This window comes from Nyctereutes procyonoides, unplaced genomic scaffold (genome assembly GCF_905146905.1).
Source record: "Nyctereutes procyonoides isolate TBG_1078 unplaced genomic scaffold, NYPRO_anot_genome, whole genome shotgun sequence".
Taxonomy (NCBI): domain Eukaryota; kingdom Metazoa; phylum Chordata; class Mammalia; order Carnivora; family Canidae; genus Nyctereutes; species Nyctereutes procyonoides.
In genome coordinates this window covers 72,767,621-72,839,709 of record NW_026575135.1, presented here as the reverse complement: position 1 = coordinate 72,839,709, position 72,089 = coordinate 72,767,621, and the positions used below count along the sequence as shown (strand labels likewise).

The 72,089-nt window shown below is 42.0% G+C and overlaps 1 protein-coding gene and 1 pseudogene across 1 annotated transcript; both read right to left on the bottom strand.

Moving 5' to 3' along the window:
* Nucleotides 1-34,055: 34,055 nt before the first annotated feature.
* On the bottom strand, nucleotides 34,056-50,160 carry LOC129495019 (immunity-related GTPase family M protein 1-like). The gene is made up of 2 exons (XM_055302312.1): nucleotides 49,888-50,160; nucleotides 34,056-38,619 (listed from the first exon to the last, which is right to left on the bottom strand). Exon 2 carries the CDS (start codon nucleotides 38,596-38,598, stop codon nucleotides 37,405-37,407), a length of 1,194 nt encoding a protein of 397 aa, XP_055158287.1. The 5' UTR covers nucleotides 38,599-38,619; nucleotides 49,888-50,160; the 3' UTR covers nucleotides 34,056-37,404.
* On the bottom strand, nucleotides 38,637-47,562 carry LOC129494658 (60S ribosomal protein L23a-like; annotated as a pseudogene).
* Nucleotides 50,161-72,089: the final 21,929 nt, after the last annotated feature.

The following is a 72,089-nucleotide window of genomic DNA, read 5'->3' as shown; positions in this document are numbered from 1 at the left end:
AAAAAAAGGGGGGTGGGGGAAGCAATCAGAAATCAAAAAGAAAAGAAAAAAAAAAAAACAACAACAAAAAACCACGGGGGAGTATCTTCTGATTCTGTAGACTTTAAGTCCCTTGACTTCCCCTGGAACTGGTCCGTCCAGCTGGTCTTCTGGGGGAGGGGCCTGCTGTGCTGATTTTCAGGTGTTAGCACTTGGGGGAGCTGCTCTGCCCCTGCCTGCTGCAGGGCTCAGCGGGGGTTGTTTACCCCGTGAGGCCCCAGGAGGAACAGCCGCAGTTGCTATGGCAACTCTGGAAGCCTGGATTCAGCCTCCGCAGGAACTACGGGGCTCTCCGTCCGCAGGGCCTGGAGGCTCCGGGGCGGGGCCGCTGATCTGCTCAGCTCGGGGCAGGAGCGTCCTTGCTGTCCTGGGCCCTCCCGGCCTCTGCCTGTCCCGGGGGAGGCCGGATCCTGGGCTGTGTCCCGGCGCCCTGTGCTCCGGGGCCTGCGCTGTTGGATTCGCGCTCCCGCCCCGCAGCCCCCTCCGCGGAGCCGCCGCCCGAGCCCCTCCGAGCTGCTCCGGCCCCGCCGTGCGCGCTGCAGCCCTTAGGGAGCTCGGCGCACTCTCCCGGGGCGCAGGTGTCTGTTAGTGTCCCCGGGAGCCCGAGGGCATCCCCGCCCTCCTGGGTCCTGCTCCAACTCCCTGCGAGCCCCTTTCCGCCCGGGAAGGTTGGTGCAGCTCCTGCTCCTCCGGGACGGGGCTCTCCTGTCCTGGGGACACTCGCCCCGGCCTCAGCCCGGCTCCTCGCGGGGCCCCTCCCCCTCGGAGGCCTTTTGTTTCTTTATTTCTTTTTCCCCGTCTTCCTACCTGGATAGAAGCGCGAACTCTGCTCACTGTAGCGTTCCAGCTGGTCTCTCTTTAAATCTCAAGCCGAATTCGTAGATTTTCAGGATGATTTGAAGGTTATCTAGGTAATTTGGTGGGGACAGGTGTTTTGCGGACCCTACTCCTCCGCCATCTTCTATTTTTTTAATAAATTGATTTTTTATTGGTGTTCAATTTACCAAAATACAGAATAACACCCAGTGCTCATCCCGTCAAGTGCCCCCCTCAGTGCCCGTCACCCATTCATCCCCACCCCCCGCCCTCCTCCCCTTCCACACCCTAGTTCGTTTCCCAGAGTTAGGAGTCTTTATGCTCTGTCTCCCTTTCTGATATTTCCCACACATTTTTTCTCCTTTCCCTTTATTCCCTTTCACTAATTTTTATATTCCCCAAACGAATGAGACCATATAATATTTGTCCTTCTCCGATTGACTTACTTCACTCAGCATAATACCCTCCAGTTCCATCCACCTCGAAGCAAATGGTGGGTATTTGTCATTTCTAATGGCTGAGGAATATTCCATTGTATACATAAACCACATCTTCTTTATCCATTCATCTTTCGATGGACACCAAGGCTCCTTCCACAGTTTGGCTATTGTGGACATTGCTGCTAGAAACATCGGGGTGCAGGTGTCCCAGCGTTTCATTGCATCTGAATCTTTGGGGTAAATCCCTAACAGTGCAATTGCTGGGTCGTAGGGCAGGTCTATTTTTAACTTTGAGGAAACTCCACAGAGTTTTCCAGAGTGGCTGCACCAGTTCACATTCCCACCAACAGTGCAGGAGGGTTCCCTTTTCTCCGCGTCCTCTCCAACATTTGTTGTTTCCTGCCTTGTTAATTTTCCCCATTCTCACTGGTGTGAGGTGGTATCTCATTGTGGTTTTGATTTGTATTTCCCTGATGGCAAGTGATGCAGAGCATTTTCTCATGTGCTTGTTGGCCGTGTCTATGTCTTCGTCTGTGAGATTTCTCTTCATGTCTTTTGCCCATTTCATGATTGGATTGTTTGTTTCTTTGGTGTTGAGTTTAATAAGTTCTTTATAGATTTTAGAAACTAGCCCTTTATCTGATACGTCATTTGTAAATGCCTCAATATCCAATTTTTGCTGATAAAATAACTGTTTTATTTTTTAATATTTATTTATTTATTTATTTATTTATTTATTTATTTATTTATTTATTTAACAGCTCTTTAGTGAGTCAAGTCCTATTCCCACTCTCTGCATTCTACTCCTCTCTCACAGAATGACATTTGTCTGCTTTGGCATGTATTGTTAAATTCATGTGCATCTTTGATAAGCCTCGGTTGTAGTGTTTTTTTATTTTAAATTTACACAATTAATACAATTTTCTGGGACAGATTCTTTTTTACTTTTTTCTCACAGTTTTATGATCCATCTACGTCTATTTTTCTCTGAGGACAGTGGGAACAGAGAAATACAAAATAGAGTTATAACTGTTGGTGGAGGAGCTCCCAAAATGGTGCCAGATGCCATTAGAAAACAGAGCTTATGCACTTTCACTCCCAGGTGGAAACTGAATTCTTTTTTTTTTCCTTTTTTTTTCTCATTTTATTTTATTTTTTTAAATAAATTTATTTTTTATTGGTGTTCAATTTGCCAACATATAGAATAACACCCAGTGCTCATCCCATCAAGAGCCCCCCCTCTGTGCCCATCACCCAGTCACCCCACCCCCTGCCCAGCTCCCTTTCTACCACCCCTAGTTCGTTTCCCAGAGTTAGGAGTCTCTCATGTTCTGTCTCCCTTGGAAACTGAATTCTCACACCTGAACCTTAACCACATAATCACATCCTGCAACATTTCTATGTATTAGGTAGTAAGCTTAAACTTTCTTAGCATCAATCATAATTCTTTCAAAAACAATTTATACAATATTGCAGTTTTTGCCTTTAAAACCCCTAATCTGCCTCCCAAATTGGTACACTCATTCAATTCCTCTTGAATCTGTGTACCCTGAATTGCAACTCCTAAGACCCCAAATAAATGCGCTGTTGGTTTATACGTCTCAGTTTGAAATTTGTTAACAGTAGATACCTCCATGGTATTCCACTGTGGCTCTTTCTGAATCACCTCCCTTCACACATGGCCTTCTGACCTTTCTTATCTTTGATAGGTATGGAGGAATGTCCCATGTTTGTTTTAATTTCCATTTTTCTTCATGACACTTGATTTTGAGCAACCTTTCATATACCTATTAGCCCTTTAGGTTTCTCCTTGTGTGGATTGCCTCTTCATAGTCTTCATTTTTCAATAGTGCTTCCTGTTCATTTCTTCTCAAGTTGTATAATATACTCTGGCCATTGACATTTGTTTTAAATATCTTTTTCTCAGAAATGATAAAAGAAGGAAGGTTGGAACATGAAGAATGAAGAAAGAACAAAAGAAAAAGTAAACTATGAGGAGATATATAAGACTATCCTCCTCTTGAGTTTTCTAAATTGTGTTAGATGCTTAAAGCAAAATTATTGTCTGGTGTGGTTCTCAGTGTATGTAGAGGAAACATTTAAGACAATTATCGTCTAAAGTGGGGGAGGGTAAAGGAGTCTAAATGGAAGTAAATCTTCTACACTTTAAAAAAATATAACTTTTTCTCATCTGCTCTCTTCTGTTGTGTATATGGTGACTGTCATTGAAGAGAAACTTTCAGTTTTGATGTCATCAGAGTCAACAATTTTCTTTGGGTTTTTGGTTTATGGATTAAAAAATGTCTATCTTATTTTATAAAACATTACTTTGAGATAACTGTATATTCATATATAGTTTTTATTTATTTTATTTTCAAAAATTTTTATTTATATTCAATTAGCCAACATATAATACATCATTACATTATTACATTATAGTTTTCAATAATTCATCAGTGCATATAACACCCAGTGATCATGTCACAAGCCCTCCTGAATGACCAACACCCAGTTACTCGATTCCGCCTACCCACCTCCCCTTCAGCAACCCTCAGTTTGCTTCCCAGAGTTAAAACTCTCTCATGGTTTGTCTCCCTCTCTGATTTCTTCTCATTCAGTTTTCCCTCCTTTCCCTTATGGTCCCCTGCACTATTTCTTACATTCTGCATATGAGACAAGCCACATGATAATTATCTTTCTCAGAACAACTTATCTCACTTATCATAATACCCTCCAGTTCCATCCATGTCAATGTATAGGAATTCATCCTTTCTGATGGCTGAGTAACATTCCTTTGTATATACCTACCGGATCTTTATCCATTCTTCTGTTAAAAGACAATTGTGGTTCCTTCCACAGTTTGGCTATTGTGAACATTGCTGCTATGAGCATTGGGGTGCAAGTGTCCTGGCGATTCACTACATCAGTATCTCTGAGGTAAATCCCCAGTAGTGCAATTGCTGGGTCATAGGGTAGCTCTATATTTAACTACTTAAGGAACCTCCACACTGTTTTCCAGAGTGGCTGCACCAGTTTGCATTCCCATCAAAAGTGCAAGACGGTTCCCCTTTCTACACATCTTCTGTAGTTTTTAGTGTTCTGTAGTTTTTAGAGTATAGATCCTTTACCTCTTTGGTCAGGTTTATTCCTAAGTGTCTTATGCTTTTGGGTGCAATTGTAAATGGGATTGATTCCTTAATTTCTCTTTCTTCAGTCTCATTGTTAGTGTATAGAAATTCCACTGACTTCTGGGCATTGATTTTGTATCCTGCTGAATTGCTGTATGAGTTCTAGCAATCTTGGGGTGGAGTCTTTTGGGTTTTCTATGTACACTATCATGTCATCTGCAAAGACGGAGAGTTTGACTTCTTCTTTGCCAATTTGAATGCCTTTAATGTCTTTTTGTTGTCTGATTGCTGAGGCTAGGAATTCTAGTACTATGTTGAACAGCAGTGGTGAGAGTGGACATCCCTGTCTTGTTCCTGATCTTAGGGGAAAGGCTCCCAGTGCTTCCCCATTGAGAATGATATTTGCTGTGGGCTTTTCGTAGATGGCTTTTAAGATGCTGAGGAATGTTCCCTCTGTCCCTACACTCTGAAGAGTTTTGATCAGGAATGGATGCTGTATTTTGTCAAATGCTTTCTCTGCATCTAATGAGAGTATCATATGGTTCTTGTTTTTTTTTCTTGTTGATATGATTTGTCACTTGATTGCTTGAACCAGCCTTGCATCCTGGGGATAAATCCTACTTGGTCATGGTGAATAGTCTTGTAAAAATACTGTTGGATCCTATTGGCTAGTATCTTGTTGAGAATTCTTGCATCTGTGTTCATCAGGAATATTGGTCTATAATTCTCCTTTTTGTTGGGGTCTTTCTCTGGTTTGGAATTAAGGTGATGCTGGCCTCATAGAATGAATTTGGAAGTACTCCATCTCTTTCTATCTTTCCAAACAGCTTTAGTAGAATAGGTATGATTTCTTCTTTAAACGTTTGATAGAATTCCCCTGGGAAGCCATCTGGCCCTGGACTCTTGTGTCTTGGGAGGTTCTTGATGACTTCTTCAATTTCCTCCCTGGTTATTGGCCTGTTCAGGTTTTCTATTTCTTCCTGCTCCAGTTTTGGTAGTTTGTGGCTTTCCAGAAATGCGTCTATTTCTTCTCGATTGCCTAATTATTGGCGTATGCTGTTCATAATGTGTTTTAAAAATAGTTTGTATTTCCTGGTGTTGGTAGTGATCTCTCCTTTCTCATTCATGATTTTATTAATTTGAGTCTTCTCTCTCTTCTTTTTAATAAGGCTGGCTAATGGTTTATCTATCTTATTAATTCTTTCAAAGAACCAACTCCTGGTTTTGTTGATCTGTTCCACAGTTCTTATGGTCTCTAGTTCATTGAGTTCTGTTCAAATCTTTATTAACTCTCTTCTTCTCCTGGGTGTAAGATCTATTTGCTGTTTTTTTCTCCAGCTCTTTTAGGTGCAAGGTTAGCTTTTGTATTTGAGTTCTTTCCAGTTTTTGGATGGAGGCTTGTATTGCGATGTATTTCCCCCTCAGGACTGCTTTTGCTGTATTCCAAAGATTTTGAATGGTTGTATTTTCATTCTCATTAGTTTCCATGAATCTTTTAAATTCTTCTCTAATTTCCTGGTTGTCGCGGCCGGCGCGAGAAGGTCCGGATTCAGGAACCGAGGGCAAGGGGATGAGAAAGAAACAAGAGACTAAAAGTTCATGGGATAGGAGGTTCCATGCAGCTGATGGCTGCAATGGACAAGCTTTATTTTTGCATGTAGAGTTTATATAGCCTCTGTAAGCAGGCGGCTTATTTCTTTAAGGAGAAGTACATCTCGCGCACAAACATACATTGTTTTTGAAACTAACACCTGTTATTTGTTTAAGCAATAGAGCAGGAAGGCCACATATAGACTAAACAGTGAGGTTTGTTTATTAAGTAATGTCTGCCAAGGCGGTCATGTGTCAGGCCACCTCCTTGCTTACTTTATGGGAACTTGTCTCGATAACATTTTAAAGGAGAAGCAAATATGTACTTTTACTTCCATAAGGGGGAAGAGCTAGGTGCAGTCCCAGCAGGTTGGCCAGGTACGACAAGGAGCCTTTGCTCAACCCGGAACCCTGCCTCGCACCGCAGGACTGCGGGTTGGCCAGGGACAACAGGGAGCTTTGGCTCAACTTGGAACCCTGCCTCGCACTGCGGGACCGCTCCCAACATCTCCCCCTATATTTTTCAAATGCAAAAAGTGAAGTTGTGCCTTAGAGGAATTTAATTGATTATTGAATTTTTTGCAAGAGCAGGCAAACATTACATACATCAGAATTAATCCGATTATTAATACCAAAAATATCCAAAAGGAATATTTCAGTGAATTGAAGGGATTAAAACCATTTAACTGATTTAAGATCTCACCAGCTAAATCGCCGGGGTCTTCATAATGCAACATACTTTGACTAATGACGTTTATTTCTTGTTGTAATTTTAAGAGATCCAGACTAATATTAGCATGATTCCAAACCCCTTGTAAATGCATACGTACATTTTCCCATGATCCATTAAAAGGCAGAGGGGTAACACAAATATGCTTATAAGCGTCATGGCAAGTCAATTGGGTTATAGTTTTTAGTACAACAAATTGATCACCAAGATATAAAATGGCTTCTTTTAAAGCTTCAATCTGCGCTTCAATTTTTTCATCAATTCTCTTTTGAGCATCAAGAGCAACAGTTACATTTCTAGCAAATTCATTTACATGTTCAGCGGTCTGAGCATTTTCATGCAAAGATACAACAGATACAGTAGCAGAAGCAATAAGAGCAATAGTAGCCACTATCCCTGCAATTAAAAGTCCAAGAAATCTTCGAGTTCTTCTTAGCTTCTTCACCAATTCTTGAGCTAACTGCATACCAAAGTTCGCATACCAAGGTCCTCTCACATCAACAGGGATCATCCAATATGGAGGTTGTTGCACCAGGAATAACTTTGTGTTGAAATCAATCTTCTTATCAAACTTGTGGCTTGTGAGGTTAACTTCTTTATTTGTCCCCATGATGGCAGATTCGTCTTACAAGTCCTCTTCCTCCGAGGAGGGCATAAGTTCAGCCGACTCATCTTCCTTCTCAGTTTTGATATCTCTAACAAATTTGGCTGGAACCCAGCACGGCGCTTCTTCATCCTGTGGGAAGATACAAGCACATCCTCGACCCTGTCTAAGCAAGGGGTCAGGGCCTTTCCACTGTCCTGTCATAGGATCCTTCCACTTTGCCATAAGGGGTGGATCAGTATTTTTTCCCCAATGTTTTTCTGATGGTGTATATCCATCATCATGCACAATCAAAAAATTTAAAATGAATATTGCTAAGTCTAGGTGCATGTGGGGGGAATATTTCATTTTTCCTGCCATAATCTCCCCCTTTTTTAGTTTTTGTAAGGTATTTACATTGTAAGTGTAAAATGAGCTCTTTCAATAATAGCTTGACCTGTAGAGTTGTAAGGGATGCCTGTGGTATGCTGAATGTGAAATGTTTCACAAAAGGTTTTAAAAGCTTGGGATATATAAACACTCCCATTATCAGTTTTTAATCGTTTAGGCATTCCCATGTAAGCAAAAGCGTGAAAAAGATGATTTTGAACATCAGTAAAACTTTCACCAGAATGAGCAAAAGCTACGATAATGCCAGAATAGATATCAATAGAAACATGCACAAATTGTAATTTATTAAAAGATGAATAATGTGTTACATCTATTTGTCATTAGGTTTTAAGATTATTAAGTTAACATTTTTTGTCAAATCTCTTTGTTGAAGCTGTGTAGAGGAAATTTTATTTGCTACTAAAGCCAAGGCATCCTCTGCTTCTGGAGTAAGCTGTCTCAAAGATGAAGGGGAGGAGTCCCCTTTTAAAATAGAAAAAAGGGGCTGTAACTGAGAAGTGGTGAGAGACAGCGAAGGGCGGAGCCAATTTATATCACCTAATAATTTTTGGAAGTCATTTAAAGTTTTTAATTGCGAGGTTCTAACTGCGATTTTCTGTGGCCTAATACTCTGTTTACTAATAAGATATCCTAAATACTCAAAGGGAGCTTCTCTCTGTACTTTCTCAGGAGCTATTTGAAGTCCAGCAGAGCTAAGACATTGGGAAAGAACCCGAAAGGCGTTAGCCAGGTGTTCACTGGTCTCTGCTGCCAGTAATAGGTCATCCATATAATGAATACAATATACCTCAGGGAATCGTTTCCTGAAAGGGATTATAGCTCTTTTTACATATTCTTGACACAAGGTGGGACTGTTAACCATTCCCTGAGGTAAAACAGTCCATTCGTATCGATAGTAGGGTTCTTGCAAATTTGTAGAGGGCAAAGAAAATGCAAAATGCTCCCCATCACCAGGGGCTAAAGATATGGTAAAGAAGCAATCCTTTAGGTCTAGGACCAACATCTGAAAATTTAGCGGAATGGCAGAGGGAGAAGGGAGGCCAGGCTGTAGGGTCCCCATGGGAAATATTACCCGGTTGACTGCTCTTAGGTCTTGTAAAAGCCGCCATTTTCCTGTTTTCTTTTTAATGACAAAAATAGGGGTGTTCCATGGGCTAGTAGAGGGTTTTAAATGGCCGAGGTTTAATTGTTCTTGTATCAAGATCTCAGCAGCCTCTCTTTTTTCTTTCACTAAGGGCCATTGATCTACCCAAACAGGAGTGGAAGTTTTCCACTTGAGAGGCAATGCATGGGGAGGATTCAATGGCCCTGGGGAAAACCCAAACCTTGTCGGGCCGGATTAGGAATGGGGGCTATAAAGGTTGGGTCCCCTTGCAAATTTTTACCTAAACCTTTTCCAGGCTGATATCCATGCTGTATCAATTGATTAAAAGACCAATCATTGGAAAGGGAGAGATTCATTTGAGACAAAACATCTCTGCCCCATAAATTTAATTCTATATCTAATATAAAGGGCTGAAATACTCCTTGTAAATCATTCGTCAAATCTCTCCATGTAAGTAAATCAGAACTTTGTTCAGGGGAGGAGGCAAAGCCGACCCCTCGAATAGGTACATCAACTGTCTTTTTGGGCCAGGTTTTAGGCCAATTATGATTAGATATGACTGAAACATCTGCCCCAGTGTCCAAAAGGCCCGGAAAAACCTTTCCGTTTATTTCCAGGTTAAAAAGAGGTTTATCAGGAGAAATCATTTTGGTCCAATATATATTGGTGGATCCGAAACCTTTATCTCCTCGCTCCCTAGTAAGCGCTTGATTAGAGGTTTTTATTATAGGGAGCAATATTAATTGAGCAATAGGCATCCCAGGTTCCAGAGAGAGAGTACCAGTCTTCAGGGATGCCAAAATATTAATTTCACCCGTATAGTCAGGATCAATAACACCTGGATAAACAATTAAACCTTTCATGGTGGAACTAGAACGCCCAAGGAGTAATCCAAAAGTTTCCTTAGGCAGTGGCCCCCATATGCCTGTAGGAATTTTCCTAGGTAATTGGCCTCCCTCCAAATAGTGAGTATGAACAGGGCTAAATCTAATCCTGCACTGGCGGGGGTACCGCGGTATAATCTGTCAATTCGAGGGAGGTCACGGTGTTGGAGACGGGAGTGATGTTTGTTGGGGAAAGAGGGCCGCTATTGTTTGTTGGGGCCGAGGCAAGCCCCCCTTCCAGTTTCCCGAAAGGGGATTCCCCTTAGATCAGTCTTTGATCTACATTCATTAGCCCAATGATATCCCCTGTGGCATCTAGGGCAAAGGTTTTGAGGTTTTTTTGTAGTTTGAGAAGTTTTTTTCTGAGGGCATTGATTTTTAAAATGCCCCAATTGGCCACATAAGAAGCATTTTTGATTCATTTTCATGTTTGGGTTCTTATTTTGTTTTAGTATCTGAGCATGCAATTTTGCAGGAGAGATGCCTTTAAAAGCAGCAGCCAAGGTGACTCCCTGCAAATACGAGGGCCCTATATCTGCGCAAAGGCGCACAAAATCTTCAAGAGTTCCCTGGTTCTTCCAAGGTCTTATGGCTGCTTGACAGACGGCATTAGCATTCTCATAGGCCAGTTGTTTAACTATTAAAGTGCCAGCTTCCGCATCAGTGACTATTCTACTGACTGCGGTTAACAATCTGGCCACAAAATCAGAATAATTTTCCTCGGCACCTTGCATGATTTTTGACAGTTCCTGTGACCTTGTATTTGTGGCAGGTAGCTTTTTCCATGCCGACAGAGAACAACTATTAATTTGGGTATAAGCTACTTCAGGAAAATTCAATTGCAAGCCTACGTCATAATACGGACCAGAACCAGTTAACATGTTGTAATCAACAGGAATGTTAGTTCTCCTATAGTAGCTGGGCTATTTTTCGGCATTTTCAGAGATAAAGGTGGGAGAGGAGGTTCAGCATGATTTAAAACAAAAATCTCCTCCCTTCTATCTTCAAGGTAGGGACCATCAAACGGATACTCTTTTTCATCATCTATTCTAAGGGACAGTTTATGTAAAGGGGGAGTATGGATTTTTTGATTTTCTAAGCTCCCCTCCATCGAGGGTGGTGACTCTTCTTCACTTTTAGAATTCAAAGAGATGATCTCAATAGAGTCTGTAGGATCCAGAACCTCCTTTATACAATTCCATGTAGTCCATATATCAGGAGGCAGTTGTTCCCCTCTCTTTTTTTTTTCCTCTTATTTTTAATTCATTTTTTAGAGTCTGTCCAACTCTCTGCCAATCCGAAAGATCCACCGAGCCCTGATCAGGAAACCAAGGGCATATTATTCTAACTGTATCAAAGAACTTATCCAAAGAGTTATGAGAAACCTTAAACCCCTTTTCCCTTAAAAGAGCCTGTAGAACTTTTAAAAAACACCCATGTTCTACAGATTGCCTTTGTTCCATGATTATTTTACTCCTATCGTTCACGGAGCCGCAGTGATCCCCTTACCTGTAACGTAAATACTTCTTCTTTCACTTTGTCTCGTGTCCCTGTTCGGGCGCCACTTGTCGCGGCCGGCGCGAGAAGGTCCGGATTCAGGAACCGAGGGCAAGGGGATGAGAAAGAAACAAGAGACTAAAAGTTCATGGGATAGGAAGTTCCATGCAGCTGATGGCTGCAATGGACAAGCTTTATTTTTGCATGTAGAGTTTATATAGCCTCTGTAAGCAGGCAGCTTATTTCTTTAAGGAGAAGTACATCTCACGCACAAACATACATTGTTTTTGAAACTAGCACCTGTTATTTGTTTAAGCAATAGAGCATGAAGGCCACATATAGACTAAACAATGAGGTTTGTTTATTAAGTAATGTCTGCCAAGGCGGTCATGTGTCAGGCCACCTCCTTGCTTACTTTATGGGAACTTGTCTCGATAACATTTTAAAGGAGAAGCAAATATGTACATTTACTTCCATAAGGGGGAAGAGCTAGGTGCAGCCCCAGCAGGTTGGCCAGGTATGACAAGGAGCCTTTGCTCAACCCAAAACCCTGCCTCGCGCCGCAGGACTGCGGGTTGGCTAGGGACAACAGGGAGCTTTGGCTCAACTTGGAACCCTGCCTCGCACTGCGGGACCGCTCCCAACACCTGGTTGACCCTTTCATCTTTTAGCAGGATGGTCCTTAACCTCCATGTGTTTGAAATCCTTCCAAACTTCTTGTGTTTTGGTTCTAATTTCAAAGCATTATGGTCTGAAAATATGCAGGGGACAATCCCAATATTTTGGTATCAGTTAAGACCTGATTTGTGATCCAGTATGTGGTCTATTCTGGAGAAAGTTCCATGTGCACTTGAGAAGAATCTGTATTCAGTTGCATTAGGATGGAATGTTCTGTAAATATCTGTGAAATCCATCTGGTCCAGTGTATCATTTAAAGCTCTCGTTTCTTTGGAGATGTTGTGCTTAGAAGACCTATCGAGGGTAGAAAGAGCTAGATTGAAGTCACCAAGTATAAGTGTATTATTATCTAAGTATTTCTTCACTTTGGTTATTAATTGGTTTAAATATTTGGCACCTCCCACATTCGGGGCATATATATTGAGGACTGTTAAGTCCTCTTGTTGGATAGATCCTTTAAGTATGAGATAGTGTCCCTCTTCATCTCTCACTACAGTCTTCGGGGTAAATTTTAGTTTATTTGATATAAGGATGGCTACCCCTGCTTTCTTTTGTTTGTTTCATTTGAATGGTACATGGTTCTCCAACCTTTTATTTTCAGGTTGTAGGTGTCCTTCTGTCTAAAATGAATCTCTTGTAGACAGCAAATAGATGGGTCTTGCTTTTTTATCCAGTTTGAAACCCAGCGCCTTTTGATGGGGTCATTAAGCCCATTCACGTTCAGAGTTACTATTGACAGATATGAATTTAGTGTCATCATGATACCTATTCAGTCCCTGTTTTTGTGGATTGTTCCCTTGGACTTCCTCTATTACCGAATCCCCCTTAGTATTTCTTGGAGAGCTGGCTTGGTGGTCACATATTCTTTCACTTCCTGCCTGTCCTGGAAGCTCTTTATCTCTCCTTCCATTCTGAATGAGAGCCTTCCTGGATAAGTATTCTTGGCTGCAAGTTCTTCTCATTTAGGACACTGAATATATCCTGCCAGCCCTTTCTGGCCTGCCAGGTCTCTGTGGAGAAGTCTGCTATTTTTTTGTAAATAAATTAATTTTTATTGGTGTTCAATTTACCAACATATAGAATAACACCCAGTGCTCATCCCGTCAAGTGTCCCCCTCAGTGCCCGTCACCCATTCACCCCCACCCCCCGCCCTCCTCCCCTTCCACCACCCCTAGTTCATTTCCCAGAGTTAGAAGTCTTTATGTTCTGTGTCCCTTTCTGATATTTCCCACACATTTCTTCTCCCTTCCCTTATATTCCCTTTCACTATTATTCATATTCCCCAAATGAATGAGAACATACACTGTTTGTCCTTCTCCGATTGACTTACTTCACTCAGCATAATACCCTCCAGTTCCATCCACGTTGAAGCAAATGGTGGGTATTTGTCGTTTCTAATGGCTGAGTAATATTCCATTGTATACATAAACCACATCTTCTTTATCCATTCATCTTTCGATGGGCACCGAGGCTCCTTCCACAGTTTGGCTATTGTGGACATGGCTGCTAGAAACATCGGGGTGCAGGTGTCCCGGCGTTTCATTGCATCTGAATCTTTGGGGTAAATCCCTAACAGTGCAATTGCTGGGTCGTAGGGCAGGTCTATTTTTAACTCTTTGAGGAACCTCCACACAGTTTTCCAGAGTGGCTGCACCAGTTCACATTCCCACCAACAGTGTAAGAGGGTTCCCTTTTCTCCGCATCCTCTCCAACATTTGTTGTTTCCTGCCTTGTTAATTTTCCCCATTCTCACTGGTGTGAGGTGGTATCTCATTGTGGTTTTGATTTGTATTTCCCTGATGGCAAGTGATGCAGAGCATTTTCTCATGTGCATGTTGGCCATGTCTATGTCTTCCTCTGTGAGATTTCTCTTCATGTCTTTTGCCCATTTCATGATTGGATTGTTTGTTTCTTTGGTGTTGAGTTTAATAAGTTCTTTATAGATTTTGGAAACTAGCCCTTTATCTGATATGTTATTTGCAAATATCTTCTCCCATTCTGTAGGTTGTCTTTGAGTTTTGTTGACTGTATCCTTTGCTGTGCAAAAGCTTCTTATCTTGATGAAGTCCCAATAGTTCATTTTTGCTTTTGTTTCTTTTGCTTTCGTGGATGTATCTTGCAAGAAGTTACTGTGGCCAAGTTCAAAAAGGGTGTTGCCTGTGTTCTCCTCTAGGATTTTGATGGAATCTTGTCTCACATTTAGATCTTTCATCCATTTTGAGTTTATCTTTGTGTATGGTGCAAGAGAGTGGTCTAGTTTCATTCTTCTGCATGTGGATGTCCAATTTTCCCAGCACCATTTATTGAAGAGACTGTCTTTCTTCCAGTGGATCGTCTTTCCTCCTTTATCGAATATTAGTTGACCATAAAGTTCAGGGTCCACTTCTGGGTTCTCTATTCTGTTCCATTGATCTATGTGTCTGTTTTTGTGCCAGTACCACACTGTCTTGATGACCACAGCTTTGTAGTACAACCTGAAATCTGGCATTGTGATGCCCCCAGATATGGTTTTCTTTTTTAAAATTCCCCTGGCTATTCGGGGTCTTTTCTGATTCCACACAAATCTTAAAATAATTTGTTCTAACTCTCTGAAGAAAGTCCATGGTATTTTGATAGGGATTGCATTGAACGTGTAAATTGCCCTGGGTAACATTGACATTTTCACAATATTAATTCTGCCAATCCATGAGCATGGAATATTTTTCCATCTCTTTGTGTCTTCCTCAATTTCTTTCAGAAGTGTTCTATAGTTTTTAGGGTATAGATCCTTTACCTCTTTGGTTAGGTTTATTCCTAGGTATCTTATGCTTTTGGGTGCAATTGTAAATGGGATTGACTCCTTAATTTCTCTTTCTTCAGTCTCATTGTTAGTGTATAGAAATGCCATTGATTTCTGGGCATTGATTTTGTATCCTGCCACGCTACCAAATTGCTGTATGAGTTCTAGCAATCTTGGGGTGGAGGCTTTTGGGTTTTCTATGTAGAGTATCATGTCATCGGCGAAGAGGGAGAGTTTGACTTCTTCTTTGCCAATTTGAATGCCTTTAATGTCTTTTTGTTGTCTGATTGCTGAGGCTAGGACTTCCAATACTATGTTGAATAGCAGTGGTGAGAGTGGACATCCCTGTCTGGTTCCTGATCTTAGGGGAAAGGCTCCCAGTGCTTCCCCATTGAGAATGATATTTGCTGTGGGCTTTTCGTAGATGGCTTTTAAGATGTCGAGGAAAGTTCCCTCTATCCCTACACTCTGAAGAGTTTTGATCAGGAATGGATGCTGTATTTTGTCAAATGCTTTCTCTGCATCTAATGAGAGGATCATATGGTTCTTGGTTTTTCTCTTGCTGATATGATGAATCACATTGATTGTTTTACGAGTGTTGAACCAGCCTTGTGTCCCGGGGATAAATCCTACTTGGTCATGGTGAATAATTTTCTTAATGTGTTGTTGGATCCTATTGGCTAGTATCTTGTTGAGAATTTTTGCATCCATGTTCATCAGGGATATTGGTCTGTAATTCTCCTTTTTGGTGGGGTCTTTGTCTGGTTTTGGAATTAAGGTGATGCTGGCCTCATAGAATGAATTTGGAAGTACTCCATCTCTTTCTATCTTTCCAAACAGCTTTAGTAGAATAGGTATGATTTCTTCTTTAAACGTTTGATAGAATTCCCCTGGGAAGCCATCTGGCCCTGGACTCTTGTGTCTTGGGAGGTTTTTGATGACTGCTTCAATTTCCTCCCTGGTTATTGGCCTGTTCAGGTTTTCTATTTCTTCCTGTTCCAGTTTTGGTAGTTTGTGGCTTTCCAGGAATGCGTCCATTTCTTCTAGATTGCCTAATTTATTGGCGTAGAGCTGTTCATAATATGTTTTTAAAATCGTTTGTATTTCCTTGGTGTTGGTAGTGATCTCTCCTTTCTCATTCATGATTTTATTAATTTGAGTCTTCTCTCTCTTCTTTTTAATAAGGTTGGCTAATGGTTTATCTATCTTATTAATTCTTTCAAAGAACCAACTCCTGGTTCTATTGATCTGTTCCACAGTTCTTCTGGTCTCAATTTCGTTGAGTTCTGCTCGAATTTTAATTAACTCTCTTCTTCTGCTGGGCGTCGGGTCGATTTGCTGCTTCTTCTCTAGCTCCTTTATGTGTAAGGTTAGCTTTTGTATTTGAGTTCTTTCCAGTTTTTGAATGGATGCTTGTATTGCGATGTATTTCCCCCTCAGGACTGCTTTTGCTGCATCCCAAAGATTTTGAACGGTTGTATCTTCATTCTCATTAGTTTCCATGAATCTTTTTAATTCTTCCTTAATTTCCTGGTTGACCCTTTTATCTTTTAGCAGGATGGTCCTTAACCTCCACGTGTTTGATGTCCTTCCAAACTTCTTCTTGTGATTGAGTTCTAATTTCAAGGCGTTATGGTCTGAGAATATGCAGGGGACGATCCCAATCTTTTGGTATCGGTTCAGACCCGATTTGTGACCCAGTATGTGGTCTATTCTGGAGAAAGTTCCATGTGCACTTGAGAAGAATGTGTATTCAGTTGAGTTTGGATGTAAAGTTCTGTAGATATCTGTGAAATCTATCTGGTCCAGTGTATCATTTAAAGCTCTCGTTTCTTTGGAGATGTTGTGCTTAGAAGACCTATCGAGGGTAGAAAGAGCTAGATTGAAGTCACCAAGTATAAGTGTATTATTATCTAAGTATTTCTTCACTTTGGTTAATAATTCGTTTAAGTATTTGGCAGCTCCCACATTCGGGGCATATATATTGAGGATTGTTAAGTCCTCTTGTTGGATAGATCCTTTAAGTATGATATAGTGTCCCTCTTCGTCTCTCACTACAGTCTTCGGGGTAAATTTTAGTTTATCTGATATAAGGATGGCTACCCCTGCTTTCTTTTGAGAACCATTTGAATGGTAAATGGTTCTCCAACCTTTTATTTTCAGGTTGTAGGTGTCCTTCTGTCTAAAATGAGTCTCTTGTAGACAGCAAATAGATGGGTCCTGCTTTTTTATCCAGTCTGAAACCCTGCGCCTTTTGATGGGGTCATTAAGCCCGTTCACGTTCAGAGTTACTATTGACAGATATGAGTTTAGTGTCATCATGATATCTATTTAGTCCTTGTTTTTGTGGATTGTTCCACTGAACTTCTTCTTAAAGGGGAATTTTAAGAGTCCCCCTTAAAATTTCTTGCAGAGCTGGTTTGGAGGTCACATATTCTTTCAGTTCCTGCCTGTCTTGGAAGCTCTTTATCTCTCCTTCCATTTTGAATGAGAGCCTTGCTGGATAAAGTATTCTTGGTTGCATGTTCTTCTCATTTAGGACCCTGAATATATCCTGCCAGCCCTTTCTGGCCTGCCACGTCTCTGTGGAGAGGTCTGCTGTTACCCTCATATTCCTCCCCATGAAAGTCAGGGACTTCTTGTCTCTTGCTGCTTTAAGGATCTTCTCTTTATCTTTGGAATTTGCAAGCTTCACTATTAAATGTCGAGGTGTTGAACGGTTTTTATTGATTTTAGGGAGGGATCTCTCTATTTCCTGGATCTGAATGCCTGTTTCCCTTCCCAGATTGGGAAAGTTTTCAGCTAGGATTTGTTCAAATACATATTCTGGCCCTCTGGCCCTTTCGGCGCCCTCGGGAACCCCAATTAAACGTAGGTTTTTCTTCCTCAGGCTGTCATTTATTTCCTTTAATCTGTCTTCATGGTCTTTTAATTGTCTGTCTCTTTTTTCCTCAGTTTCCCTCTTTGCCATTAACTTGTCTTCTATGTCACTCACTCGTTCTTCTACCTCGTTAACCCTCGTCGTTAGGACTTCTAGTTTGGATTGCATCTCATTCAATTGATTTTTAATTTCTGCCTGATTGGATCTAAATTCTGCAGTCATGAAGTCTCGTGAGTCCTTAATGCTTTTTTCTAGAGCCACCAGTAGCTGTATAATAGTGCTTCTGAACTGGCTCTCTGACATTGAATTGTAATCCAGATTTTGTAACTCTGTGGGAGAGAGGACTGTTTCTGATTCTTTCTTTTGAGGTGAGGTTTTCCTTCTAGTCATTTTGCTCAGTGCAGAGTGGCCAAAAACAAGTTGTATTGGGAAAAGGAGAGAAAGAGAGAGAAGGAAAGAAAAGAGAAAAAGAAAAAAGAAAAAGAAGAAAAAAAGGAAAAAAAGAGAAGAAAAAGAGAAAGAAAAAGAAAGAAAGGTGAAAAAAAGGGGGGTGGGGAAGCAATCAGAAATCAAAAAGAAAAGAAAAAAGAAAAAAAACAAAAAACACGGGGGAGTATCTTCTGAATCTGTAGACTTTAAGTCCCTTGACTTCCCCTGGAACTGGTCCGTCCAGCTGGTCTTCTGGGGGAGGGGCCTGCTGTGCTGATTTTCAGGTGTTAGCACTTGGGGGAGCCGCTCTGTCCCCGCCAGGTGCAGGGCTCAGCGGGGGTTGTTTACCCTGTGAGGCCCCAGGAGGAACAGCCCCAGTGGCTATGGCAACTCTGGAAGCCTGGATTCAGCCCCCGCAGGAACTACGGGGCTCTCCGTCCGCAGGGCCTGGAGGCTCCGGGGCGGGGCCGCTGATCTGCTCAGCTCGGGGCAGGAGCGTCCTCGCTGTCCTGGGCCCTCCCGGCCTCTGCCTGTCCCGGGGGAGGCCGGATCCTGGGCTGTGTCCCGGCGCCCTGTGCTCCGGGGCCTGCGCTGTTGGATTCGCGCTCCCGCCCCGCAGCCCCCTCCGCGGAGCCGCCGCCCGAGCCCCTCCGAGCTGCTCCGGGTCCCGCCGTGCGCGCTGCAGCCCTTAGGGAGCTCGGCGCACTCTCCCGGGGCGCAGGTGTCTGTTAGTGTCCCAGGGAGCCCGAGGGCATCCCCGCCCTCCTGGGTCCTGCTCTAACTCCCTGCGAGCCCCTTTCTGCCAGGGAAGGTTGGTGCAGCTCCTGCTTCTCCGGGACGGGGCTCTCCTGTCCTGGGGACACTCGCCCCGGCCTCAGCCCGGCTCCTCGCGGGCCCCACCCCTTGGGGGCCTTTTGTTTCTTTATTTCTTTTTCCCCGTCTTCCTACCTTGATAGAAGCGCGAACTCTTCTCACTGTAGCGTTCCAGCTGTTCTCTCTTTAAATCTCAGGCCGAAATCGTAGATTTTCAGGATGATTTGAATGTTATCTAGGTAATTTGGTGGGGACAGGTGATTTGGGGACCCTACTCTTCTGCCATCTTGCCCCTCCTCCGAGAGGTCTGCTATTAATCTAATATTTCTCCTCATAAAAGTTAGAGATTTCTTATCTCTTGCTGCTTTAAGGATCTTCTCTTATTTTTGGAATTTGCAAGCTTCACTATTTAATGTCGAGGTGTTCAGCAGTTTTTATTGATTTTAAGGGGGGGGATCTCTCTATTTCCTGGATCTGAATGCCTGTTTCCCTTCCCAGATTAGGAAAGTTTTCAGCTAGGATTTGTTCAAATACATATTCTGGCCCTCTGGCCCTTTTGTGCTCTCGGGAACCCCAGTTAAATGTAGATTTTTCTTCCTCAGGCTGTCATTTATTTCCCGTAATCTATCCTCAGGATCTTTTGTTTTTCTCTGTTTTCCTCAGTTTCCCTCTTTGCCATCAACTTGTCTTCTATGTCACTCATTCTTCCACCTCGTTAACCCTTGTCGTTAGGACTTCTAGTTTGAATTGCATCTCATTTAATTGATTTTTAATTTCTGCCTGATTATATCTAAATTCTGCAGTGTTGAAGTGCCTTGAGTCCTTTATGCTTTTTTCTAGAGCCACCGTAGCTGTATAATAGTGCTTCTGAATTGGCTTTCTGACGTTGAATTTTTTTTAATTAATTAATTAATTAATTTATTTATTTATTTATTTATTTGAGAGAGAGAGAGAGAGAGAGAGAGGCAGAGACACAGGCAGAGGGAGAAGCAGGCTCCATGCACCGGGAGCCCGATGTGGGATTCGATCCCGGGTCTCCAGGATCGCGCCCTGGGCCAAAGGCAGGCGCCAAACCGCTGCGCCCCCCAGGGATCCCTCTGACATTGAATGTAATCCAAATTCTGTAACTCTGTGGGAGAGAGGACTGTTTCTGATTCTTTCTTTTGAGGTGAGTTTTTCCTTCTAGTCATTTTGCTCAGTGCAGAGTGGCCAAAAACAAGTTGTTTTGGGAAAAGGAGTAAAAGAGAGAAGAGAAAGAAGAAAAGAAAAGAAAAGAAAAAGAAAAAAACAGGAAGAAACAAAAAAAAAAAGAGAGAAGAAAAAAAAGGGGGGAGGGAAGGAAACAGAAAACAAAAAACAAGGGGGAAGTATCCTCTGATTCTATATACTGTAAATTCCTCGTCTTCCCCTGGAACTTTCCAATGTTGCTTGGTCAATAAGTTGCTTTCCCCCTGTCCTTCCAGGTGGTCTTCTGGGGGAGGGGCCTGCTGTGCTGATTCTCAGGTGTGAGCACTTGGAGGAGCTGCTCAGCCCCCTGCCTGGTGCCCTGCTCAGTGTATGTTGTTTATCCTGTTTATCCTGTGAGGCCACTGTGAAGCTCAGTGGGGGTTGTTTATCCTGTGAGGCCCTAGGAGGAACAACAGTGGCGGGGGCCAGCTCTCCAGTCCTGGAGTCAGCCCCCACAGTAACTACCGCAGCTCTCAGTCCGCAGGGGCCTGGATGATCGGGGGGCAGGGGCCGCTGATCTGCACAGCTTGGGGCCTCCCGGTGGCAGGAGCGTCCTTGTTGTCCTGTGCCCTCCCAGCCTCTGCCTGTCCTTGGGGGGAACGCTGGCTCTTGGGCTGTGTCTCTGGCGCCCTGGGCTCCCGGAACTGCACTGCTGGAATCGCGCTCCCGGGCCGCGCAGCTCCCGCCGCAAGGAGCCGCTGCTGAGCTGCTCCGGGTCCCGCCGTGCGCGCTGCAGCCCTTAGGGAGCTCGGCGCACTCTCCCGGGGCGCAGGTGTCTGTTAGTGTCCCAGGGAGCCCGAGGGCATCCCCGCCCTCCTGGGTCCTGCTCTAACTCCCTGCGAGCCCCTTTCCGCCCGGGAAGGTTGGTGCAGCTCCTGCTTCTCCGGGACGGGGCTCTCCTGTCCTGGGGACACTCGCCCCGGCCTCAGCCCGGCTCCTTGCGGGGCCCCTCCCCCTCGGAGGCCTTTTGTTTCTTTATTTCTTTTTCCCCGTCTACCTACCTTGATAGAAGCACGAACTCTTCTCACTGTAGCATTCCAGCTGGTCTCTCTTTAAATCTCAAGCCGACTTCGTAGATTTTCAGGATTATTTGAAGGTTATCTAGGTAATTTGGTGGGGACAGGTGACTTGGGGACCCTACTCTTCCGCCATCTTGCCCCTCCCCTCTGCTCTATGATTTTCATGGATTCCTGTCCCACACTTAGGTCTTTCATCCATTTTGCATTTATTTTAGTGTATGGTGTAAGAAAATGGTCCAGTTTCATTCTGTATGTGGCTGTCCAATGTTCCCAACACCGTTTGTTGAAGACTGTTTTCCATTGGATATTCTTTTCTGCTTTTTTAAAGATGAGTTGACCATAGAGTTGAGGTCATTTCTGGGTTCTCTATCTGTTCCGTGGATCTATGTGTCTGTTTTTGTGCCAGTACTATATTGTCTTGATGATTACAGCTTTGTAATATAGCTTGAAGTCAGGCATTGTGAGTTTTTTGGTTTTCTTTTTCAATTATTCTTTGGCTATTCGGGGTCTCTTCTGGTTCCACACAAATTTTAGGATTATTTTTTCAAACTCTGTGAAATAAGTTGATGGTATTTTGATAAAGATTGCATTGAGGGATGCCTGGGTGACTCAGTGGTTGAGCGTCTGCTTTTGGCTTGGGGCATGGTCCCAGAGTACCGGGATGGAGTCCCATATCAGGCTTCTTGCATGGAGCCTGCTTCTCTCCCTGCCTATGTCTCTGCCTCTCCCTCTCTTTCTGTGTCTCTCATGAATAAATAAATGAAATTTTTAGAAAAAAAAAAGATTGCATTGAATGTATAGATTGCTGTGGGTAGCATGGCATTTTAACAATATTTGTTCTTCTAATCCATGAGTATGGAACATTTTTCCATTTCTTTGTGGCTTCCTCAATTTCTTTCTTGAGTATTCTATAGTTTTCTGAGTACAAATCTTTGATCTGTTTGGTTAGGTTTATTCCTAGGTATCTTATAGTTTTTGGTGCAATTGTAAATAGGATTGATTCCTTAATTTCTTTTTCTTCTGTCTCATTACTAGTGTATAGAAATGCAGCTGATTACTGTGCATTGATTTTATATTTTGCTATGTTGCTTTATAAGTTCTAGCATTTCTGGGGTTGAGTCTTTGGGTTTTCCATATAGTGTATCATTTCATCTGCAAAGAGTGGTAGTTTGACTTCTTTGCCAATTTGGATGCCTTTTATTTATTTTTATTGTCTGATTATTGAGGCTAGGACTACTAGTACTATATTGAATAGCAGAGGTGATAGTGGACATCCCTCTCATGTTCCTAACCATAGAGATAGTTTTTAACTCTTGAAGAATCTCTGTACTGTTTTCCATAGTGGCTGTACCAGTTTGGCTTTTCACTAACAGTGTAAGAGGGTTCCCTTGTCTCCACATCCTTGCCAACACCTGTTGTTTATTGTGTTGTTGATTTTAGCAATTCTGACGAATGTGAGGTGATAACTCATTGTAGTTTTGATTTGTATTTCCCTGATGATAAGTGATAATGAGAATCTGTTTATTAGCCATGTGGTCGTCTACTTCGGAAAATTGTCTGTTCATATCTTGTGTCCAATTTTTTTATATAAATTAATTTTTATTGGTGTTCAATTTACCAACATACAGAATAACACCCAGTGCTCATCCCGTCAAGTGTCCCCCTCAGTGCCCGTCACCCATTCACCCACACCCCCCGCCCTCCTCCCCCTCCACCACCCCTAGTTCATTTCCCAGAGTTAGAAGTCTTTATGTTTTGTCTCCCTTTCTGATATTTCTCACACATTTCTTCTCCCTTCCCTTATATTCCCTTTCACTATTATTCATATTCCCCAAATGAATGAGAACATACACTGTTTGTCCTTCTCCGGTTACTGTGGCCAAGTTCAAAAAGGGTGTTGCCTGAGTTCTCCTCTGGGATTTTGATGGAATCTTGTCTCACATTTAGATCTTTCATCTATTTTGAGTTTATCTTTGTGTATGGTGCAAGAGAGTGGTCCAGTTTCATTCTTCTGCATGTGGATGTCCAATTTTCCCAGCACCATTTATTGAAGAGACTGTCTTTCTTCCAGTGGATTGTCTTTCCTCCTTTATCGTATATTAGTTGACCATAAAGTTCAGGGTCCACTTCTGGGTTCTCTATTCTGTTCCATTGATCTATATGTCTGTTTTTGTGCCAGTACCACACTGTCTTGATGAACACAGCTTTGTAGTACAACCTGAAATCTGGCATTGTGATGCCCCCAGATATGGTTTTCTTTTTTAAAATTCCCCTGGCTGTTCGGGGTCTTTTCTGATTCCACACAAATCTTAAAATAACTTGTTCTAAGTCTCTGAAGAAAGTCCATGGTATTTTGATAGGGATTGCATTATACGTGTAAATTGCCCTGGGTAAAATTGAGGACACTAAACTCATATCTGTCAATGGTAACTCTGAACGTGAATGGGCTTAATGACCCCATCAAAAGGCGCAGGGTTTCAGACTAGATAAAAAAACAGGACCCATCTATTTGCTGTCTACAAGAGACTCATTTTAGACAGAAAGACACCTACAACCTGAAAATAAAAGGTTGGAGAACCATTTACCATTCAAATGGTTCTCAAAATATATCCTAAAAACTATAGAACACTTCTGAAAGAAATTGAGGAAGACACAAAGAGATGGAAAAATATTCCACGCTCATGGATTGGCAGAATTAATATTGTGTCCAATTTTTAATCAGATTATTTGTTTTTTCGGATTGTTTGAATTTTATGTTCTTTACATATTTTGGATACTAACCCTTTATCAGCTATGTCATTTGTGAATATATTCTCTCATTCCATAGGCTGTTTTTTGAAGTAGTTAATTATATTTCTGTCACTGTGCAGAAACCTTTTATTTTCACAAAGTCTCAATAGTTTATTTCTGCTTTTGTTTTCCTTGCCTCAGGAGGGTATCTAGTAAGAAGTTGCTAAGGCCAATGTCAAAGAGGTTACTCCCTGTGTTCTCTTCTAGGTTTTTTCAGGTCTCACATTTAGGTCTCTAAACCATTTTGAATTTATTTTTGTGTATGGTGTAAGAAAGTGATCCTGTTTAATTTTTTTCATGTTGCTGTCCAATTTTCCCAATACCATTATTTATTTATTTATTTATTTATTTATTTATTTATTTATGTATTTATTTATTTATTTATTTAGAGGCAGAGACACAGGCAGAGAGAGAAGCAGGCTCCATGCAGGAAGCCCGATATGGGACTCAATCCTGGGTCTCCAGGATCATACCCCGGGCTGCCGGCGGCGCTAAACCGCTCTGCCACCGGGGTTGCCCCCCAACACCATTTATTGAAGGGACTATCATTTTCCTATTGGGTAGTTTTTCCTACTTTGTTGAAGATTAGTTGACCATATAATTGTGGGTTCGTTTCTGGGTTTTCTATTCTGTTTCAATGATCAGTGTATCTATTTTTGTGCCAGTACCATCCTATTTTGATCACTACAGCATTGATATGTAACTTTAAATCTGGAATTGTGTTTTCTTGAGTGTAAAGCAAATGAATCTATTATTACTTTTTATTGTTTCTCATCAATTTAATCATAAAATATCTGAGCCCTTATTAACTGTGTAAGTTACTTTCCCAAGTCAGATGACTCTAGCAGATATTGAAAGGACATGTAATCATGTTTCTGCAGTAATTCTAGTTTTGGATGATTGTTACTATTATATGTAATGTAATAATTGATGCATGACAAAAAAAAATCACATTTTCTCCCAAGCTTTGTGACAAGACCGCTGGGTGATCTGAGCTTAATGTAATCATGGCAACATCAAGTATGTAATCAGGAAATTCCTTAAATTTTAGCCTCAAAACTTCTAGCTGTAAAATTAAAAATCAGAGATATGTTTATAGCATATTAATTTAGAAACACAGAATGTAAATCCTTTTCTTCTATAATCAGATGTGTCTTGACATCTGCTTTGCATGATGGTGGAATATATCTTTCAATTCACCAAAATAGGATAGATCATTAGTTGCATTAGCTTTCATCTATCTCATTGGGATCTCCAAGTGAAGCAAATTTTGGTTCAACTAACATGCCAACAAGTTATTTGTTTCTCACCACCTTGAATCTGGTCTCACCTTAGTGATTTGTGATGTTTGTGATGTTCTGGGAATTCTGGGGTTGGAGCGTGAAATATTTCCACCTGGATCTCTTGCATAGTCTCTCTAGGAGCCTGCTCTGCCATGTGGGGTGTTTTGGAGAGGGCACATGTAGATGCCTCTATAACAGTGCTGGCTGAGTAAAGCTTTCTGGTCATGCCAGCCAAGGAGCCAGACACATGAGTGCAGATATCTTGGACTCTCTATACCAGATGTTTGCAGCTGAACACCTGGTGACTGCCATTGATGCTGCATGGAGCAGCTCATCCCTGTTTGAGTTACTGATCCCAAAATTATAAGATGTAATGACCTGTTCCTAGTTTTAAGCCACCAAGTTTTGGGGTAGTTTGTTCTGTAGAAATAGATCATTTAAGTAATTGTAGATACTGAATAGGCTATAGATGGTAAGTTCATGTGAGAATTAAAGAGAACCTGCTATCCATTGCCTCCCAATGTCTCAAGAGTCCTCTTGAGATAAAGTCCTGCCTCTTGCCAGTCCTGGTGAAAGAGAAGGAAAAGAGACCCTTAGTTCCATGAACCCAAGGCCTTTGATTAAAAGATCTTTCATTAGATAAAGAACCAATGACCGTTTCCCTCCAAACACCTTTGTTGGAAGGAGGAAGGAGTGGATGAGCACTCAGAAGAATGCATGGAAATCCCACTTCATGGGCCAGAGGTATGAGGCATAGTTGTCCCATCAATGCAACATTAGTTATCAAAAGAATGCTCTGAAGGCTCAACCTGGACTTGGCAGGCCTGGAAAATGCCATTGTTTTTGAACTTTATGTTTACCTTCAAGAGGATTCCCTGATTTTCCAAGCCTTGTACAATTTCTTTCCTTCTGATTCTCCTTTTTGTATTTTCAAGGGTTTTTTTCTTGTTCTCAGAATGTTCCTTATGTATGGCTTCTGATTTTTGTGGATATAATTTTTAACCAGCTAGTATTTACTGAATGGCTACTATGTGCCAGACAATGACTTCACTGTGGGGATAGTGTAGTAATTTCTTATCTCTCTGACATTAATGAGAGGTTTGTTTTCCTCTTGCTCCCTCATTTACCTCTGATACCTCTTGAGTTGCAACAGCCTTGCAGTCTGTGTTGCTGCCATCACTGTTAGGGGCTTTAATCAGAGGCTGTGATCCTTGACTTCCCTTTCCTATATATACAGACAAAGCCATTCCAAATAAATAGTGATACATGGACATGCACGTGCACGTGCACGTGCACACAACACACATACATACACAGACACACACTATCCAGGGGAGAAGACAGCAAAAAGACAATGAGGGAAGCTGGGAAACAGATGAGTGAGTGATAAGGGATTTAGTTAGTCTAAGAAAGCAAAACCCTAACATGACAATGAGGTAGCCCCATTTGTTCCTCTGTGCTTTAGTCCGTTGGAGTTACTTGAAGGCCATTCTTGGCTGAATTGTGTCCCTGCTCCCAACCCAACTCCTGTGATGAAATCCTAACCCCCAATACATTACAATGTAACTATATTTTGGGATGCCTGCATGGCTCAGTGGTCCAGTACCTGCCTTAAACCCAGGACGTGATCCTGGGGTTCCTGGGATTCCCCTGAAGGGAGCCTGCTTCTCCCTCTGCCTGTGTCTCTGCCTCTCTCTCTGTGTCTCTCATGACCAAATAAATAAAACATTTTAGGGCAGCTCAGGTGGCTCAGCGGTTTAGCGCCACCTTCAGCCCAGAGCCTGATCCTGGAGACCTGGGATCGAGTCCAACATCAGGCTCCCTGCATGGAGACTGCTTCTCCCTCTGCCTGTCTCTCTCTCTCTCTCTCTCCCTCTCTCTCTCTCTCTGTGTCTCTCATGAATACATAAATAAAATCTTTGAAAAAACAAAATATTTTATTTTATTTTATTTTTTTTTTATCATTTTATTTTTTTATTATTTTTTTTATAAATTAATTTTTATTGGTATTCAATTTACCAACATACAGAATAACACCCATGCTCATCCCGTCAAGTGTCCCCCTCCGTGCCCGTCACCCATTCACCCCCACCCCCCGCCCTCCTCCCCTTCCACCACCCCTAGTTCATTTCCCAGAGTTAGAAGTCTTTATGTTCTGTGTCCCTTTCTGATATCTCCCACACATTTCTTCTCCCTTCCCTTATATTCCCCTTCACTATTATTCATATTCCCCAAATGAGTGAGAACATACACTGTTTGTCCTTCTCCGATTGACTTACTTCACTCAGCATAATACCCTCCAGTTCCATCCACGTTGAAGCAAATGGTGGGTATTTGTTGTTTCTAATGGCTGAGTAATATTCCATTGTATACATAAACCACATCTTCTTTATCCATTCATCTTTCGATGGGCACCGAGGCTCCTTCCACAGTTTGGCTATTGTGGACATGGCTGCTAGAAACATCGGGGTGCAGGTGCCCCGGCGTTTCATTGCATCTGAATCTTCGGGGTAAATCCCTAACAGTGCAATTGCTGGGTCGTAGGGCAGGTCTATTTTTAATTCTTTGAGGAACCTCCACACAGTTTTCCAGAGTGGCTGCACCAGTTCACATTCCCACCAACAGTGTAAGAGGGTACCAAAACTGGAGCAGGAAGAAATAGAAAACCTGAACAGGCCAATAACCAGGGAGGAAATTGAAGCAGTCATCAAAAACCTCCCAAGACACAAGAGTCCAGGGCCGGATGGCTTCCCAGGGGAATTCTATCAAACGTTTAAAGAAGAAATCATACCTATTCTACTAAAGCTGTTTGGAAAGATAGAAAGAGATGGAGTACTTCCAAACTCATTCTATGAGGCCAGCATCACCTTAATTCCAAAACCAGACAAAGACCCCACCAAAAAGGAGAATTACAGACCAATATCCCTGATGAACATGGATGCAAAAATTCTCAACAAGATACTAGCCAATAGGATCCAACAACACATTAAGAAAATTATTCACCATGACCAAGTAGGATTTATCCCCGGGATGCAAGGCTGGTTCAACACTCGTAAAACAATCAATGTGATTCATCATATCAGCAAGAGAAAAACCAAGAACCATATGATCCTCTCATTAGATGCAGAGAAAGCATTTGACAAAATACAGCATCCATTCCTGATCAAAACTCTTCAGAGTGTAGGGATAGAGGGAACTTTCCTCGATATCTTAAAAGCCATCTACGAAAAGCCCACAGCAAATATCATTCTCAATGGGGAAGCACTGGGAGCCTTTCCCCTAAGATCAGGAACCAGACAGGGATGTCCACTCTCACCACTGCTATTCAACATAGTATTGGAAGTCCTAGCCTCAGCAATCAGACAACAAAAAGACATTAAAGGCATTCAAATTGGCAAAGAAGAAGTCAAACTCTCCCTCTTCGCCGATGACATGATACTCTACATAGAAAACCCAAAAGCCTCCACCCCAAGATTGCTAGAACTCATACAGCAATTTGGTAGCGTGGCAGGATACAAAATCAATGCCCAGAAATCAATGGCATTCCTATACACTAACAATGAGACTGAAGAAAGAGAAATGAAGGAGTCAATCCCATTTACAATTGCACCCAAAAGCATAAGATACCTAGGAATAAACCTAACCAAAGAGGTAAAGGATCTATACCCTAAAAACTATAGAACACTTCTGAAAGAAATTGAGGAAGACACAAAGAGATGGAAAAATATTCCATGCTCATGGATTGGCAGAATTAATATTGTGAAAATGTCAATGCTACCCAGGGCAATTTACACGTTCAATGCAATCCCTATCAAAATACCATGGACTTTCTTCAGAGAGTTAGAACAAATTATTTTAAGATTTGTGTGGAATCAGAAAAGACCCCGAATAGCCAGGGGAATTTTAAAAAAGAAAACAAAATATTTTAAAACAAAACAATGTAACAAAATTTGAGATAAGGTCTTCAAAGAGGCAATGAAGTTAAAATGAGATCTTTAGGATGGTCCCAAATCCAGTATGACTCCTTACAATCAGAGGAAAATTGGACACAGACAAGAAGGCACACAGGGGAAAGACCATGTGAACAGAGGGAGAAGGTTGCCCTCTGCAAATCAAAGAGAGAGGCCTCAAAGAATCCAACCCTGAAAACACCTTGATCTAGGACTTCTAGCCCCAGAACTGTGAGAAAATAAACTTCTGTTGTTTAAGCTACCCAAACTGTGAGATTTTGTTATGGCAGTCTGAGCAGACAAAGCTCTTGCAACAGGAATAATACTGATGAAAGGACTAGTGCTGATGTCTGGTAATCAGGCTGAGGTGAACCCACTTGTAAGAGTGAAACTAGCTAAACCATGTCTATACAAGGACACAGGATTTTTGGAGGCAAATGAGGAAGGAGGAAAAGAATTGGGGGTGGTCTTACTGCTGCTTGTACAGAAGGGAGCGGTTGTCATCACTCCCTGTGCCCTTATAGTTGACCTTAGGAGGGAGGCTGCTCTGTTTGAAGCAGGCCTCTGGATCCACAGACTTGAAAGAAAATCTCAAGTCCTTAGTCCTTAGGTATTTGTGTGTTCCAGCTGTAAAGTGTCAGGCCCTTAAGGGCAGCTGAAGCCCTTGACTGAGTCCAGCCTGCTGTCAACAGGTATGTGAATCTATATCCAGGTGTGCAGGGAAACTGTCTTCTTGTGGTCTTAGGAGTCACAGAACAAAAAATCTTTGATGTAGGAGGAATTCTCAAATAGCTTAATCCTCCAATTCCTTATTTTATGCATAAGTAATGAAATCTGGGGTGGTGTTATGACCAGCCTGGTCAGTGAGCCAGAATCTGGTGTTAGAGGAAAGAGAGTAAGAGGCAGCTCCTTTTGGGGGTAGCAGGGAGGCCTCTAGGTCCTATATTATTGGAGGATTGATCACTGAAGAGAGCAGGGAAGGAGACAGGCTTCATCTGGACTTCATATATCCCCAAAGCCAGGTCTTCCCTCATTTTGCTTTTTAATTAAATTGCTGCAATACACTTTTTCCATAATTGATATAGTTGATACATAATGTTACACTAGTTTCAGGTGTACAACATAATGAGTTGGCAACTGTATATATTCTGCTGTGCTTATTATTAGTGTAGCTACAAGATGACACCATACACCACTACTACAATCTCATTGACCATTTTCCCTACAGTGCAACTACTATTAGTCCTGAGACAATTTTAACCTGAGAGATATGTTCCTCCCCTGAACAGCAGAGTTTGCTTTGGGTAACCTCATTCTGAATGTTTTGCGTACATTTCTATTGTCTACTTCTTCCCACTGGCCTCTGAGAATACTGAGGGCAGGAAACATTTCCATTGTCACCATCTTCCCTTATACAGAGGTGCTGAGGATCACAGTCACATGCTGGTTTATGAAATGAAGGCAAATGTGGTGGTCTGAAATAAAGTTCTATTCAGACCTTAGGAAGGATAGGAAACATTTCCACTCCATACCTATCTTGCAATTAGACTACCAACATTTGCTTCTGTGGGCTTCTTGAGCCATTTAGATTCCTTCTCAGATCACACACTCATTTTCCTATCACTGACTTCATGGGACTTAACTATATTTAAATTAGAAAATGGTACTCAATATGAGGTGATGTCATGTCTTTTGGGTAGTCAACTTTTGGATTCTCTCAAATTGGCAGAAGGCAAAAGACATAAAATGTCTTTTATGGTACATGAATCACAAACTATTTGGTCAAATCAAATGATAGCTGCCATTGTCAGGGTATTTTGCATTCACCATGCTTCCAGAGATGGCCCAGAGCCATGAACTCAGCCCTGTGGCCTCAGCACTCAGAGCACACTCAGGGTCTCAGTGGGCCACTCTGGCTCTGTCACATATAGGAGCCCAACCAGTGTTGGATGGTGATGGTGAAGGAATGATGGTAGAGCCTCTGTGGGAAGTGGGGTAGAGGCAAGCCAGGTGCCTCTTGAACCCATACACCCAAGGGTGCAGCTCCCCAAGACTGGCCATGGTGCTAGCAGGCAGAGAAGGAGAGTTTTCAAGGCTTCGATGACAAAGGATAGGGAGTTAGCTCTTTGGATCCCTCCTCAAATTTGAGTAAAAACACACATCCAATGAAATGGGGAAGGGAGGTACTGAAATGGAATAAAAACCTACTGGGAGTCAGACTGTATTCTGGAAACTGTTCCTAATTTCAGGAGGTTCATTTGCCAGGGCTGCCATAACTAAATACCATGGACTGGGGGGGCTTACACAGCAGAAGTGGATTTTCTCACTCTTAGGGAGGCTGGAAGTTTAAGATAAAGGTTCCGCTAGCTTTTTTTTTTTTCTTACTCCTTTTTTTTTTTAATTGGAGTTCAATTTGCCAACATATATTGTAACACCCAGTGCTCATCCCGCCAAGTGCCCCCCTCAGTGCCCATCACCCAGTCACCCACCACTAACTTTTGCCTCTCCTGAAGCCTCTCTCCTTGGCTTGTAGATGGCTACCTTCTGCTGTGTCCTCACATGGCCTTTCTATGTGTGCATCTCTGGTGTCTCTCCCTTTTCTAAGGATGCCAGTCCTATTGAATAGGGTCCCACCCATCTGAGGTCAGTTAACTTTCATTATCTCCTTAAAGAACCTCCTATAAATACAGTCACAATGGGAGTTAGGGCTTCAACATAGGAATTTGAAGAATTTGTACTTCTGAGAATAGATGTAGAGAGACAGGATATGAGGTGAAGCTTGTGGGAATATTCAGTGATATAAGAAACCTCTACTTCCTAATTTGGGAGTTGAGTTCACAGGTATTTATATCTTGCTTTATTCTGTGTGTATGTATGGGAATAATATCATATATATCCTACTGTAGCTAGCTGCTGAATCCATATTGCACTTAGAAAATGTAATAAAAGACAATGCCAAGGGTGAAGAACATTGTCAGCAGACATTATCTTTTTCAACAGACTATATTTTAGAGCAGTTTTAGGTAAACAGCAAAATCAAGCAGAAGGTTATGTACCCCTCGCCCTCACAGAAGTACAATGTCCCCACTGTCAACAACTCACACCATTGTACCATTCATGAATCAAAACTGACCCATCTTTATTCCTCTATGCCCATAGTTTACATTGAGTTCCCTCTTGGTGTTGTATATTCTATGGGATTTGACAAAAGTATAATTTATCCACCACTGATCCACCACTATCATGTCACACGAAGTGGTTTCACTGCTCCAAATGGCCTCCGTGCTTCACCAATTTATCCCTCCCTCTCTTGAACCCTTGGGAACCATTGGTATTTTTATTGACTCTATCTAATAAAAGCTCTATTGGCTTTTTCAGAATGTTATACAGTTAGAATCATGCAGTATATAGCCTTTCCAGATTGGTTTTGCTCACTTGGTAATATGCATTTCAGTTTCCTCCATGTCTTTTCACATCAGCTGTCATTTAAGGAGCCTTCTGAATGCTTAATGGTAAGTGGAAGTCCTTCAGGTCACTAGTCCCTGGTGACACTTCTGAACCCTCAGGTGACCATCCAAGGAATGAATATGGAATTGGCATTGGGCATGCTGGAAAGAGATAGATCTTCAGAGTTCTAAGGGAAAATAATGTTGTATCCAGAATCCTATAGTCAGTTAAACTATTTATTGATAAAGTGATTACAAAATAAAGACATTAATTGGAAATATGAAGACTCAGAACGTTTACAACACAGAGAACTTTTTTCTCACTTTGAGAATGGATGCAATGTAAATGAACAGGGAATCCAAGAAGCACCAGCCCCACCAAAGTAATGAACAGATATGAGTGTGGCTTGTGTTTCAGGCTGGGAGAGCAACTAGTCCAAGTGAGAATGGGAATTGGATGTGTTACACAGAACAACTTCAACAAGAATCCTAGCCTGCTCTTCCTCAAGGAAGTGCTCAGATTCTACTGTCATTTACTCTCCCTCCCACTACAAAGCATCACTTTCCTTTTTTCCCTGCTTTTTCTTCTTAAATATAGAGCTTCAAACTAGATAACTATGTGTGGCCTGAAGCTTGATGAAATGGCCTGTGAATGGTGGCAGTGGCTACATATCCAGGGGTCAAGGAGGGAAGGGCTGTGATTGAAGTCCTCCTTCATGCTGAGTCCATGTAGGAGTATCACAGAAGGAAGATGTTACTCACAACTGCCAGTTCTTAAGGAGCTTCTTGTTGGTATTATCTGTTATCTGTTGTGGAACAAATACCCTCAAACTTAATGGCTTAAAACAAGTGTTTATTTGCTGACTGTTTCTAGGGGTCAGAAATCTAGGAGCGGTTTTAGTTGTGTGGCTCTGGATAAGGGCCTCTCCTGAGATGTTGGTAGTCAAACTATTAGCTAGGCTGCATCTTCCGAAGTCTTGCTGGGGCTGGATGATTTACTCTCAAGATGACTTACATGGGTAGCTGTTAATGCAGGCTGCCTCTGTTCTCCTCCACATAGTCTCTATTCTTTAGGGCCTCTCTAGGGGATTAGTTTAAACTTTCTTTTTTTTATAATAAATTTATTTTTTATTGGTGTTCAATTTGCCAACATACAGAATAACACCCAGTGCTCATCCCGTCAAGTGCCCCCCTCAGTGCCCGTCACCCATTCACCCCCACTCCCCGCCCTCCTCCCCTTCCACCACCCCTAGTTCGTTTCCCAGAGTTAGGAGTCTTTATGTTCTGTCTCCCTTTCTGATATTTCCCACACACTTCTTCTCCCTTCCCTTCTATTCCCTTTCACTATTATTTATATTCCCCAAATGAATGAGAACATATAATGTTTTTTCTTAATAATAAATTTATTTTTTATTGGTGTTCAATTTACCAACATACAGATCAACACCCAGTGCTCATCAGGGCAAGTGCCTCGCTCACTGCCTGTCACCCATTCACCCCCACCCCCCACCCTCCTCCCCTTCCACCACCCCTAGTTCGTTTCCCAGAGTTAGGAGTCTTTATGATCTGTGTCCCTTTCTGATATTTCCCACACATTTCTTCTCCCTTCCCTTATATTCCCTTTCACTATTATTCATATTCCCCAAATGAATGAGAACATACACTGTCCTTCTCCGATTGACTTACTTCACTCAGCATAATACCCTCCAGTTCCATCCATGTTGAAGCAAATGGTGGGTATTTGTCATTTCTAATGGTTGAGGAATATTCCATTGTATACATAAACCACATCTTCTTTATCCATTCATCTTTCGATGGACACCGAGGCTCCTTCCACAGTTTGGCTATTGTGGACATTGCTGCTAGAAACATCGGGGTGCAGGTGTCCCGGTGTTTCATCGCATCTGTACCTTTAGGGTAAATCCCCAACAGTGCAATTGCTGGGTCATAGGGCAGGTCTATTTTTAATTCTTTGAGGAACCTCCACACAGTTTTCCAGAGTGGCTGCACCATTTCACATTCCCACCAACAGTGTAAGAGGGTTCCCTTTTCTCCACATCCTCTCCAACATTTGTGGTTTCCTGCCTTGTTAATTTTTCCCATTCTCAGTGGTGTGAAGTGGTATCTCATTGTGGTTTTGATTTGTATTTCCCTGATGGCAAGTGATTAAATTTTCTATGGTTACTGAACAGAGAGAGGGAGAGGAAGAGGGAGAAAGAAAGGGTGAGATTGGGGGATAGAGAGTAGGAACAGGGGTAAAAGAAAGTGAGTGTGTGAACAAAGAGTATTTATAAGACAGGAGCTGCAGACTTTTCAAAACAAAATTTTGGAATTCTTGGACATTCCATTCTTGCTGCCATATTCCATTAGTCACTCCAGAGAAGGATTAAACAAAGCCATGAAAATAGGAGATAATGTTGGAGGCCGTCTAAAAGTGCCTATCACTGGGATCCCTGGGTGGCGCAGCGGTTTGGCGCCTGCCTTTGGCCCAGGGCGCGATCCTGGAGACCTGGGATCGAATCCCACATCGGGCTCCCGGTGCATGGAGCCTGCTTCTCCCTCTGCCTGTGTCTCTGCCTCTCTCTCTCTGACTATCATAAATTAAAAAAAAATAAATAAAAGTGCCTATCACTGACCTAGGGGCAGGACTAGATTGTGTTTTCCATTTCTATTTGATCCCACCCCTGCTGGGATTCCCTGTGACACTGAGGAGGAAGCTTTCATCAGAGGTTCTGATCACTTTCTCTTCTGGATTATCTCTCCTAATTTGTCTTTGACTGCTTTTCTATGTTAGCTTCTTATGTGGTAAAATACATGGTCTCAAATTCCCCAGTAGACCTCAGGCTTTCTGGTATTTGGTGTTGACCTGGTTTTCTTCTTGGCTCAGCTATGGGAGGCTCCAGTGGGTTTGAGTTCTTCTTTACCCCCTCTCATGATCATTCAGGAGAAGCAGGTTAGGGTTGGGTTTACTCTAAGAACTCTGCGCCTATAACCACTGTGACCTCTAAAATCCTTTGACCACTCATCTACATTTCTCTCCCTCTTCCCTCATTCTCTGGTGATCTCAGGATGCAGGATAATGCTGTGTATAGGACTGTCATCTGTTTCCTGAATTTTCTAAAGGAAAACTGAACAAGGTGAATTGAAAAAGAAAGATGCAACTATGCTTTCAAGGCTTTCATGTGATTGCAGGTTTCTCCCAGCAGACTCTTCCTTTTCCACTGGATGGACAATCTGAGGACACTCACTTTCTGGTGAAGCTGTCTTTCAGTGTTATCCCTTCTTAGCCATGAAAAGAAGGAATGATAATACCAAACATATATAGAATTACATGCTTAGCACCATTCTAAGTCCTTTATGCTTTAACTCATTAAATCTTCACATTGCCTGGATGTGGATGGATATATTATCACCATATTAACTATTGGGAAACTAAGACAGTGAAATGTCAGCTGACTTGCCCAAGGTCACACAGCAAGGGCATGCTGGAGCCAGGATTTGACCATAGGATTCTTAACCACTCCATTATGCCTCTTTCAGTTCACTTCCATTCAATGCTAATTTCACTCTCCATCCCAGTGACTATTTATGATAACTTCTGATAAACACTCCTTTTTGAGCAGAAGTCTGAAGATTGTCCAAAATTTTACACATTAGGCTAGTTCAGATGTCTACCAAATCCAGATTGGACTCCACACTAGGGGAAATATTCCCAGGTAAATAGAGTAAGGTGATGGTGGTGATGGGGAATGATGCAGGGAAGGACAGTTGCTCTTGTGAGGACTGAATAATTCCTACAGTGGTGAGAACCCAGTTATGATACTTCTCCACCAGGAGGTGGAGAATGAGGTTTCAAATTTTATCTGAAAAAATTGTTTTAAAATGCCATTTTTATTACATATATGCCCAGCAAGGAGAAAAATCTAGATCTAGGGTCTGGAATGGTTTCCAATTAGGAGAATTTTCATAGAGTCTATATAGTTTCGGTTAACTGTATAAATAGTGAGATCATAGACCATGGGTTAGTTCCCTCAAAACTGATGGTCAAATTTAGTTTCCTTTGACAACATTGGGGGTAACTTTGGCAAATAACACAACATAACAGATAACCTTAAGTGAAAAAGCATTTCTCCTTAGCAAACATAATTTAACAGGTACTACTTCCTATGACAAGCCTACTATCAGCATGTGTAAGTGAAGAGCATGAAACCTCTCAGAGGTGTGAGTGTCAGTGTTTGGTATTTACAATAGTCAGGTTTACTTTTCCACTCAACAATTTTCCCATGCCAGTAATAGCGACCCTTCAGTTTATCTCCTATATCCTTTTTTGGATAAAGTGATATGGACATCTACTGAGGGGAGGTATAAGGGCAGAGCTTTACAGAATGCCAGACTGGCCTTGGATCCTGGCACCATTACACAATACTTTTCAGAGAACAGCTAAACAGATACTCCCCATCATGTTTCCCTAAAGGGAATATCCCAAAGGATGTTCTCTCCTCTGCCTCTAGGTGTGCCTCTATAAGTCCATGGACCGAGAGGTGAGAAGTGAAGGAACAGGGGCAAACCAAGAGGCCTTGGAAAAATGATGCTAACATTAAGTGACATGGGGATGTCAGAATGAGACTGTATGTCACACTGTGCAATTTGTTTCCACCTTTGGATCCCAGCTCATTTAATAAATGATAAGAAGTAGGGCGTATTTGAAAGTTTGCTGAGATATGGGTTCAAAATGATCTAGTCAGCTCATTTACATTAAAGAACTAAGAACTGATAAAAGTGGAAGTAACTGAGCTTGACCGAGAATTCAGAAAGGGTACAGTGTGAGGAGAGGACCTCAGATGTCCTGACTTTCTCCAAGAAGGATCTTCTGAGACCTCACTGTTTAGATGATGGCATCTGCCAGAATTTTCTTCAGGATGGTCTTGGTGTCCTCGGCAACTATTTCAAGGAGGTGTCCCTGACTCCACCATTTAAGGTAGTGGATACCAGTGGTACCTAAGATTGGGATGTAGCTCAGAACTGAATATAAGTAAGAGGCTGCATTACAATTCATCCATGATAATGCCCAGTTCCAGGCTAGGGCAGTGTGCAGATCCTGAGACTTCATGATGGCCTTGTACTCCTCCATGGGTTTTCCCATACTTTGGGCCACCTCCTGGAGAGAGTCATCATCCACACCAAAAAGCCTGTGGTAGGCATTCAAAAACTCCCCAAGATCATTTGCATTCTGGATGCCAAGGATGTTCTGGAAAGACTCTGAGCCTATTTGCCCCTGCAAAGTGGTCACTTTGCCATTAATGACCTTTTCACAGGTGTGAGTTAGGTTCTCTAGGTGATCACGGTACCCAATGTTAGATATGTCTCTGTGCAAGCTTTTCCTGAGCTCTGGGAAGTCATGCAAGAAGGGGTTGAAGCTGGAGACCAGGAATATGATGGGTTCACACACTCCCTCCTTGTGGAGAGTTTCCCTGATATTCTCCCGAATATTCCGCAGGAGTTGTTCTTCTGAAAGGACACGTGTACTGAGGTCTCTGTCTAACTTGGTCCAGACGATGTAAAACCTCTTTCCTTGTCCCTGGATGCTTTTGACAAGCTTCACGAGATTCATGCTGAACTGTTCAGATGCAATGATGATGAAGAGGTCATACTTGCTAAACTGCATTTCCTCCAGATAGGTCTCTAGGCTTTGGGTGGCAGTGCCTGTGCCAGGCAGGTCCCACAGCTCCACATTGGGGATGTCAGAGAAAGAGTAGCAAGTGGGAATCTGGGTGGTTCTCACCACCCCTGTGGGAGCTGAGTCCTCTTCATTGTGCCCAATTTTCCGCAATGCATTGATGAATGTGGACATGCCGTTGCCAGAGTCCCCAGTCACTGCAATGCTCACTGGGACACTGGATGCTGTCTCCAGGGTCTCCCTGACCACAGAGACCATGTCCAGCAACTTCCCTTCTCCCAAGGCTTTTTCAATATTCATGGCACCCGATTCAGATAAGATGCTCCCACCCTTATGGTATGGCACAGTAGAAGTGAAGGATGTAGGTGATAGAGTGTGAAGGGACTGGGTGGGCTGTGCCATGTATCTGATGAGTGCAGTAACCTGCAGAAATAGGAAAAACAGGGAAGTTAGGAGGACTAGGCACACAGGGTGAGAGAGGAATCATCAGATTTTGTATCCCAAATGGACGGTAACAGTTCCATATTTAACTCATTGTAGAGACCTTCAGATGAGAAACAGCAAGGCTCTGCAAAAGTGTTTGATAGTGTCTCAAAAATCTAAAAATATTATTCAGCCATAGAAAACAAATCCTATCATTTGTGACAACATGGTCTTTGAAAGCATCATACTAAGTAAAATAAATCAGAGACATATGCTGAATTATCTAACTGATGTGTGGAATCTAAAAGTAAAATAAAATAAAATAAATTCATAGGAAAAGAGATCAGACTTGGGGAGAGGTGGAGGAAGTGAGTGAGAGAAGGGGAGATAGGAGGAAGTGTCCAAAAGGTACAAGATTTCAGTTTTAAGAAAAGTAAGTACCAGGGATGTAATTTACCACCTGATGACTACAGATAACACCACAGGATAATTTATAGGAAGGTTGTTAAGGGAATAAACCCTAAGAGTTCTCATTACAAGGAAAACTTTTTCTATTTTTTCTTTCTTTCTTTTTTTTGTATTTTTATGAGATGATAGATGTTAGGTGAACCTGCTGTAGTAATCATTTCACAATATATGTAAATCAAATCAACATGATGTATGCCTTAAACTTACAGAGAGATGTATGTCAATAATATTCCCATAGAACTGATAAAATAATTTAAATAGAGTCACCAAATGATGCAGCAATTCCACTGCTAGATATATACTCAAGAGCAGTGACAACATACATCTATGAAAAACCTGCATGCAAATGTTCATAGCAATATTATTCATAATAGCCCTCAGGTGGAAATAGCACAGCTGTCCACCCACTGTTCAATGGATCAACAAAAGTGGTCTATCCATACAAGAGAACAGCATTTGGAAAAAGAAAAACGAAAAAAAAAGATGAAGTACTGATACCTGCCACAACACGGATGAACCCAGAAACTTTATAAGCTCAGTGAAAACAGACAGCCCATTGCATCATGTATTATATGATTCTATTAATGTGAAATGTCTAGAAAAGGCAAATCCATAGACATAGAAAATATATTGGGGATTTCCTAGATATGTAGGGCATTGATTTGAGAGGCAGCAGTCAAGAAATGCAGGATATATTTTGGATAATGAAAACTTCTGAATTTGATTATGATGACATTACAAGTTTGTGAATATATTGAAAGCTATGGAAAACTTTAAAGGCCCAAATTGAAGAATGTGTAAATTATATCCCCATATTAGGAGATTAGTACATGTTAGTGACTCAGAGGAGGAATGCCATGCAGCTGTGGTGCCAGGAGGTAGCACCAAAGCAGGTTACAGATGTGAGTGGCCTTGCACAGAAGAGCATTATGAGGGTCTCTGTGTCAGGAGTCAGGCAGGTGCAAGTACTCCTCTGCTCCAACTGAAAGAGTAGGATGTCCCACTGGGGAGTCAGCAGGGCATTAAGTAAGCTTGTGACAATACTAAATATCATTCAATCCTGGGGACCCACACATCCTCATTGCATATGTCTTCAGAGTCAAGAAGAATTTAATTACTTTTGGTAACAGTGAAAAGTACATCTTCTTTCCTCTCAAGATGCCTGGGTGAACATCTGTCTTTGGCTCAGGACTTGACCCCCCCGGACTGGAGATCAAGTCCTGCACTGGGCTCCCTGTGGGGAGCCTGCTTCTCCCTCTGCCTCTCTCCTGTGTCTCTCATGAATGAATGAATGAATGAATGAATGAATAACTTTTTATGGTGAAAAAATTTATATTTAGATTTATAGCTGGCTGGACTCAGTTTAGATGATCCCAATTTTGTTGGCAACATCCAAAGCATCATAGTCAGGAGCCAGTAGAACGAACATATGCTTTCTTCTCTCCATCAGGCCTGATCAAGGTGTTGCCCTTGGCCACATCAATGTCATAGAGCCTCTTCACAGCCTGTTTGATCTGGTGCTTGTTGGCCTAGACATCCACGATGAACACACGTGTGTTGCTGTCTTCTATTTTCTTCATGGCTGACTCAGTAGTTAGGGGGAACTTGATGATGGCATAGTGATCAAGCTAGTTTCTCCTGGGGGCACTCTTTCGAGGATATTTGGTCTGCCTTCGGAGACGCAGGGTCTTGGGTCTTCGGAATGTAGGTGATGTGCGGATCTTTTTTTTGTGACTGTGCACACCTTTCAGCACCACTTTCTTAGCTTTCAAAGCCTTTGCTTTGGCTTCGGCTTTGGGAGGGGCAGGGGCTTCCTTCTTTGCCTTCGTTGCCACCTTCGTCAAAGGAATCTAAATAAATAACTTTTTAAAAAAAGAATACCAAACCCAGAAATTGACCCTCAACTCTATGGTCACCTAATCTTGGACAAAACAGGAAAGTATATCCATTGGAAAAAAGACAGTTTCTTCAATAAATGGTGTTGGGAAAATTGGACAGCCATGTGCAGAAGAATGAAACTAGACCATTCTCTTACACCATACACAAAGATCAACTCAAAATGGATGAAAGATCTAAATGTGAGACAAGAATGCATCAAAATCCTAGAGGAGAACACAGGCAGTAACCTCTTTCACCTCAGTCACAGCAACTTCTGGCTAACCACATCTCCAAAGGCAAGAGAAACCAGAGCAAAAATGAACTAATGAGACTTCATAAAGATAAAATGCTTCTACACAGCAAAGGGAACAGTCAACAAAACTAACAGGCAACAACCTACAAAATGGGAGAAAATATTTGCAAATGACATATCAGATAAAGAACTAGTAACCAAGATCTATAAAGAACTTGGCTATAACTCATCTATTTGCAGTCTACAAGAGACTCATTTTAGACAGAAGGACACCTACAACCTGAAAATAAAAGGTTTCCTCAAAAGAAAGCAGGGGTAGCCATCCTTATATCAGATAAACTAAAATTTACCCCGAAGACTGTAGTGAGAGACGAAGAGGGACACTATTTCATACTTAAAGGATCTATCCAGCAAGAGGACTTAACAATCCTCAATATATATGCCCCAAATGTGGGAGATGCCAAATATATCAATTAATAACTAAAACTAAGATATACTTAGATAATAATACACTTTTACTTGGTGACTTCAATCTAGCGCTTTCTACACTTGATAGGTCTTCTAAACACAACATCTCCAAAGAAACGAGAGCTTTAAAAGATACACTGGACCAGATGGATTTCACAGATATTTACAGAACTTTACATCCAAACTGAACTGAATACACATTCTTCTCAAGTGCACATGGAACTTTCTCCAGAATAGACCACATACTGGGTCACAAATTGGGTCTGAATCGATACCAAAAGATTGGGATCATCCCCTACATATTCTCAGACCATAATGCCTTGAAATTAGAACTAAATCACAACAAGAAGTTTGGAAGGACCTCAAACACGTGGAGGTTAAGGACCATCCTGCTAAAACATGAAAGGGTCAACCAGGAAATTAGAGAAGAATTTAAAAGATTCATGGAAACTAATGAGAATGAAGATACAACCGTTCAAAATCTTTGGGATGCAGCAAAAGCAGTCCTGAGGGGGAAATACATCTCAATACAAGCATCCCTTCAAAAACTGGAAAGAACTCAAATACAAAAGCTAACCTTACACATAAAGGAGCTAGAGAAAAAACAGCAGATAGATCCTACACACAGCAGAAGAAGAGAGTTAATAAAGATTCTAGCAGAACTCAATGAAATCGAGAGCAGAAGAACTGTGGAACAGATCAGCAAAACCAGGAGTTGGTTCTTTGAAAGACTTAATAAGATAGATAAACCATTAACCAGCCTTATTAAAAAGAAGAGAGAGAAGACTCAAATTAATAAAATCATGAATGAGAAAGGAGAGATCACTACCAACACCAAGGAAATACAAAAGATTTTAAAAACATATTATGAACAGTTATATGCCAATAAATTAGGCAATCTAGAAGAAATGGACGCATTCCTGGAAAGCCACAAACTACCAAAACTGGAGCAGGAAGAAATACAAAACCTGAACAGACCATTAACCAGGGAGGAAATTGAAGCAGTCATCAAAAACCTCCCAAGACACAAAAGTCCAGGGCCAGATGGCTTCCCTGGGGAATTCTATCAAACATTTAAAGAAGAAACCATACCTATTCTACTAAAGCTGTTTGGAAAGATAGAAAGAGATGGAGTACTTCCAAATTCGTTCTATGAAGCCATTATCACCTTAATTCCAAAACCAGACAAAAACCCCACGAAAAAGGAGAATTATAGACCAATATCCCTGATGAACATGGATGCAAAAATTCTCAACAAGATACTAGCCAATAGGATCCAAAAGTACATTAAGAAAATTATTCACCATGACCAAGTAGGATTTATCCCCGGGACACAAGGCTGGTTCAACACTCATAAAACAATCAATGTCATTCATCATATCAGAAAGAGAAAAACCAAGAACCATATGATCCTTTCATTAGATGCAGAGAAAACATTTGACAAAATAGAGCATCCATTCCTGATCAAAACTCTTCAGAGTGTAGGGATAGAGGGAACTTTCCTCGACATCTTAAAAGCCATCTACGAAAAGCCCACAGCAAATATCATTCTCAATGGGGAGGCACTGGGAGCCTTTCCCCTAAGATCAGGAACAAGACAGGGATGTCCACTCTCACCACTGCTATTCAACATAGTACTGGAAGTCCTAGCCTCAGCAGTCAGACAACAAAAAGAAATAAAAGGCATTCAAACTGGAAAAGAAGAAGTCAAACTCTCCATCTTCGCCGATGACATGATACTGTACGTAGAAAACCCAAAAGACCCACCCCAAGATTGCTAGAACTCATACAGCAATTTGGCAGCGTGGTAGGATACAAAATCAATGCCCAGAAGTTAGTGGAATTTCTATACACTAACAATGATACTGAAGAAAGAGAAATTAAGGAGTCAATCCCATTTACAATTGCACCCAAAAGCATAAGATACCTAGGAATAAACCTAACCAAAGAGGTAAAGGATCTATACCCTAAAAACTATAGAACACTTCTGAAAGAAATTGAGGAAGACACAAAGAGATGGAAAAATATTCCATGCTCATGGATTGGCAGAATTAATATTGTGAAAATGTCAATGTTACCCAGGGCAATTTACACGTTTAATGCAATCCCTATCAAAATACCATGGACTTTCTTCAGAGAGTTAGAACAAATTATTTTAAGACTTGTGTGGAATCAGAAAAGACCCCGAATAGCCAGGGGAATTTAAAAAAAAAAACCATATCTGGGGGCATCACAATGCCAGATTTCAGGTTGTACTACAAAGCTGCGGTCATCATGACAGTGTGGTACTGGCACAAAAACAGACACATAGATCAATGGAACAGAATAGAGAACCCAGAAGTGGACCCTGAACTTTATGGTCAACTAATATTCGATAAAGGAGGAAAGACGATCCACTGGAAGAAAGACAGTCTCTTCAATAAATGGTGCTGGGAAAATTGGACATCCACATGCAGAAGAATGAAACTAGACCACTCTCTTGCACCAGACACAAAGATAAACTCAAAATGGGTGAAAGATCTAAATGTGAGACAAGATTCCATCAAAATCCTAGAGGAGAACACAGGCAACACCCTTTTTGAACTTGGCCACAGTAACTTCTTGCAAGATACATCCACGAAGGCAAAAGAAACAAAAGCAAAAATGAACTATTGGGACTTCATCCAGATAAGAAGCTTTTGCACAGCAAAGGATACAGTCAACAAAACTAAAAGACAACCTACAGAATGGGAGAAGATATTTGCAAATGACGTATCAGATAAAGGGCTAGTTTCCAAGATCTATAAAGAACTTATTAAACTCAACAGCAAAGAAACAAACAATCCAATCATGACATGGGCAAAAGACATGAAGAGAAATCTCACAGAGGAAGACATAGACATGGCCAACAAGCATATGAGAAAATGCTCTGCATCACTTGCCATCAGGGAAATACAAATCAAAAGTACAATGAGATACCACCTCACACCAGTGAGAATGGGGAAAATTAACAAGGCAGGAAACCACAAATGTTGGAGAGGATGCGGAGAAAGGGGAACCCTCCTGCACTGTTGGTGGGAATGTGAACTGGTGCAGCCACTCTGGAAAACTGTGTGGAGGTTCCTCAAAGAATTAAAAATAGACCTGCTCTACGACCCAGCAATTGCACTGTTGGGGATTTACCCCAAAGATACAGATGCAATGAAACGCCGGGACACCTGCACCCCGATGTTTCTAGCAGCCATGTCCACAATAGCCAGACTGTGGAAGGAGCCTCGGTGTCCATCGAAAGATGAATGGATAAAGAAGATGTGGTTTATGTATACAATGGAATATTACTCAGCCATTAGAAATGACTAATACCCACCATTTGCTTCAACGTGGATGGAACTGGAGGGTATGATGCTGAGTGAAATAAGTCAATCGGAGAAGGACAAACAGTGTATGTTCTCATTCATTTGGGGAATATAAATAATAGTGAAAGGGAATATAAGGGAAGGGAGAAGAAATGTGTGGGAAATATCAGAAAGGGAGACAGAACATAAAGACTCCTAACTCTGGGAAGCGAACTGCGGGTGGTCGAAGGGGAGGAGGGCGGGGGGTGCGGGTGAGTGGGCGGCGGGCAGTGAGCGAGGCACTTGCCCTGATGAGCACTGGGTGTTGATCTGTATGTTGGTAAATTGAACACCAATAAAAAATAAATTTATTATTAAGAAAAAAAGCTTGGCTAGAAACATGGGGGTGCAGGTGTCCCGGCGTTTCATTGCATCTGTATCTTTGGGGTAAATCCCCAGCAGTGCAATTGCTGGGTTGTAGGGCAGGTCTATTTTTAACTCTTTGAGGAACCTCCACACAGTTTTCCACAGTGGCTGCATCAGTTCACATTCCCACAACAGTGCAGGAGGGTTCCCCTTTTTCTACATCCTCTCCAAGATGGGATGAGCACTGGGTGTTATTCTATATGTTGGCCAATTGCACACCAATAAAAAATAGATTTATAAGAAAAAAAAAAGAACTTGGCAAACTCAACAGCCAAAGAACAAGTAATCCAGTTGACAAATGGGCAGAAGACATGTACAGACATTTCTCCAAAGAAAACATGCCAATGCCAACAGACACAAAAAAATGCTCAGCATCACTGAGCATCAGGGAATTATAAATTAAAACCACATGAGATACCACCTCACATCAGTCAGAATAGCTAAAATGAACAAAACAGGAAACAACAAATGTTGGTGAGGATGTGCAGAAAGGGGAACCCTCTTGCGTTGTTGGTGGGAATGCAAGCTGGTACACCCTCTCTGGATAACAGTATGGAGATTCCTCAAAAAGTTAAAAATGGAGCTACCCTAAAACCCAGCAATTGCATTACTGGTTACTTATCCCAAAGATACAGATGTATCTTGCACCACAATGTTTATAGCAGCAATGCCCACAATTGCCAAAATATGGAAAGAGCACAGATGTCCATGGACAGATGAATGTATAAAGATGTGATACACACACACACACACACACAGTGGAATCAAAAAAATGAAATCTTGCCATTTGCAATCATGTGGATGGAACTAGAGTGTATTATGCTGAGTAAAATAAGTCAATCAGAGAAAGACAATTGTCATATGATCTCACTCATATGTGGAATTTAAGAAACAAAAGAAAGGATCATAGAAGAAGGGAGGGAAAAAATAAAGCAAGATGTAATCAGAGGGGGAGACCCACCAAGACTTTTAGCCATAAAAAACAAACTAAGGGTTGCTGGAGGGAAGAGGGGTAAGGGGACTGGGTGATGAGCATTAAGAGGGGCATGTAATGAGCACTAGGTGTTATTAAAAGACTGATAAATCACTGAACTCTACCTCTGAAACTAATAATACACTATATGTTAATTAATTGAATTTGAATAAAATAGAGTAAGATAAAAAAGAGAGGGAGGCAAACCATAAGAGTCTTAACTATAGGGAACAAACTAAAGGTTGCTGGAGGGAGGGGAGTGGAGGGATGGGCTAAATCTGTGATGGGCATTATGGAGGGCACTTGTTTGGATGAGCACTGGGTATTATATGCAAGTGGTGAATTACGAAATCCTATCCCTGTAATTAATAATACATTATGTATAGGGCAGGATGGTCCTAGTTAATGTTGAATCTCCAGCCTTGGGCTGAGCGTTGGCTGGATGCTGAGATGCTTCTCCTGGGGATGTGTGTCCACTTATTGCTATCAACTGCTATCAACTGCCATTTACCCCTCCCTCAATACACCCTTCCTAATTTGGGAAGAGAATGAAAATCACAGTCCTCTGTCACCTCCCATCCTCACTACACGTTAAGGGAAACTTACTGCCTCACAAGTATGAGGAAAAGTCCTACAAAGTGTCCCCAATTTTCAGAAACTGCTGCAAGGAACTTGAACCACACCCCCTCCTTGGGAGACAGATCCCTAATGAAATGATAAGGAGATGCTGGGAGTTCAGAGGGAAGAAAGCTGATGGATTATGATGTGATCACCTTCTCATCTGCTTGGAGACCAGAATCCCTTGAGGCCTGTGCCCATAAAGTCTTCAGGGCTCCCCAGCGGCCCCTGGACAAACTTGAAATGCAATAGGTTGGTGAGGGTGATGTCTACTCCTGCAGGAGTGGAGGCACCCTGAGTTGGCTGAGGGGGTGAACAACATGGTGGTGGGGGCAGAACATGCATGAACAAAGCTGGCTAAAAGCTAGAAAGATAGGGCCTTGGCCTGGGACAGGCTGGAGGAACATTCTGGAATAAGAATACCTAAGAGTAGCCCCTCCCCCGCCCTTATGCTCAAAGCCTACTTTAAGACCTCTCTTGACCTTTTCCAACAACAGCCCAAGTTTATGGAGTACATAGAGGTTCCAGGAGGCCTCAACTGCCATCATGGCTCCAGGGAGACAATCTTCTGGATTAATCCCAGGCTCACTGAGTTGATTGTGTGAAGGGCTTTCTTCTGCCCCTGAGCATACTTTGGATTCTGGTTGCCTGTAAGTTTGCCCCTAGTATAGGATAGAGAAAGCTGGATGTACTAATTGGCAGGCCAGTGAGGCCTAGGAGATCCAGAACATAGGAACTGGGCTAGAGCCCTTCAATCCTTTCCCTGGTTTGTTTAAATCCCATCTCAACCTCCACATGTATCCATTTCACCTTGACTTCTTGTGTATTAGATTGACTGAAAAAAAACCCCTGTCTTTTCAAAAGGTTAAAGTCCCAGAAAGTATTTTGTTATCCCATGTTAGATGCTTGGTATTTTAAAAATATACATACAGGTCTTGGCACTTACAGTAAATAATTCCCTAGGCTCTGCCTGGTATCCTTAGTGGCCAACAGGTATGGGACACATTTCTGTTAGATGAATGAAGCACAATGTACCATTGCATATCTCCCACTTACTGGCTGATGGATGAATTAACTTTGTTTCCTAAAGCTGTCATCTGAAATGTTGTAGCCAGCTCTGCCACATCCCTTTGGAAAACAAGTAGGGTCTGGGGAAGAGTATGACCCCCCTCACCCCAAAGTAGGCATGGGAAATGAGCATAAACCTACACTTTTCCAGACCATTTCTGTGACCATATCCGACCCAACCATGGACTTTCACATGTCTGCTCACCTGAGCACCTGTGCTGGACTCTATTGGAGGGGTCACTGAGGCCCCACAGCACTAGCCACAGCTCCCTGGCCCCCCACTACTTGCTCATCTGGTTCATGTCCTGCACCTCATGCTAGACAACCCTGAATGTGGGACCCTGTCAAGATCCTTTTAGGCAGTACTATGCCCATGTGATGCTGCCAGGCCAGGCTAGGACAAGGGTAACTCCATGAGAGCATGCAGGTCTTCCAGGAATGGTCAGTGTGCAAGTGTTGGAGTGTGCAAGAGCCTCCAGGGCATTGAGGCTAACCCAGAAGTTGAGGAGAGACCATCAGAAATCAGCCTGGGATGTAAGTGGCCCACAGGCTCACTTTTTTGCAGATCATACTCATGTTATACCTCTGATCTCCCCTCTCTGAACAGAGTTTGAAGGTCTCTGAATAAAGGAACATAGGCCTTTATGGAGGGAACCCAGGGAGCAGGTTCAACAAGAAAAGACAGTTGTGCTTGCAAGGAGAACCAATCCTGTGAGCAGATATTTCAAACTCTTCTGAATGAGACCAGCAGTGAGAGATGCATTTCACATAGGAACTAAGTATCAACTTAGTACACACGCATACACATGAAAAAATATTTTACCAACAATTTGCCTACCCTCCATTTTGATCTACTGTATCTATTCCAATGGATCACTTTTTTGAACTCTTATTATAATGCAGCAAATGGATTTCATGATTTAAGAAGCAGAATGAAAAGCACTCATTAGTGGAATTCCCACACAGGGTCCTATGATAGTTCATGCCATGCCCAATTATGTTGAGCCATGAAGTGGGGATCAGCCATGGCCCAGACTAGAAGTCTGAGATATCAGGAATTTTTGTGAGTTTGAACCCAATGTGAAACCCCATATTCCACCCCCCCACTCCCAGTTTATCATCATAGGGAAAGGATGAGGAAAAAAAAATCTACATACTGATTTATTCTAGGAAAGTATAATAGACATCTGCATCACCAATGGGCATGAAGTATAAAAGGACCTGGTCTGGGAAGAGAGTATTCAAGAGTCCACCTCACTAACTTCATCTGTGAAGAATGGAGCTTGTGTCCAGCAACAGGGACAGTTTCTCCAATGCAGATATACATGTGCATTGTTACACATTGTCTAAGGTCTGTTAGGTACTTTGTCCCTGAAAATCCACCCCTAGTCCCTAATCTACAGGAGGTCCAGGTGGTGCTCCAGATAGACTCTCCCAATCCCAGATTAGCACAGAATTTGCCATTGTCCTATGTTCTACTTATACTCCAAGAGGATATGAATGGCGAATCCTACTCTCCTTTTCCAAACCTGGTCCCATCAAAGACCCCCACTGCCATGAACAAGGAGATGAAAGGCCCATTGCTTCCACGCCGTAAGGTAGAATTGGTTTGGAGCAAACAAAGAGTAGGGGTGCTGAATTTTGTCCCTGAAGAATGTCAGAGAGGGGCCCTGCTGTGAATACCACTAAATTGGGTAAGCCAGTCCCCGAGCTCCCCTGCCCTGGTTTCAGGCTCCATCCTTCATGTCTTCACTGCAGCAGAGTTATTAGCCAGGTTGGGTTATAGGAGCTCTCTCACTTACCTGCTCCAGGAAGCACAGGGTGACCGTGATCAGGCAGATGTCAGTGGTCCTCCTGGCAAGTTTCCCCTCCCTGGGGAAGAGTCCAGCCCTCAGTCAGAGACAGTTCCCTCTGAGATGCTCCAAAACTGGTTCCAGGCCCAGATTGTTCCAGAAGGAAGGAAGGGGGTTGTGCTGCGTGGGGTCGGCCTAGGAAGAGCCTAGACAGGAGGGAGAAGAGGAACTGGGAAGGAGAAGGCAATCTTACAGTGTTCTCTGCTTTAGTCCCTTCCTGCTCAGAACTGTGCAATTTCTGAATAAAGCCAGTGGCAGGATCCCAGCCCCAGCAGGAAGGACCACAGAGAGGGCTACTTTCAGTTTCTATTCCTGGAAAAGACTCCAGTTCACAAAATAGGCCTGAACCAGTTTCAGTTTCTTCATTCTAGTGAGTGGGGTGCTGCAGTATTTGCCTGTGACTTATGCAGGGCTATTTGAGCACCTTCAGCCCAGAGGCCCAGGGGAGGGTGGGAATGCTCTGAGACCAGCCGCCTCACACCTGATAATCTTACTTGGAGGCCAGTGCCCTGACCAGTGAGGAGTCCACATTTAGCCCCCTTGAGGCTGGCCCCTCAGATGGGTGCAGACACTGCCTGCAAAGCTGCTCCTTGGGTTGCCCAAGTGCCCAGTTCAAGGGCTAACTCACTTCTGCCCACAGAGATCAGACTGCAGAGGTTACATCTGTGGTAGAATTCTCTTCCTGACCCCAGCTGTGACCCTCCCTGGAGTTGATGCACCTGCCCCAACCAGGTGAAGGTCTGAACTCAACACAGCTCCCTACTGACTTGGTGACTCTAACAGCTGCTTAAACTCTCAGTGATTATGATGTCCTCATTCTCATGTGGGAGCAGCAGTGATAGCTCCCCAGGGTATCTGTGTTCAGGAGAGGGGACCAGGGAGGGGACTGTGACTGTGATAGTGCGAAAAAGATCTGTTTTACAAAGTTTCTGCCAAGATTGTAAATGTCCATAACAAGTTAACAATGTCTCTTCTCATAACAATGTCTCTTCTGTGGCTAAGAGATTGTTAATACATCATTGCATTCCTGGATTTCCATCCTGGGTCAGGAAAGCACAGCTGACAGGTTGAGGAGAGGGAAGGCAAGGATTATTTTAGTGAGTCTGTTTCAAGGGACATGCCCAACAATGAGGGCTGCACATGGTCTTCCTGGGTAGGGTGAAGAGAAAGAGGTGGAGCTGCCCTTCTATTTCTGACATCACAGAGGAGGTAGAAGCCTAGAAGGTCTGGACTATGCCTGCTCCATCACCCCAATGGAGACATCAGCATGAGCCTTCATTGGACACTCGTACCTGAGGGACATTCAACTGGATTGCAGATGTCCTGAGTGAGTCCTTTCCTATTCTTGTAGTTTCCCTATGCCATGCTCCTCCATGTAATGGAGGCAGTAGGAGGAAGAAAGAGGAGAGACATCTACTTTTTTCCTGTCCCTACTGCAGGTGTCTCACTCAGTTGGAAGAGAGGCTGCACCAGGGCAGGGGAGATTTCCATTGTACAAGAGTCTGGAGGTTGTATGTTACACTGACTGGATTTGTACTTCTCTGAGTGGGACTAGGAGACAAGGGATTTCCTAAGCTATTCATACCCGAGAAGAATTGATCTCCCTTTTCTCTAAACAGAGAAAACAACAATATTCTTATAAATCATATTTTCTGATTTCCTAGTGTTGACTTAGGAGCAGCAAGTCTGACTCTGGACCCTGAGGTTGCATACTGGGGCATCAAGCTCCAGCCCACTGGGTTCTGAGGACACTGCAGACCAGAGCCAACCAAACAGCACCAGACCCAGAGTGATTCTCACACACCGCTGGGGGGCAGCCCAGCCCGGGGAGACCCCGAGTGGGAGCTTCTGTCACCCACTACAAAGGCCCCATCACTTCCAGGGTACCTGAGTCTCAGAGGTATTTCCTACCTTATTACTGAGAGCTGTAATTGTGTGTGTGTGTGTGTGTGTGTGTGTGTGAGTGTGGGTGTGTGTGTGGGTGTGCTCCTCTGCATCCACAGCTAGGTGTCAAGTTCATGTGTGAGCTTGCATCTTTGCCTTGCCGTTGTTTCTACCTGGAATTTCAGGCTCTTGTCTTCTGCTTCCTCTCTGAATGATTTCTCAGTCTTTCTCCCATCATAGCAGTGATTGTCTCTGTATGTCAGACAGACAGTATTTCTCTGATGTCCCCAAAATATGGCATGAGGGAGAGATTCAGGACCAACTCCACACAGAAGAATAATGCAACGATAATCTGAAAGAGATTTTTCTCTTTATTTATCTCTGAGATGTTTCTCTAGTTTAAATCTTTTACTTACTTGTGTAATACAATGACCACCTACACACTGAACAATCATCCCAGAAATAGAACATCTCTAACAACATATACCTCCCTCTGTGTTCCTATTCACTCCAGTTCTGTCCACAGCCCCTGGGTAACAATTTCATGCTGTACATGTTTATGATTCCTTTCTTTTATTTGTGATGTTATCACTTACATATGCATGTTTATATAATATATTGCTTAGTTTTCTTGAGACTTTATTTAAGGGGTATTCTATGGGTTCTTAATATTTAATCTCAACACTATACTAAAAGAATGTATGTATGGCTCATGCTTTTCAATACTGTGTAGCTCAACTTATTTATCTGTTCTCTATAAATGCCTGTCCTCTCCTTTTTTACAGTCATGAAGACTGCTGCTAGGCACACACATCTACATGTCTCCTGCACATTTTTGCAAAGTGATTCCTAGGTATAGTGTTAGGAATGGAAATGCTGAGTCCTGAGGTGCATGAATGTACCATTTTATAAGATTCAGCCGTATGGTTTTTTCGCAGTGATTGTACTGATTTACATTCCCAGCAGCCGTGTTTCAGATTTCTATCAATCTACATTCTCACCAATACCTGATTTTGTCTACCTTTTAAAATTTTGCAATAGAACTAATAATAATATCATCTCACAGTGAAGAGAGATGCATTTGTCTTAGTAGTAATGTGCAGTATTTTCTCTATTTTTATGGCCCAAATAGATTTCTTTTTTTTTTTTTGAGAAAGTTCTGTTCATCTTTTGCCGACTTCCAAGCTGAATTTTTTCCCTTTTCCCTAGTGATTTTTGGAATTTTAAAATCCTTCCTTCCATTGATCCTTAGATGACTACATTTGTGCAAATAGCTTCTCTAGATTTGTGAATATTTTTAGACTTTTTTTTACATTTGATTCCATGAAGAGAAACTTTTCATTTTTATAGAGTCAAAGGTATCACATTTGTCAGTCTGTTTTATACAGCTGTCATCTTGCTATCTTTATACAGGTATCATCTCATTTAAATAATCTTTCTATAAGAGCAGCTGTATTTCTTTCTACAGTTTCCACTTGAAATTTAGATCTTAAATTGATATGGAGTTGATTATCATAAATGATGTAAGCAGAGATTCAGTAACCTCTGTCCGTATGGAGAACCGGTTAGTCTGCTCCATTTACTAGGTGGTGCCTTCTATATCCTTGACATTCCATGTGCTTCTCCCATGTCTCAGAACTCCCCACATGTCTGAATCCTATACAGGGCTCTGTGTCCTTCTGTGGGTCAGATGGTCTACTCCTGTGCTAGCACCCAACTGTCTTAGATACTATATAGCATGGAAATAAATCTTGTCTGATACAGCAATTTCTCCTATGTCCTTCTAAAGAAATTTTGGTATGTTCCTTTTGATCCTTCACATAAATCTTAGAATCTAGGCACCCTTCTCCCTGCTTGTGTCCCCTTCCTTGGTATATTACCAAGTTTCCACAGAGCCTCTCCTGGTATTTTGTTCATGAGTTGTTCCCATAACCTACCAGGGAAATCTATGCCCAAGTCTGGTGAGGTGGCAGCCAGCAACAGGGCCCCTAAAAATGAAAGAAACAGAAAGACACAGAAAAGTGAGTCCTTCTTCTTCCTGTAGGGAAGTAATTCTCTCATTCACTGGAAGCTTTGGAAACTTGCTCACAGCTTTCTTGTCTATCCCGAGGGCTCCCATGGGAGTCTTGGCTAGATGACCACACAGGGTCATCAGAGACCTGCTTCTCATGGCTCCAGTGTCTCTCTTGCCCTCCCCTACTCCCTGAGCCACTGAAGTCACAAGATCTTCATGTTTCTTTTCCTGGAACTCCTTGTTCTGTTGAGAAACAACAGTTTCTCTTTCACATCCTATAAATATGGGCCTACAACTATCAGCCAAGTCTTCTGGAGGGAGGGGCCCAAGTCAAAAGCTATCATTCTTCCTGTTATTTTCACGCTCTACCCAGGCAGGACTTAAGCTCTCCAACCCCTTGTCTGTGAAGTGAGCTCAGGAGCATTCAGGGCCTGCATTTCAGGGAGGACAGGTCTGTGCAATGTTTCTGTGTCAGAGACTCTGAGGATACTTCATGAGATTCAGCATTTTCTGTTGTGTTAGTGGAAATATGTGTGACCTCTGACATCAGAAACCTATTTTTTCTTTGGAGCTGGTGAGTGAAGAAACTATGCATGTGCAATGATGGGATACTGGCTTTGAACTTGGAGAACTGAGCAGTAAAGCTGGCAAGTGGAGAGCAGAGATTTCATCCAGCTGCTCATGCCAACCTCTGTGGAGAAGAGAGTACAATTGTCTGAAGATGTCTCTTTTCTTCTTCATTTTTAAAATGTGAATGTTGTAAGAAAATTTGAAGTAAGCAGAATGTGTACTAGATGACTACAATTGGATACTAAGCCATGTTATCATGGAAATTAGCCATTCATACCATAGAGTTATTTTAAAACTCTGTGAGTTTTCATAATGATAGCAATGCAAAACAATCCTTAGTTGGACACTTTTTTCATCTGTTCAGGCCCTAACAAATTCCACAAACTCAAGGCTTATGAACAGAAATTTATATTTCATACTTCTGGAAGCTAGGAAGAACCAGTTAAAGGCATCTATAGATTTAGGTATTTACTGAAAGCTCATATCCAAGGTGAACATTTCCTCCTGTCACCTCCCATGGCAGCAGGGACTCTGGGGATCTTCTAATGGGACCAGGTTTGGAAAAGGACAGTAGGATTTGGCATTCATATTCTTTTGGAGTCTAAGTAGAACATAGGACAATACAATAGTATATAATAGTATATAAGTGTAAAAATGAAAATTTAAAGAGAAAAAAGAAAGAATATAAACAGGCTATCAGAATGGAACAATACACTAAATATTGAGCTTACTTTGGTCTGTTTGTTAGAAGAAACTACATTCCAAAATTGTAAAGAAAGAAAAACTAAACTAAAACTAAAACTAAAAATAAATGCATTGAAAGGATTGTAACTGTAAAGATGAAAATTAAAAAAGCCTTTTTAATTTTATTATTTTTTAAAAGATTTATTTATTTGTTCATGAGAGAGAGAGAGGCAGAGACACAGGCTGAGAGAGAAGCAGGCTTGCTCAGGGAGCCTGATGTGGGACTCTATCCTGGATCCCAGGATCACACCCTGAGCAGACACTCAACCACTGAGTCACCCTAGCATCCCAAAAAAGACTTTAAAAAGAAATGAGAATATAATAAGACAGGTAAAGAGAACAGAATACTACACTAGATTCTATGTGTATTTTGGTCTGTTTGTTAGAAATAACTGAATCCCAAGATTCTGAAGAAAGAAAAATTTATATATATATACAAAAATAAGATTAAATACAATGAAAGGATAGCATGTAACTGGAAAATGAAAGTTAAAAAAGACTTAAGAAAAAAGTTGATAATATAAGAAGCTGGTTGACAAGGCAAGAGAAAAAAAATTAAAATGGAAAGAGTAAAGAATCATGGGAAAAAAAACCCCATGAATTCTATATACTATTTACCCCTAGAGCTGAAGTTCTGTAGTTCTGTGTAATCAGTAAACTTGGTTTTAGCCAGATGGTCTTGTTGATCTTCTGGGGGAGGAGCCTGTTGGACTCATTCTCAGGGGTCTTGGCCCAAGCAGAATTGCACCTCCCTTGCCAGGGGGCCAGGGTAGGTAATCTGCTCCCTATTGCTCCACGTGTCTTTGTTCCCTGAAGGCTTTCTGTGCCACTTTAGAGGATGAGAATAAAGATCGTGGCCTCCCAATCTCCAGCCCTGGAGCCAAAAGCTCACCGCCCCCACCGCCCCGCCCCCAGACTCCTCAGCACCCTCAGGGAAAAGCAGTCAATCATTCCCATCTCCCTGGTCAGCACTCCATGCTCACACAGCGTGTGACCAAGCATTTCTTTCTCAGGAATGTGACTTAGCTCAACTCTGGAAACCCTGCAGACTCCTGCATTACACACCTCTGCCGCTCCTCCTGGGAGTGGGGGGGGGGGGGGAGTGTGGGCAGTCTCTCACAATTTTTGAGGCTTGCTGGGCCCCTGCTGGGAGGGCGGTCACTGGACCCTGCTCCTGTTCCTTGTTTATGGCAACACCTAGCTGAATGCCCACTCCTGGGCTTACTGATTACCGACAGGCTCCCTGCTCCCATTCCTGGGAATTCTGCCACACTCAGGCACCACTGTTCTTTCTGTGATCCCAGGGATCCTGAGACCGCTGTCACACCTAAGATTCTGCCCCCTTTCAGCACCTCAGCACCTTTCAGGCAGGAACATCCCTCACTGGAGCAGACTTCTAAAAGTTCTGCTTTTGTGCTCTAGTGCTATGTCACTTCCTGGTAGTCTGCTTATAGAGGCTCCATTCCCCCCCCACAGTTTTTCTTCCCATATATAACCTCGGATTCACTTCTCTGTACTTTCTACCTTGTAGAAAGTGGTCAGTTTTCTATTTGTAGAATTGGAGCAATTCTTTTCTTAGATCTCTGCTTGAGTTTGCAGGTGTTCAGAATGATTCAATAGCTGAATTCCTGGGACCGGACAAAACTAAGGTCTCTTACTCCTCTGCCATTTTGTACTCCTTCCTACAGCTAGCTACTTTATAATCATTGTTTGGAATTCTAGTTCCAACATCTTACTTATATCTGTATTGATTAAATTCCTGACTGTGAGTATTACCACCTGTTCTTTCCTTTCTGTTGAATTTCTGTCTGATCATTGTGTACAAAAAGAAGAGAAAGAAAAGAAAACAATACCACCACTACCAATAACAGAAAAAAATAATCAAACTAGAAGACAAAAACAAAACAAAATAGGAAAAATCAAAGCAGATACAAAACAGAACAAAACAAAATACTAGATCTTGGTTTTATTTTGGTCTGCTTATTTAAAGAAATTAGAAAATAAAATAGGAAAGAAAGAACAGCATATATATATACAAAACCAAAGTAAAATAAAATACAATAAATAAAAACACAAAGAATAAAAAAAATTGAAAAAATAAGAAAATAGCTGGGGGAAAAAAAAGAAAACTGAAAGATTAAAGGAAAAAGGAAAAAACCCACAAATACTATACACTGTTTTCCCCAAGAGCTGAAGTTTTCAATTTTCTATGATTGGCAAACTTGGTACTAAGCAGTTGTTCCTGCTGGTCTTCTGGGGGAGGGGCCTGTTGCACTGATTCTCAAATGCCTCTTTACTTGTGGAAATGCACTTCCCTTGCCAGGAGGCCAGGTTCAATGTAATCGGCTCTGGATTCCACTGTGTGGCACTGTTTTGCTCCCTGAAGATTTTCAGCACGGATGAGGGGAGGAATATGGAGGCACCAGGGTCTATAGCCCTGTATCTGAAAGGTCATATCCCCACTGTCCAGTGAGTGAGAGGTCATATCCCTACTCTGTTCACACGCCCTGTGACTGAGCTTTTTTTTTTTTTTTTTTTTTTTATCTCAGGCACCTGAGTTTCAAGTCTCCAAATTTTACAGACTCCTGAGGCATAGACTTGCATAGTTCCTACTGGGGGAGGAAAGGGGGTCTCACCATGATTCTGCCTTTTGCTGGGCCCCTCCCAGGAAAGCAGTCTGTGACTGCGCAGCTGTTTGCGGTTTATGGTAACACCAAGCAGAAACGCGGTGCCTAGATCTGCTGTTTTCAGCCAGCTACCCCAGTCCAGTGCCTGGGAGCTCTGCTACACTCAGACACCCCCTTCTTCTTGTGACCCTGGGGATCCTGAGACCATGCTGTCCACTTGGGATTCTGCCCCAGTTCGTCACCTGAGCACCTTTAAGCCAGGGACGTCCCTCACTGTAGTAAACTTCTAAAAGTTCCAATTTTGCATTCTGATTCTTATAATACTTTATGGTAGCTTCCTTAAGCCAATCTCTCCCCTCACCATATCCTCAAATATATCACCCAGATTCAAGTCTCTGTACCTCCTTCCTTAGAAAAAGTGGTTGCTTTTCTCTTTGTAGAATTGTAGCATTTTTTTTTCTGCATTGGGCTCTGTGCTGAGTATGGAGCCTGTTTAAGATTTTCTCTTTCCATCAAAAGATGAATGGATAAAGAAGATGTGGTTTATGTATACAACGGAACACTACTCAGCCATTAGAAACGACAAATACCCACCATTTGCTTCAACGTGGATGGAACTGGAGGGTATTATGCTGAGTGAAATAAGTCAATCGGAGAGGACAAACATTATATGGTCTCATTCATTTGGGGAATATAAAAAATAGTAAAAGGGAATAAAGGGGAAAGGAGAAAAAATGAGTGGGAAATATCACAAAGGGAGAGAGAACATGGAAGACTCCTAACTCTGGGAAACGAACTAGGGGTGGTGGAAGGGGAGGTGGATGGGGGGTGGGGGTGACTGGGTGACAGGCACTGAGGTGGACACTTGACGGGATGAGCACTGGGTGTTATTCTATATGTTGGCAAATTGAACACCAATAAAAAATAAATTTATAAAAAATTATTTTATTATTATTTATTTTATTATTATTATTATTTTAATAATAAACAAAAATGTATTATCTCCCACTGTTATACATTACTGGCTTCTATTGTGTAGGTCTCCATGCCCCTTTACCCTGAAATTCCATGTCTTTCCCCCACCCTGGGGTGATGCTTGTAGTTTCTCCATCCTCCTGTCCGATCCTCAACTCTAACTAGCTTTAGGGAGGTGGACATCTTCTGTGGCATGTGGGGAGTGCACTTCACGAAACTAGTGCTGAGTAGTTTTGATGTGCTTGCTGTTGCCATAGGCTCTGAGATGAAAAAGACTGCTCCAGACATACATGGCAGTTTGCAACTTAAAACAAAATTTCTATATTCTAAACCCAGAGAACTTATTTAATGACTTAACAAATAGTTATTTTTCAAGGGAACAGTGCATTAGGATTGGGTTTAGGAAGACAGATCATTTTAAAAATTGCTTTCAAGAAACTAATACTCTTAGAGATAAAAGAAAGTGTTAGGTTAAATCCATTCCTTTCTAGTGGAGAAAAAATTGTATCCTCCTGGAAGAGGATCTGAAGGCAACCTGACTTCCACTTGAGAATGAACCTATTGGACTATGTCCAAGTGGTTAGCTCTGGGAGAAAGGATTTCCTCAGGATGGTCTTCATTTCCTTGGCATCTAATTCAAGGGTGCATCATTTCTTCAGTCAGCTAAAGCAGAGAATGACATGGTCCCTCAAGAAGTGGATGTACCTAAGAAGGCTAAGGAATACTTCACTAGTGAAGAAGTCATGAAGTCAGTCTCCAGTTCATTTTATAGAGAGGGTACAGATCTAAGGATTTCATGATGGTGCTGTACTCCTTCATGGGCATCCCAGACTCTGTGCCACCCTCTAGAGAGATTCATCACCCATTCCAAAGAAACAACAGCAGGTATTCAGACATTACTCCAAATCATCTTCATTCTGAACACCAAGGGTGTCCTGCAAACACTGTTTGGTGATTCCCATCTGCAGAGAGATTGCCTTGTCATTGAGGATCTTCTCACTGATGTAGACAGGTTTTTTAGTGGAACATGTTTCCTGATGTCAGAGAGACCCTTGTTCAAGGTGTTCCTAAGTTCTTAGAAGTCATGCAATCAAGGGTCAAGGCTAGAGACCTAGGATATGATGGGTTCACACACCCACTTCTTCTGGGGGAGTTTCATGGATAATCTCCCAGATATTCTGCAGGAGTCATTCCTTCCAGAATGCACTTGTGCTGAGATCCTTGTTCGGCTTGCTCTGATGATATGGAACCACTTTTCCAGGTTACATATGATTTTGGCAAACTTCTTTTTTTTAATTTTTTTAAATTATTTTTTTAATAAATTAATTTTTATTGGTGTTCAATTTACCAACATACAGAATAACACCCAGTGCTCATCCCGTCAAGTGTCCCCCTCAGTGTGATTTTGGCAAACTTCTTGAGATTCATGCGGAACTCTTGGATGCAGGCATGATGGTGAAGTCGTATCAGCTAACCTGCATCTCCTTCACAGTTATACAGGTTTTGCATGACTGCCACTACTTGGGCACATCCCACAGTACCACACTGGTGAAATGAGAATAGTGGCAAGTGTGTCAGTGGTCCTCACCACCCAGTGGTAGCTGAGTCCTCCTCCTCATACCCAATTCCTTGCAATGGATTGATGAAGGAGACATGGCAGCTGCCACAGTCCCCACTCAGTGCAATGCTCACTGGGGTACTGGATGCTGTCTTCAGGGTTCCCTGACCACAGAAACCACCCTCAGCAGTGTGCCTTCTCCCAAGGCCTTTTTAATGGTCATGGCACCTGCTGCATATAACACCCTCTGGCATGGCAGAGCAGAGGTGAAGGATGTGGGTAATGTGGTGTGAAGGGATAGGACTGGCTACATTACACTGCTGACCAGTGGAGTAACCTGAAGAAGGAAGAACAGAGGAATTAGAAGCATGGGTGAACAGAGAAACAAGAATATCAGCCTCAGCATCAAGTTCAGGCCATCAGATCCACACCCACGCTGCTAACAAAGATGTTTTGAGTACAGAGTGAGTAAAACCCTCATTCAGGAATATGCACACATGTAAGGAAGGAGACCATTGAGGAATACTCTGTAGCTGTGATGCCAGGGTCAGTGCCAAAGCAGTTTACAGACAAGAGAGAATTTAAGCAGCAAAACATCATGAGGGTCACTCAGTCAGGACTCAAGAAGATGCAGGTTCTTCCTCCACCCAAACTGATTTAGCAGAACAACATGGTGAATACCTGCAGGGCAGTGATGATTTTGTGCCAGCTGTCCACATCCTTCAGTACTTAGGATCTATATGTTCTTATTACATTTGTCTTTAGAGTCAAGAATAAACTATTTTGATTAATATTGAAAAGTGCATTTTCTTTCCTCTTGAGACATTTCTTCATAAAAGTCTGGCATCTTTTTTTTTAAAGATTTCATTTATTTATTCATGAGTGACACACAGAGAGAGAGGCAGAGACATAGGCAGAGGGAGAAGCAGGCTCCATGCAGGGAGTCCGATGTGGGACTGGATTCCGCGACTCCAGGATCACACCCTGAGCCAAAGGCAGATACTCAACAATTGAGCTACCCAGGCATCCCAGTCTGACATCTTTTAATACAAAGTGCATACCTAAGGAAAGCCTGTGCCTTTTTAACTTGAACATCTAAGTCACAACAAAATTCCCAAGTAGTTTCCCATCTATTTTAAGCAGCACTCATGTTTGCACATGATTGTTTGTCATTGTGTCTGTTGTTATAAGTACTTAAGGTCTTCCGTGAGTATAAGTTTCTCTTGTAGGCTGAACTCTGCTGAGAGATTGCAAGCATTTTTAGGACAGGAATAGAAAAGAGAATTGGCTGGGATTACCTCATAGTTTCTTCTCCTGCTTGCTACACACAATGCTTTTGCCTTGTGTGCTTTTACAATCCCACAAGTTATGAGTGCCTACTCGCTAATAGGTCTTAAAAAAAATCTACCACTTCTGCATGCATGAATGCAAGTTTTTAAAAGTACAAGACTGCCTCCTTGACTGAGGAGTTGCCCTGGGGGCCCCATGAGGCCCTTCTATTCCATGAAGGGCTGTCTGCTCAGCCAACCTGTGGGGCCCAATGATGCTGCTGGAGACCCATCCTCACACCCACCTGCCACTGTTCTGCCATCATATCCAATTGTTTCCTGTGTGGTAAAATTTAACAGTCATCTGTAGGCCTCATCATGCACCTTCATGCTCTCCTTCTCAGGACAGCTAAGCTACTTCTTTTGGGATGGATCCTGCTTGCTTCATTTTCCCCCCAGACTCCTCTGACTGAACCAGCCCCAAGGCCTGGACTCACCCTTCCCACTGAGGTTATACGCAAGCTCTGCCCAAGGCAATGTGAACCTTTTCACATTGAATGCTGCGCCTCAGTACCCTCTGGGATAGTCCAAAACTGGTTCTAGCCCCAGGTAGCTCTAAAAAGAAGGAAAGGAATTGTGTTGGCTTGGGGTTGCCTGAGGAAGAGCCTAGAGAGAAGGAGGGAAGTGAAGCTGGGAAGGAGAGTGGAATTTGAAGGTTTTACTGCTCTAGCATCTCTCTTGGGCAGAGCTCCATCATTTCTGGTTAAAGAAAATGGCAAGGCCCAGCCCCAGCAGGAGAGAGCTCAGGGAGGGCTTGGTTTCTATTCCGGGAAATGATTCCAGCTTTCAAAAAAGGGGTGCACTGGACACACATCTATTCTAGATGGCAGGGAGAACTCAGGGCCTGCATGAACCCCACAGTGGGTGTCATTGTGGAGCCTGCATGAACCCCAGAAAACTAGAGGTGTGGGCTTGCCTTGATGTCTTTTTTCTTTTTAATAATAAATTTATTTTTTATTGGTGTTCAATTTGCCAACATACAGAATAACACCCAGTGCTCATCCCGTCAAGTGCCCCCCTCAGTGCCCGTCACCCATTCACCCCCACCTCCTACCCTCCTCCCCTTCCACCACTCCTAGTTTGTTTCCCAGAGTTAGGAGTCTTTATGTTCTGTCTCCCGTTCTGATATTTCCCACCCACTTCTTCTCCCTTCCCTTCTATTCCCTTTCACTATTATTTCACTATTATTTATATTCCCCAAATGAATGAGAACATATAATGTTTGTCCTACTCTGATTGACTTATTTCACTCAGCATAATACCCTCCAGTTCCATCCACGTTGAAGCAAATGGTGGGTATTTGTCGTTTCTAATGGCTGAGTAGTGTTCCGTTGTATACATAAACCACATCTTCTTTATCCATTCATCTTTCAATGGACACTGAGGCTCCTTCAGAGTTTGGCTATTATGGACATTGCTGCTAGAAACATCGGGGTGCAGGTGTCCGGTGTTTCATTGCATCTGCATCTTTGGGGTAAATCCCCAGCTGTGCAATTGCTGGGTTGTAGGGCAGGTCTATTTTTAACTCTTTGAGGAACCTCCACACAGTTTTCCAGAGTGGCTGCACCAGTTCACATTCCCACCAACAGTGCAGGAGGGTTCCCTTTTCTCCGCATCCTCTCCAACATTTGTTGTTTCCTGCCTTGTTAATTTTCCCCATTCTCACCGGTGTGAGGTGGTATCTCATTGTAGTTTTGATTTGTATTTCCCTGATGGCAAGTGATGCAGAGCATTTTCTCATGTGCATGTTGGCCATGTCTATGTCTTCCTCTGTGAGATTTCTCTTCATGTCTTTTGCCCATTTCATGATTGGATTGTTTGTTTCTTTGGTGTTGAGTTTAATAAGTTCTTTATAGACCTTGGAAACTAGCCCTTTATCTGATATGTCATTTGCAAATATCTTCTCCCATTCTGTAGGTTGTCTTTTAGTTCTGTTGACTGTATCCTTTGCTGTGCAGAACATCTTATCTTGATGAAGTCCCAATAGTTCATTTTTGCTTTTGTTTCTTTTGCTTTCGTGGATGTATCTTGCAAGAAGTTACTGTGGCCGAGTTCAAAAAGGGTGTTGCCTGTGTTCTCCTCTAGGATTTTGATGGAATCTTGTCTCACATTTAGATCTTTCATCCATTTTGAGTTTATCTTTGTGTTGGTGCAAGAGAGTGGTCTAGTTTCATTCTTCTGCATGTGGATGTCCAATTTTCCCAGCACCATTTATTGAAGAGACTGGCTTTCTTCCAGTGGATAGTCTTTCCTCCTTTATCGAATATTAGTTGACCATAAAGTTCAGGGTCCACTTCTGGGTTCTCTATTCTGTTCCATTGATCTATGTGTCTGTTTTTGTGCCAGTACCACACTGTCTTGATGACCACAGCTTTGTAGTACAACCTGAAATCTGGCATTGAGATGCCGCCAGCTATGGTTTTCTTTTTTAAAATTCCCCTGGCTATTCGGGGTATTTTCTGATTCCTCACAAATCTTAAAATAATTTGTTCTAACTCTCTGAAGAAAGTCCATGGTATTTTGATAGGGATTGTATTAACGTGTAAATTGCCCAGGGTAACATTGACATTTTCACAATATTAATTCTGCCAATCCATGAGCATGGAATATTTTTCCATCTCTTTGTGTCTTCCTCAATTTCTTTCAGAAGTGTTCTATAGTTTTGAGGGTATAGATCCTTTACCTCTTTGGTTAGGTTTATTCCTAGGCATCTTATGCTTTTGGGTGCAATTGTAAATGGGATTGACTCCTTAATTTCTCTTTCTTCAGTCTCATTGTTAGTGTATAGAAATTCCACTGACTTCTGGGCATTGATTTTGTATCCTGCCACGCTGCCAAACTGCTGTATGAGTTCTAGCAATCTTGGGGTGGAATCTTTTGGATTTTCTATGTAGAGTATCATGTCATCAGCGAAGAGGGAGAGTTTGACTTCTTCTTTACCAATTTGAATGCCTTTAATGTCTTTTTGTTGTGTGATTGCTGAGGCTAGGACTTCCAGTACTATGATGAATAGCAGTGGTGAGAGTGGACATCCCTGTCTTGTTCCTGATCTCAGGGGATAGGCTCCCAGTGCTTCCCCATTGAGAATGATGTTTGCTGTGGGCTTTTCGTAGATGGCTTTTAAGATGTTGAGGAAATGTTCCCTCTATCCCTACACTCTGAAGAGTTTTGATCAGAAATGGATGCTGTATTTTGTCAAATGCTTTCTCTGCATCTAATGAGAGGATCATATGGTTCTTGGGTTTTCTCTTGCTGATATGATGAATCACATTGTTTTATGAGTGTTGAACCAGCCTTGTGTCATGGGAATAAATCCTACTTGGTCATGGTGAATAATTTTCTTAATGTACTTTTGGATCCTATTGGCTAGTATCTTGTTGAGAATTTTTGCATCCATGTTCATCAGGGATATTGGTCTCTAATTCTCCTTTTTGGTGGGGTCTTTGGTTTTGGAATTAAGGTGATGCTGGGCTCATAGAACGAATTTGGAAGTACTCCATCTCTTTCTATCTTTCCAAACAGCTTTAGTAGAATAGGTATGGTTTCTTCTTTAAACGTTTGATAGAATTCCCCAGGGAAGCCGTCTGGCCCTGGACTTTTGTGTCTTGGGAGGTTTTTAATGACTGCTTCAATTTCCTCCCTGGTTAATGGCGTGTTCAGGTTTTCGTATTTCTTCCTGTTCCAGTTTTGGTAGTTTGTGGCTTTCCAGGAAATCGTCCATTTCTTCTAGATTGCCTAATTTATTGCCACATAGCTTCTCATAATGTGTTTTTAAAATCGTTTGTATTTCCTTGGTGTTGGTAGTGATCTCTCCTTTCTCCTTCATGATTTTATTAATTTGAGTCTTCTCTCTCTTCTTTTTAATAAGGTTGGCTAATGGTTTATCTATCTTATTAATTCTTTCAAAGAACCAACTCCTGGTTTTGCTGATCTGTTCCACAGTTCTTCTGCTCTTGATTTCGTTGAGTTCTGCTAGAATCTTTATTAACTCTCTTCTTCTGCTGGGTGTAGGGTCCATCTGCTGTTTTTTCTCTAGCTCCTTTAGGTGTAAGGTTAGCTTTTGTATTTGAGTTCTTTCCAGTTTTTGAAAGGATGCTTGTATTGCAATGTATTTTCCCCTCAGGAGTGCTTTTGTTGCGTCCCAAAGATTTTGAACAGTTGTATCTTCATTCTCATTAGTTTCCATGAATCTTTTTAATTCTTCCTTAATTTCCTGGTTGACCCTTTCATGTTTTAGCAGGATGGTCTTTAACCTCCACGTGTTTGAGGTCCTTCCAAACTTCTTGTTGTGATTTAGTTCTAATTTCAAGGCATTATGGTCAGAATATGCAGGGGATGATTCCAATCTTTTGGTATCAGTTCAGACCCAATTTGTGACCCAGTATGTGGTCTATTCTGGAGAAAGTTCCATGTGCACTTGAGAAGAATGTGTATTCAGTTGAGTTTGGATGTAAAGTCCTGTAGATATCTGTGAAATCCATCTGGTGCAGTGTATAATTTAAAGATCTGGTTTCTTTGGAGATGTTGTGTTTAGAAGACCTATCGAGTTGGAGAAAGTCCTAGATGGAAGTCACCAAGTATAAGTGTATTATCATCTAAGTATGTCTTAACTCTGGTTATTAATTGATTGATATATTTTGCAGCTCCCACATTCGGGGCATATATATTGAGGATTGTTAAGTCCTCTTGTTGGATAGATCCTTTAAGTATGAGATAGTGTCCCTCTTCGTCTCTCACTACAGTCTTCGGGGTAAATTTTAGTTTATCTGATATAAGGATGGCTACCCCTGCTTTCTTCTGAGGACCATTTGAATGGTAAATGGTTCTCCAACCTTTTATTTTCAGGCTGTAGGTGTCCTTCTGTCTAAAACAAGTCTCTTGTAGACAGCACATAGATGGGTCCTGCTTTTTTTATCCAGTCTGAAACCCTGCGCCTTCTGATGGGGTCATTAAGCCCATTCACGTTCAGAGTTACTATTGACAGATATGAGTTTAGTGTCACCATGATATCTATTTAGTCCTTGTTTTTGTGGATTGTTGCACTGGACTTCTTCTTAAGGGGGAATTTTAAGAGTCCCCCTTAAAATTTCTTGCAGAGCCGGTTTGGAGGTCACATATTCTTTCAGTTCCTGCCTATCTTGGAAGCTCTTTATCTCTCCTTCCATTCTGAATGAGAGCCTTGCTGGATAAAGTATTCTTGGCTGTATAAATTTGTTTTTTATTGGTGTTCAATTTGCCAACATATAGAATAACACCCTGTGCTCATCCCGTCAAGTCCCACCTCCCCTTCCACCACCCCTAGTTCGTTTCCCAGAGTTAGGAGTCTTTCATGTTCTGTCTCCCTTTCTGATATTTCCCATTCATTTTTCTCCTTTCCCCTTTATTCCCTTTCACTATTTTTAAAAAAGATTTTATTTACTTATTCATAGAGACACACACACACACACAGAGAGGCAGAGACACAGGCAGAGGGAGAAGCAGGCTCCACGCAGGGAGTCCGTCGTGGGACTTGATACCACGTCTCCAGGATCACACCCTGGGCTGCAGGCGGCGCCAAACCGCTGCGCCACCAGGGCTGCCCGCCTTTCACTGTTTTTTTATATTCCCCAAATGAATGATACCATATAATGTTTGTCCTTCTCCGATTGACTTATTTTACTCAGCATAATACCCTGTAGTTCCAACCACGTCGAAGCAAATGGTGGGTGTTTGTCGTTTTTTTTTTTAAATAATAAATTTATTTTTTATTGGTGTTCAATTTGCCAACATACAGAATAACCCCCAGTGCTCATCCCGTAAGTGCCCCCCTCAGTGCCCGTCACCCATTCACCCCCACCCTCCACCCTCCTCCCCTTCCACCACCCCTAGTTCGTTTCTCAGAGTTAGGAGTCTTCCATGTTCTGTCTCCCTTTCTGATATTTCCTACCGATTTCTTCTCCCTTCCCCTCTATTCCCTTTTACTATTATTTATATTCCCCAAATGAATGAGACCATATAATGTTTGTCCTTCTACGATTGACTTATTTCACTCAGCATAATACCCTCCAGTTCCATCCACGTTGAAGCAAATGGTGGGTATTTGTCATTTCTAATGGCTGGGTAATATTCCATTGTATACATAGACCACATCTTTTTTATCTATTTGTCCTTCAATGGACACCGAGGCTCCTTCCACAGTTTGGCTATTGTGGACATTGCTGCTAGAAACATCGGGGTGCAGGTGTCTCGGCGGGAAACTGTGATTTAAAAAATTTCTTGACCCGTAAGTTTGTCTCAGGGACAACTAGCGTGATCTATACTATGGCATCTATAGGTGCCTTGGTGAGAGCTTGCCTGAGGGGGGCATTTCTTGCTCTTATCTCACATGGTAGAAGAGGCAAGCTAGCTCTGGGTTCTCTTAAAGAGCACTAATTCATTCATGGTGGCTCTGCCTTCTTTGCTAAGGCACCATCTAAGTACCCACATCCTAGTACCACAATTTTGTGCTGACACTTCATCAACCAATTTTTTGGAGGACACAAACATTCAGTCAATAGAAGTTGTGTAGATAAAATCTGTTTGTGGAGGTTCAATTGACTTATTACCCCCATCTTAGAATCCAGCACTCTTTCCTCATTTTAATATTCATTATTCTTAAAGTATAAGTGTCTTTTTTGGGGAATTCTCCACTCAATTAGTAATATCTGCTTGGTTTCTTTGTTAATAATTAGTTCAATAAAATCTGTAACACATATTCATTTTATAGTTATTTGAAATTCATGTTTTTCCCTCTTTTGAAAATTGTCCTCGCAGGGCATGCAAGATTCTCTCCTGGAATGCAAAGTGGAAAAATATCACTCTAACACATGGGATGAGCAGATGCAGTAAGGAATAACCTGTAACAATCTCAATAGATGCAGGAAACATTTCATTCATACTTATCATCCATTTATTATTGAAAACAAAAACAACAACAAAAAACCTTTCAGGGTCACCTGGGTGGCTCAGTTGGTTAAGTGTCTGGCTCCTGATTTTGTCTCAGGTCATGATCTCAGTGTCCTTGTATCAAGCCCTCATTGGATTTCCTGCTGAGCTGGGAGTCTGCTTCTCTCCCTCTTCCTCTATCCCTGTGGCCTGAAATCAGACCAGATGTCCCCAAGCTCTCTTCTCTCTCTCTCTCAAAAAAGTTATAATCAATCTTTTAAAAAAAAACTTTCAGTGAACTAAGAATAGAACTACTTTAACCTAATGAACAGCACTCATTTTAATGATTAAACAAACAAAAAGCCCTAGAGCTAATATCATTCTTAATCATGAAAGGCTAACTGCTATCCCTGAAGAATAAGAACAAGAAAAGAATATCCTCTCCCACCAATCGATGCTACATGCTACTTGAAGACCCACTTTGTGCAATAAGGATAAAGGAAAGGCATACTTACTGGAAAGGAAGAAACAGAACTTCCTCTGTTCAAGGGAGACATAACTTTTCATTTTAAAAAATCCCAATACATCCATCAAAAGTTCCTAAATTAATTAATCAGCGGAAATGTCACAAAATATAAGGCCACTTTATAAAAAGTATTCCTGTATTCTAGCAATGAAAAATCAGAATTTGATTTTTTTAGTAGAATTATGCTAAAACAAACTAAAGGATATACTTAGGTATAAACAACAAAATATGAGCAGAAGCTATACAATGAAAACTATAAAATGTGGTGTAAAAAACAAAAGAAGATTCAAATACAAGAAAATACAAAATGTGTTCATAGATTGAAAGCATCACTTATATGATGAGGTCTATTTTTCCCAATTAGACCCATAGATTCTAAACAATCTCAATCAAAATCCCACCAAGATTTGTTCATAGATATAGACAAGTCAATTCTAAAATTATATAGCAAACAGAAGGGGAACAAAAGAGAAAAAGCAATTATGAAAATAAGAAGAATAAAGTTTGAAGTTTCACACCCTATTCTTACCACATTCTAAGACTTACTAGAAAATCACCATAATTGGGACACTGTGGTATTGAAGAATAGATACACACAACAATGGAACAGAATAGAGATGACAGAAATTGACCTACATATGATTAAACATTTTTGACAGTTTGTTAAGGCAATTCAATTGAGAAAGAATTTCTTGTCAAGATTGTTGCTAGAAAGGATATGAATTTGGAGAGGCAATTAACAAATTAGCCCAGATGTTCCCTGAAGAGAAGGTTTGTGATGACAAATTTCTCTCTCCCAAGTTAATTTACCCATGTTGTGCCTCCTAATAATTCTAGTATCTTCATTGAGCACTGTCAGTGTACTATAATGCTTTTATGTAAATGTTAAATTGCCTTAGGACTTTGTATCCCCACAAGGTCCCTGAGTGAGTGAGTCAGTCCCCACTGACAACAAACTGTCCATGCTTTTGACTCGGTTCCTATTTTAAACACAAAAGGGAGTTCTGGGGCCAGAGACTCGCCTAGGTTTGAATCCCACCTTTTTACCTCTTTGAGCCCCAATTCCCACATCAGTGAAATGGAGACAATACCTATGCAGCACAGGATCACTGGTTAAAGTGGAACAAGTTTATGGCTGAGAACTGAGACCTGACACCCAATGCTCTGCATGTGGGGAAACAGAACACTTGCTGCAACATGGGCAAATATCACCTTGGCAGGAAACTGTAGCTTCCCACATGGGGAAGTATCAGGGGCCGTTAGAAAAGTCTAAGAACCATTCTCACACTGTGCAAAATGGGGGCAGGAGCTATGGCTCAGTGAGCGACTGCCCAGGGTCAAGGGTGGGGGGGCAGGCCCCATTGCTTCTCCCAGCAATTGGTGGGAACATTTTCCTAGCATTAAAATGGTTTCCATGACAACTTCTGTCCTGGTTTCTTAATATTTGGTATTCAGCATGCGCTGAAAATCAACACTCTCCAAAAAAACAAAAACAAAAACAAAAAAAAACGCGGGAACCATGAAGAACAAGGCCCAATGTGTGCGGGAGGTGTTCGCCAGGCAGCCGATGCAGGTGCGGGGAGTGAGTGGGGAGAAGGCAGCAGCCATAGTGGGCCAGTACAGCACCCCTGCCAGCCTCCTGGCCGCCTATGACTCCTGTGTCACCCCCAAGGAACAGGAGATGCTGCTGAGCACCATCAAGTGTGGTCGACTGCAGAGGAATCTGGGGCCTGCTCTGAGCAGAATCTTTTCCCAGCTCTACTGTTGCTACAGCCCTCTGACCTGAGCCATCCCGTGAGGCCGACTACAACCCCCCCCCCCCCCCCGCCTTCATGGGCTAGCCAGCCTTTTAACCAAAATCCACTGGGCTACAATAAAAACATAATTTGCAAAAAAAAAAAAAAAAAAAGCTCAGCTGGAAGGGGTGGAGAAACCAGGCAGTGCAGCTAATTCTGAGGCTCAGGTAATGATCTACACAAGAGAAAATGTGAGCTTGATGTTGGTTTCCTCTGCAATGTACAATGGACATTTGTCTTCCTGCTATGAGGCTGACCACATAAACTGTCCCTTCTGAAGACTGAAGATAATTGGACATCAGTGATTTCTTATGGATCAAATATTTGGAATAAAAAAATTCAATCCAATGAAAGAAAAGTACATTCTCCCTCCATGAACATCATCTTGCTTGCCTCTCACAGGGCAGTTCTCAATATTTTATCTGGATTTCTTCAAAGTGCTGCAGTCTTGGTCTTTATAATCTTTTCCTGAGGTCGAACAGGGGCTTCCTTTGTATTTGTGAAATATTAATTCTTAGCCTTGTGCCAAGAAGAAGGGTGTCTGCTAAAAAAAAATCGGAGGACAAACATTATATGTTCTCATTCATTTGGGGAACATAAGTGATAGTGAAAGGGAATGGAAAGGAAGGTAGAGGAAATGGGTGGGAAATATCAGAAAGGGAGACAGAACATGAAGACTCCTAACTCTTGGAAATGAACTAGGGGTGGTGGAAGGGGAGGAGGGTGGGGGGTGGGGGTGAATGGGTGACAGGCACTGAGGGGGGCACTTGACGGGATGAGCACTGGGTGTTATTCTGTGTGTTGGCAAATTGAACACCAATAAAAAATAAATTTATTATAAAAAAAAGAATGGGCTCAATTTAAGTGACTCTCAACTTAATATAGGCTGCTACATGCAGAACATTTATATGCATTCTTAATGGTAACCACAAATCAAAAACCTGTAACAGGTATGCAAAAATGAAAGAGAAAGGGATCCCAGCATATCACTAAAAAAAGTCATCAAACTATAAGGGAAGAGAGCAAAGGAAGAAAGGAACAGAGAAAAACTGTAAAAACAAGCTTAAAACTGGCAAGAAAAGGACAATAAGTACATACTTATCAATAATGGCTCTGTAAAATGACCAAATGTTCCAAATGAAAGACATAAATGAATTAAAGGATAAAAAAAGCAAGACCCATGTATACACTGCCTATAAGGGACTCACTGCAGACCTAAAGATTCA

Bases quoted from the DNA above. Each gene is read 5' to 3' on its own strand.
- LOC129495019 (XM_055302312.1), bottom strand. From the start codon at position 38,598: ATGGCACAGCCCACCCAGTCCCTTCACACTCTATCACCTACATCCTTC.